A 68,355-nucleotide genomic window follows, 5' to 3' on the forward strand; every position below is an offset into this window, starting at 1 on the left:
GAGATTTTCAATGAGGTTCAGTGCAGAGGTCTTTTTTTCCCCCACAGCCGTATGTATTCAGTTTTTGATGTTTACTTTCAGTGAAATATTTTCAAGTTGCTATTTTGTCATTTGTACCCATCTAAAGAGATTAAATCCTTTAGCGAATGCGATATCGTTTACCTGTTTCATGGATTTGTACTATAAAACATTTGTGAGCTGCTCGACAAGTCTCAACAATTCTGCTGAGGGCTTGGTCACAGGTATCAATATGTCCCATTATCTGCAGGTCTGAACTTCTCCTAGCATTGGCATGACTGTCATAATTGTATGACTGTTAACACGTACACACATACAAAAATACAAGTGATGTTTATTTGTTTATTAAGATTTCCGTTAGCTGCAGTAGAACTACAGATATTCTTACTGTGGTCCAACAGAATTATGTTTACATAAAAGAAAAAATGTATACACTTACCTTGAACAAAGCAAAAATAGATTTTATTTGCACTTTCCATTTACACAACAAATTGCAATCATTATTTTCTACATTCTGTAATATTATACACATCACGTTTCAAACATGGATATACAAACAGACACAAACATACACGTACGTGTGTATGACCTGCATCTTTACACACACCTACACATATACTAACCTATAATTATACAATGCCCCTGCACATCATACACACTATACTTACTTGGATGCATATTGTTTTATTAATATTTTTAGTAGTGAGTTTGATATGTTTAGGTAGCAAATTCCATTCAGTCATACGTCTATACAAAACAGTGCATGTGATGGCATTACTCCTTGTTTTAGGTGTGGTAACGTTTCCTACAATTGCATACTTTGTCACACATTTATGATTCTCTGCACTAAAGGAGGGGTTTTAAAATAACATAAAAGGCTACTTTAAGATGGATATGTTTCTAATAACAATAATCAGGGATTACAGAAATCTGTCTGTTCAGTTTCTTGTGCATAGAGTGATAATAGTCCTGTCATCACACGTCAGTATTGTACGCAGAGCTCTGTTTTGCGTACATCATAATTTGTGTAACATGTCTCCAGTAGCATCTGATGTAATGTATATAGTTCATGGCAAATGAATAATACTACAAATAGGTATTTACTATTTATTTTGCAAGTACTGAAGTTATTTTTCTTTTTCAAAATAGTTTCTCTTTTATTTGCTCAAGCTATGCCTGTTTGTGTATTTTGCACAGATTCAAAGCTATGTTTTGCAACAGCATTTTTAATAAAAAATATGTCAAGGAAACCCGATGCTTTACTTCCTGCCAGATCTATGCCTCCATAGTTCCTACCCTGCAGCAGCTTTTGTTCAGCTCTTGAAAGGTACTAATTAAAGTTTATTTTATTTTTCACTTGCATAACTCCAATGTTCCTATACGTTGAGATGTCCTCCTCAAACTGTGACAGCTCAAGGGTGAGAATCCCCTAAGGTTGAAAAGTGATCCTACATGTATTAAATGGGAACAGGCTCCTGCAATAGTTATGCATGTTCTGAACTCGTCCAAGCAGTTATTTGCAGCGAGAGGAAACTGAGCTCAAATTCCAGCCGGGACCTTGATGCATTGAATTTATTTGTCTATGGGCACAAGGGTGGTCTGTGTGCGTTTTTAAGTGCAAGTTGTTTGTCGCAACGGTTTCTTATTTTTATTTTTAAAAATAAAAACTGCATTTTGCTACACATTAAGCTATTATTCTGAGTCCTCTCCTTGCCATGGGGTCCTCCAGGGCTCCATATTAGGTCTTTTCTCATTATATATTCTTCGAAGTGCATTTTTAAAAAGCATAAGATTGCCTTCTGTTGTTGTGCTGGTTTATTTAGACTTTATTTGCCTTTTCCAGTTAACAAAGACGCATCTACTCAGACTTTGTTGGATTGTTTTAGAATGCATGTACATATATCAATGCACATAAACATCATTATCTTCACAAAATAGATTTTGCTTTAACAATCCAACCATGTAAACAAACATAAAGATACTATTGGCTCATTCAATTCTTCTTGCAAGCAATAGTTGGGTGACAAATTAGCTCAGTTGTCAAGCTAAATTTTTTCACAATGCTTTAAGGTTATGGCCCACATTCCATTGCAAGACTTTAAGGCAGTAATTTATGCCTTAATTGCATCTCGTTCTGATCATTGTAGGTATTTGTAACCTGGTCTTGACCTGTAGTCACTTTGGTGCCTGAAAGATGTTCAAAATTCTGCAGTAAGCCTTCTGACGAGCAAAAACTAATGGTGATTATTTAAGGTAATGGCCCATGGCTGCTATTTTTGACTTAAATTCTTCATACAGTATGAAAAATGTATAGTATGTTTTTAGATTTTAGTAACTTTGATATGGCCAGTGCTGTTTCAAACCTTTTTCACATCCTGTCATGCTACAAACAGAAACGACCTAATCAGGTTAGTTTGTCGCAATTGTATGATATGCCAACGTAAAGTAATGCACAACTGTGAAGTTGAAAGAAAATTATACAGCGTGTTTTTTATTTTTTTATTTTTGCAACAACAAAAAAAGATGGTGTGAATTTCAGACACCCTGAGTTAGTACTTTGTATAACCCACTTGTGCTACAAGTGTTTCCAGCTGCATCTCTATCAGCGCTACACATTCGGAGAAATACATTTTTCCCATCCTTCTTGGCAGAAAAGATAAAGCTCAGGCTGCACGGAGAAATCCTGTGAGCAGCAATGTTCAAACAGACTCTCATCTGGTTTTAGGCCTGAACTGAGTTTCAGTAACACATGACTATGTTTTGTAAACCATTCCATTGTAGCTCAGCTTGTATGCCTTTTGCAGCCTGTAACATATGTTCTTCTGGGATTGGCCCATTCCATTTTCTCATCAACACAGACCAGTCCGTGCAGAAAGGTGTTCCTACATCCTGACGGATGAAGATGAAGTGTTTAGAGTGATGAGCAGCTTTTCTTATGCTCCACTCATTACACCAATAAATTAGAATATTATTGAACAGTTTGTTTACACACATACATGTTTTGAAACGTTTATTTCTCTTAATGAGGATGTTTTTCTGCTTCCAACTCACAAAAACACAACACTGAAGTTTAGAATATTACATCAAATAAAAAACAGAGTGAAAAGTATGTTGAGAAACCGGCTTGAAGGGTTTTATTTTCAAATTGTACTATTAATATGACAAACAAGCAGAATGGGAATGCGTACGCTAATTTAATAAGATGTACTTGTTTTGTCTGCCAAAAAATTCAATCTGGCTTGACCACTCAGTCCAGGTGTTGTCAAGTGTCTGCAGTGCTCTCCAGTAAACAAAGTTCAAACAGGGACTTTTTGTGGCCTTCTTTCTATCAGCCAGATTTGTGGAATGCACAAATAACCATTCTGTCAAGATATTTCCCACCTGAGAAGTGGATCTCTGGAGCCAGAGTTACGACGGGAATCTTTGATTCTTCTCAGCTCTCCTTGCCCGGTGGACGGATGCCCTCAGTCTGCAAAGGATTTGAACTGTGCCGTAGTGTCGTTATTTTAAAACGATAGCTTGAACAGAGTTCTGTAAGGTGTTCAAAGCTTGAGATGTTGTTATATTACCTAGGTTTGCCTTAAATTCACAACTTTATGCCTGACCTGTCCTCTCTGTTCACAAGACTGGTTGACAGTGAATTATGCACAACTGCATTTCATTAGGCAAGCTCTGAAAAAAAATGTATTGCACAGAATATTTCTTTAGGGGCATCATATTAAAGTGGGTCCAAGACAAAGGCACCCTACAATTATAATTTGTGAAATATCTTTAAAACAATTCAACATTTTCCTTCCACTTTACAATTGTTGCTCTACTTTGTGTTGCATATCACATAAAATCCAAATAAAATAAACTGTTTGTTGTTGCAATGCATTAAAATGTAAAATAAATAAATAACTTTAAAAAATGCTTTTGCAGGCCAGTACACATTTTGTACATTACTTCAATGTTTTTAAGGCTGTTTTTAAATTTGCTACATTTAAAAACTTTTGGTTGACTTGATTTTCTTTTTATATATATTTCTTTCTTTTTTTTTTTGACCGTATAAGGAAAACAAACCACCCACACAATGCATCAGCCTGCCCACACACAATCAGACACGTGCACGTCTCTATGGGATAGTGCACCTTCGGCCTTTTGCAGCCTTCCATGAATAAACGAAGTCCTTGAAGGCCAGACGCCTCCCACAGGACCGTTGTTGTAGCGGGGAGTCACAGCACGGCCAGCTGCCGGTGTCTGGGATCACAGAGAGCCTTTCTGGGCTGATGAGTGACTTACAGAGAGACAATATTTTAACAGATCCAGCGGCGGATGATTCCAAAATGTATTTCAACACATTCTCAATGAGGGGAGTATTCATCTGTGCATTGCGATGAAGCTTGAAGTGCAGAAGAGATCAGGAGAGTGTGGGAGCTTTATAATTAAAATGGAAAAAAAAAAAAGAAAAGCAAAAACAACAAAAACTAAGTGCACTTTACACTTCAAGACACATTTAAATAATTTAATAATAAAAGGCAACATTTTTTTCTGTTGAAATACATATGGATATTATTTTTTATTACATTTATATTATTTTTATTTACATATCAGACAAGTCAGTGATCAGTGCCCAGATTTGTCCAGTGAGTCACAATGAGAACGCAGCCTTACATGAGACCACGTACGATCCTTTTGAAGAGCTTGCTGCCCTTTAACCAAGCCCTCATCTGTTTATTCAGGGTGGATGTGAGCTGTAGTAAAGTTTAATCCTAATCCATCTGCATTTCGTTTTGAGTGAGTGATTACAGTAGCCTGTTCGAGACACCTGGCTCTGATATGCCCCAGGGCTTTAACTGATGCATGGATGTGTAGCTGAGAAGAGCTACAATATTACAGACACCAAACCTGCAGAGGAAGCGAACAATGAGATAACATATTTTAATCAATTTATTTTTTTTTATCGTTGTATCGTTGCAGCCAAGGAGTTTTTAAACAAAATGGACATATGTACAAGTGGAGGAAGTCTGGGAAGGTAATGAAAAACGGGTGACTCCTATAGGTGAGTTGTTTTTTTTTTTTTTAAGTCATATTGGCTGTTTTAAGCAAAAAATAAGAAACAACATGTCCATTGAATGCATTGAAATAATAATTTTATCTATTGTCCTTTCATTGTTTAGAGATTTCATTCAGCATCTGTTAATGAGTTGGAAATGGTAGAGGAGTGTGCTACTTTGTGTGTAGATAATTTATTGCTGAATAGTTGAGGTTGCAAAACCCAAGGTCACATATCTCAGACTTGATTTTTCTGACAGGGAAAGCAGCAAATGATCATGGGATGCAGCATGGGAAAATCCAGAATCCAGCCGAACAAATGTGACAGAGGTGCAAAGTTTTTCTTTAGTCTTTTAATTGAACACAACTTTAAACAAGTCCTCTCTTTAATTTCTGAACTTCAGTGTAATATTTTTTTTTTGGTCATTTTCAGTGAGCATTTCTGTTCCAGGTAATTTTATTTACCTTCGTCAAAACCTTAATTATTAAAATCTGTACTCAGACTTCTCATTTTGTGTTTAATTGCTGTAATCTTAATCCAAATTTCATGCACTCGGAATAGCTGCCACGGGTAGGTTGTTTCCTTTCCAGAATATTTATTTTGAATTAGTACTCCAGGTCAAAGTGTTCCAAACACCCAGAAAAAAAAAAACACTTGTTGGTTCTTGGAGGTGTTTTATTATGTTTAAGAAACTTTCTTCTGAAGCCTAACAGCTTAGATATCCTAAACAACTAGTCGAAGAACATCCCCTTGACTGAATTTCAGAGAAACAATGCCACTTAGACACGTTCCTGATGTTTCCTTCTGCTGTTTCTCAGCAATTAGAGCAGCTTTGCTGATCCAGCGCTGGTATCGACAGTATGTTGCCAGGCTGGAAATGAGACGCAGGTGCACATGGAACATCTTCCAGTCTATTGAGTATGCAGGCGAGCAAGATCAAATAAAGGTGAGGTCAAAATCTTTGCACAGAAAACATTAGCCTCCAATGTGTGAGTAAAAATATTTATAAATATTTATACCTTGCAAAAGAAGAAACCTTGTAAACTTTGTCACTGTGCAACCACAAATTGAATGCATGTTATAAAAATTTTATGTCACAGAAAAACACAAAGTGGTGTATAATTGTGTAGGTATAATCTGCGGCCCGTTCAATCCATCCTCAAAAAGTGGAAGGAGAATGTCACAACCACAAACCAATTAAATTATGGCTTCCCAGCAACGCTGACAGGCTGAGGAAGGAGATTATTCATTGGAGAAGTAGCCAAAATGCCCGTAGTTACTCTTGAGAGGGTGCAGTGATCCACAGACATAGATTGGAGAATCTGTGATGGTAACTATAATTTCTACACTCTACAAATCTGAACTTCGTTGCATAGAAATAGCAAGACAGAATGGCAGTACTGAAAGAAAGTCAGAAATGTTTCATTTTTGGAGTTTGCAATGAACCACAAGACACGTGGAAGAACGGGTTCTGGCCAGATAAATAAAAAATAAAAATAAAAAAGGCTCAACCTTGATAAAAAAAAATAATTTTGAGATGTCTGTTGTAAGAACTAAAGCACTCTTTGGAGCCCCCTGCTGGTTTGGAGAACCCAAGCAGCAGTTTACTTCATGTTCTGTTTTGGGTCAGCTATGAACGTGTAAAGAAACAAAACAATAATAATAAGTGCATTTAACTGTTTTTTTGTATGCAACATGTGTTCTGTAAACTAGTTCATGCTCTTTGTACTATTGGTTGCCTTGATGTTAGTGGACTGCACATTACAATCAATGAGTTTAGTTTAGAGCTATCTTCATGTAAATAAACATGTAAAGAAATGTTTTTCTTCATTCAAACATTTAAAACTCTGGTTCCTCTCACAGCTGTATCATTTCTTTGGCTTCTTGATGGACCATTTCACCCCAGCCAGCAGTGAAAGTAAGAGAGTAATTGTCAGCTATAATCACTTTAACCCTCCTGTGCAATATCTTTTATTTATCAACAATCTGCTCCTTATTCCAAGATTTAGATTCACTTTCATATTGATCCACTTCCTTTTTACTTCCTCTCTGTGTTTAATGAAGGAAACCTAATCTCTCACATCTTTCGTGAGAATGAGGTCTGCCATGATGCAGACTGGGAAAGATATTTCTGCTACAAAGACATAGAGGTACCGGACAGCTACTGCGGCCCCCACTTGACTTTCCCCATGACGTTCTGTGGGGTGTCCAAGCTAATGGAGGCTTTCAAGCTGAAACAAGTAGGTGCATTGGTTCATGAATATGTAAGATAGATTAAAAAAAGCCCAAATGAGAAAAGAAGATAAAAGCAGGAGCTTCTAGGTTTTCTTGGATAATTTATACATGTTTTTCTCCCAGCAGCAGCTCCACGCTCGTTATGTTCTGCAGATTCTTGGAGAAACTTGGCGACTTCTAAGAATCCTTCCAAACATCAATCATGTATCGGTCTGCCACACTAAGGAGATTACAATATGTGGTACACTGAAGTGGCTCTTTCTAGGATCTTCCACTAACGTTTTATTTTACTGCCTAAGTAACATTCTGTTTATTACAAATGTTTTTTTGTTCTCAGGAGATTTGCATGGGCAGCTTGAAGATCTGCTATTGATATTCTATAAGGTATAAAAATATATATAAGATATATCTTCAGTCAGGAAGTCCATCTTAATTTCTTTGTTTTTTATCAGAATGGTTTACCCTCATGTGAGAAACCTTACATCTTCAATGGAGACTTTGTGGATCGTGGCAAGAATTCTTTAGAGATCCTGCTCATCCTGTTTGGGTTCCTGCTTGTTTACCCCAATGAAGTGCATCTGAACAGAGGAAACCATGAAGATCACATTGTTAACTTGAGGTAAAATCTTCACTTTACCTTTACACTCCCAATATCTTCATGTTGCTTAAACATACAACATTTTGTCACATTACAAGCATATACATCAATATATTTTATAACATTGCAGACATTTGTGAAGTAGAAGAAAAATAATCCAGAATTTTTTATATATATATATATTTACAAATAAGAGTCTGGAAGGTGCCCCCTTTACTTTGACATGCACAAATAAAATCTAAATAATAATAATAATAAGAAGAAACAGTACAGAAACAATAGGCCTTCGCAGCGCTTTGCTGCTCGGGCCTAATTAACTGAAAGCCTACAAAGGCCACTAAATTACAAAACTGAGTTCACTTTATACAGATGTTCTGTGAAGGCGGTCAGAGGTCTTCTAGTGAAGAAACACTGAAGACAAATCAAGTACAAGTTGTGAAGAAATTTAAAGCCAGGTTGTGTTATAAAGCAATATTCTACTATTTGTATATCTCGTAAACAATTGTTCAAGCCCTGATCCAAAAATGGCCTTTGTAGAGGAGTGGCAAGAGGACGGTCATGGTTGGAAAATGGCAAGACTTGTTTTCAAGTTGACACATGTCACGTAGTGGATAAAGGAAACAGCTGGAAGATGGTGCTCTGGTTAAGATTATTGTGGTACAAATTGAATATTTCTTAAAAACACTGTTTACCTGAGCACATGTAAAACATGGTAGAGACAGCATTCTGTCGGTCCTGTCCTTCAGCAATGACTGTAGGAAAGCTGCTGACGTTGTTGTGGAGTTACTTCTTGCAGGCCCACACTTTCATTTCTGACCTCCTTTAAAAATTTTAAATGAATACCTTGCATATATAATTTGCACTAGATTAATGTTCATAATCCTAAAATGTGTGATTTTATTAATGTGTTCTCTTCAGGTATGGTTTTACCAAGGAGGTCTTGGGAAAATACAGAGTGAGTATGCAAATTTATACAGCTAATAGCAGCATGATGAAACCATGGATTTTAGAGCAGATTATGCCGTATGTTGAATTGACTTTCAGGTGCACGGCAAGAAGATCCTAAAGCTGCTCCAAAAGATCTTCAGCTGGCTTCCCCTGGCCACAGTGATCAACCATAAGGTCCTGGTTGTACATGGTGGAATCTCTGACTCAACAGACCTCGACATGGTCGCCAGGATGGACAGACACAGAGTGAGAGAAGCTTCCAGTTTAAGTCAGATTAGAGTGTTTTGTACAATACAAACCCAGGAAAGCTAAAACTGTTGAACCTGTGACTGCGCAGTACGTGTCGGTTCTACGGCCTCCTAAAGTGATCAGTCCCACACTCAACGGCAACAAAGCAGGGAGCGGCAAGAACGAGGACGCGTCTGGACCAGCAGAAGGCCGCCGCCGGGTGCGCTCCCTGACCAACACCTCGGCCCAGGGTCAGAGGAACAACATCCCGCGTCGCTCCCTCCACAACCTGTCCACCAGCGGCGCCCAGCTGAACTGCTCGGTGGAGGACGAGCTGAAGAAGAGGCGCAGGCTGGCTGGGTTCGATCAGACCTACAAAGAAATGAAGATGTTGGACTCTGACTCAGACCCGGAGTTTGGAGAACCCACAGAAACACATGGGCATGAGTGGAAACAAGTAAGACTGTAGACATATACAACAATTCTCTTCTAACAAGTGAAAGATAGAAGGATCATAGTGCTTAAACTTTAAGATAACAGTTTTTGTTTTTGCAACATAATCTTTTAGTTTAGTGTCCACCATAGTAGAGGGTAGTGTGTATTTAACCTCTCATTAATTGAAATGTTTTCTTTAACATTTAATTATTTTGTTGTAATTTTTAAGTGCTCATTGTGATTAATATTGACCTCTTTTTTTCTATTTTGCCTGGATATTGTGATACTGGGGGCCTAACCAGCAGGGCATGTTATTATTTTCCGTGCAGTGGAGTGGCTGACTTCAAATTATTTTCAGACCTCTGTTACGTTTTACAATCTCCTTTCTAAAGGCCCCATGACTCCTGCATGGTCTTCATTCTGACTTCAACACTCAGGCATGCACCAGACTAAATGTTGCTTCAAAATGCTGAGTGATGATGTTTTCATTTTTCTTGTGCCATTAAAAAAAAAAGATTTTAAAAGACCCATATGTCCATTAATCAGTGTCCTATTTTTTCAATGTTATTTTTTATGTGAATGTGTTTTTATCTAACCAGTGATGTATGCACTCAGATAGTGGACCTTCTATGGAGCGATCCGATGCCTCAAAATGGCTGCATTTCCAACGAGGTGCGAGGTGGAGGCTGCTACTGGGGGCCAGATGTGACTGAGGAGGTGCTGGGAAAACACAACCTTCAGCTTCTCATCCGCTCCCACGAGTGCAAACAGGACGGCTACGAGTTCTGCCACAATCGCATGGTGAGCACAGAAAGAAACATGGTAAAAAATAATAATAATAATAATAAAAAAAAAAGCAAAAACTCAAGTTCTGGAGGGAAAAACAAGAGCTCAGAGTGTCCCCTCCCTTCCCCCTTCATTGTTACGACAGGTGCTGACCATATTTTCAGCCTCTAATTATTACGAGGTGGGCAGCAACAGAGGAGCCTACATCAGAATGGGTCACGATCTGGTCCCTCACTTCATTCAGTACCAGGCCAGCAGGACATGCAGGGAGCTGACCCTGAGACAAAGGTGAACAGCTTCAGCAAATAATCCAACTAGATTATTTGGCATGGAGGCTCAAATTTATGAATATGAATATGAGGACTTATTAAGCAGCACAAAATCAATTTATTTTGTCACTGAATGAGAGAAGCAAATTATTTTATACTTTTGGTGTAGTAAAAAATGGTTCTGCCTGCTTTCTATTCTGTTATCTAACTTTTAAAAAAAAGTTTGTGATAAAGTAAAAGCGCTTCTTACTACTAATAGCAAGAATTCTTGCTATTATGTATATTATTTGATACTAACATTCTTGTATATTCTGTATAATCTGTGCATATAGCTCCCATATTTATATTTATACACAATATCTATATCTCTTTGCTATAACCCCTTATAGTCCATACATACATAGTCTTGTACATCTGTAAATAAATATTTATATCTCGTAGAGCACTTCTGGATAGGTGCAAACTACATCTCGTTGCTTGTACTTGTGACAGTGCAATGACAATAAAGTTGAATTCTATTCTATTCTATATTATCAAATAATATCAGATTAAGTCTGACAACCCTCTTGACATCAAAAATGCGGTGTTGTAAATATTTATCCATGGATTTGAGTTGTAACAACTATCTTTTTAATATAGCTAAGAATTTCTTTGCTCTAAGCAGGTGGTAATACTGTATGTTAAACAACAAAATCAAAGTTATTTTAAAATACCCAATTATCTTGTGCTGAAATTTCAATTTTATGTTCAACATCAAGGATTCTTTTCATTATTTAATTAATTTGAATTTTACTAAACAGATTTGTAGATTCAAGCAAATACCCAAAGGAAATTCAATTAACTAAAACAAAGGTTTTTCCAAGAAAATTATGTTTCTTTGCAACTTCAGTCTTTTACTCCTATTTGTAAACTGAAAAAGTATTTTGACGGCTTTCGGCTGCTTTTCCACCAGTGTTGGCTGGACAGAGAGATCAGCCCTGCGAGCGCTCAGGCAGCAACTGTTTGTGCACAAGTCGGATCTCATCGGTGCCTTCCAGGAGTTTGACCCAAACAACACCGGTACAGAAGTAGCAGAACCACTGATCTCAATACCAGTTAATGTGACAGCGGCCCCCCGAAAAGTATCTCTATTTATTTCAGGGGTGATTTCTCTACGCCACTGGGCGACAGCTACAGAGAGAGTGCTGAAGCTGGGTTTGCCTTGGAGGGTGCTGCGCCCCCAGCTCATCAACAGGGCCCAGCACGGCATGGTGGACTACCAGCAGTGGATACGAGAGCTCTCCATCACTGAGCCCAAACCAGAGGTGTCTTCCTTAAAAACATCTTCTACTCGCTGCTCACTCTGTTCTCACGATTACTTTGAAACATGAGAAAGTAATTTCAAACTCCTGGCAGGTGTCAGATACCAGCATCCTGGAGACAATGTACAAAAACCACTCTAACCTGGAGACCATCTTCCGCATCATAGACACAGATCACTCAGGTGAGCAAGACGCAGTGGACGTATTTTTCATCTGTGGAGGGCCAAAGAAATGCTAAAATGTAAGAATAAATTATTATATTCTTACTTTGATCCCTCATAGTTAAATTTAAACAGGAAATAAATATCTAAAATAAATGAAATAGATCTGTAACCAATCATTTACATTTGTCAGCTGATCACTAAAGTAAAATATAAAGGTCATTGATATCATGTTGAACCAGTTTTTTTTTCCCCTGGTTTCTGTGGTGCGTTGCCACTATCACGTTCTGTATAATTATTAGCCATGACTTTTAAATTATTACTGAAATTGTTTAACTGGCCATAGAAAAAGCAGCAAAGCCGCCTGAAAAAGTATACCCAAACTAAATCAAATTCAATTCAAAAATCACCAAAATTTTAACCAGATTTAGAAATAAAAATGCATAATTTTCTTAAAATTGTTCACCATATTTTTTTAAAATTACATTTAATGAACCATGCTGTAGTTTGCAATTTTAAGAAAATTATGCAATTTTATTTCAACATATTTTCCAACCTTCTAAAACAATTAATCACCATTTAATCGTGATATATTCGAATTCTCCCTGCAGAACAAGAACCAATGTTCTTAAATACTGAAATATTTGTGCTTACTTAAATCCTTATCTACAGAGGATATTTGAAAGAACTTTCAGATACTGTATATACATGCTGGATTTTAAATGAATCTGCTTCCAACCTAATGTTATTGAGTCACTTCTACTAGTAGTTGACACTCCTCTTTTGCTCCATCTGTTAAACTTATACAAATCAACGAGACACCAGCCCGATCAAAACAATGATTAAAGTGTACAGTTCTCCCATTCTTCTAGGTTTGATCTCTTTCGAGGAGTTTCGTCAGACTTGGAAGCTCCTGAGCTCCCATCTGAAAATGGAAATCAGTGATAAGGCCATCACTGACCTGGCCCAGAGCATGGACTTCAACAAGGACGGCAGCATCGATATCAATGAGTTCATGGAGGCCTTTCGCTTGGTCGACCTCTCCACACATGCTTGATGGAGAGAAGTTGGGAGTAATAGGTTAGATGATTTTTTTTAAATTATTTTTTGAAAACCACCAGTATGAAAATCAGGCCAAACGCCTTGTCAACCTTAGTTGTTTTTAAATGTGCTGCGTAATTAAAATGAACGTTTGACAGTGTTAGCTTAGTTAAATCATCTGGACCCACATTTTCTAATGGGTAGGTTATTTGGGTGCATTATTATTTCTCCATCTGTTTCATAGGTGTTTCCTACATACTATAGTTCTACTGTGATTTTCTACCACAATTTTATACTTAAACATTGCCCATTTAGTTGGTGAAAGAAAATAAAGACATTCTCTGATCAACCATTGTATACGAGTGCCAATACTTGATGCCTAATATGACTTAAAACTTTTAACCATGCCTGCAGTTATTCAAAATCATTTACTTTTTTCAGGTTGTTCATTCGATAACACAGAGACCCATTTCTCTTAGTCACTCTTCAAAATGGAAAGGACAAGACACCACCAATAAGCCAGGAAACGTTGACAATAGCTGCTCACCTAAAATTATCTGTACACAGTTCAGAAAAACAGAGGAAATGAACCTCTGACCCATTAAACACAGTGGAGGATCTGTGATGCTGTGGGCCTGTTTCTTCTCCACAAGCCTTGGAAGACCATTTTAGGATAACCTGCTAAATATTCATATAAAACATCCAGAACTCTTACCCTCGAGGACCAGAACTGACTTTCTGTTGAACTTATCAAACATCCCACTTGTAAGGTTCGCTATAGCAACTCGTGCAAAAAAACAAAAACAAGATTCACCTTCCTCATGTCTAATTCTCATTGACTGGAGCTTTTTGTTTGGAAATGTTTTCTAAGGGTTATTTTGTCTGTAGAGGTAGTTGCTATTAATCTGTTTCTATAAAAAAAAAAAGTCTATTTATAAACACCGAAGGCATTCTACAGTTATGCGTTGCTTCTTCTACACATCTGACAACATGTTTAGATCTTTGTGTGTGCTGGATAACACTACAGACCCTTAGCATGTGGGTGACCCTGTTGCATGAGGGGATGTAATCGGTTTGAAGGAGCCTAATAAGTTCAACTGCCAATCAGCCTTTTCTCTCCAGTAGAGGATGCAAATCCAGGACATAAACCTATCAAGTGAAGCCCTGCTTTGATGAGATGTAGGAAAGCACTAATCTAAAAAGGTAAACAAGAAATGAACCCACATTATTACAATAACGATGCAAATCAATAAATCCAAACACACGAGTAAAGAACGCAGCCTAGAAATGTCTCTACCACAAAAAAAAAAGCTTCTACTGCGCCAATGTATAAAAGGAGATAATAGTTTTTTTAAATTCAAAGATTTATTAATATTTACTAGAATAAAAAAAGACATACAAATATGTATTAACATAGTTTTGAATCATGCTGCGTACTCCCACAGCTTACTTGCTAGACGCGCTCCATAATCTGATTTAACATGAGGGAAGCCTGCTTTTATTAGACACTGTTGAGTCTTTTTTAAGCTGTTTAAATCGGCCCAGACAGCAGAGAATGACCACTCATCCAAACACTCAATTATCACACCTGGAAAAAAATGAGATTTTAATATCCTTCTGTGATGAAGGTTGGTCTGGGTGAGAAGTGTCCCTTTTCAGACTGATACAGGGTCTGAACACGTGGACGGGCGACCTCAGCTCAGGATGCCCCCTCTCATGTGGCCGCCGTCGCTTAGTCCATGTTCTATGAGTTTGATGTCCTCCAAGTCATCTTTAATGACGCTGATCAGGTGACTTAAGCCTTCTTGTTGCTGCTTTAAGTGCTGGAAATGTGAGGCAAGATAAGAGTGTTTCCGTTAGAAAACAACAAACATCTCATCTAGCGTTAACTCATATTATGCAGTCGGTGTAAAACAGGCAAAAATATTTCTGAGTAATTCTTACCAATCTGATAAATAAAAGCCTTAGATTTATAAACAGGCAAAAAGATATCCTACTTGTTTGATTTCTCGGAGGAGATCTGCATCGACGTTGTAGCGCTCTTCTGATCTCACGGCTCCAAAGTGGTTCTGCATTCGAATTTGAGACATCAGCTCATTCAATCGACCCTGGATAGGATTAAAAACAAACACAAATTACACATGGAATAAAAAGTGTCTAAATTACAACAGGAGTTTGATCCCTACGAGTGAGAAAGACTAATACACTACTTTAGATTGACTGTTGTAAGACTGGAACTAACAATATTATTCTATCGATTATTCAGATAATTAATCAGATTTTAAAAAATGAACACATTCTGTCTCAGATTTTCACTTAAGATTTTATACAATATTAGAAATGCATTAAAGAGATACAAATAAGTAATCCAATACCTTTTATTAAATAAGAAAACATATAGCTTATTGCCCAAAGTGCAACAGAAAAGCATTCCTTTAGTGAACACTTGATCATTAGCATAAACCAATTAATAATTAGATGCAAAAGATGCTTCATAGGAAATTATGGATTTTCCAAAATTTGAACCAGGAGAATCTAAATCTATGACACTTTCAGAGTTCTGGGTAGAACATACCTATATATATACTGTATATATATATATACATATATATATCTTAAAATGCTAAATGTATATATTTTTGTACAGTTTTGGCGTAATTACTGTTCTGACAGCGTCGTTCTTTCAGCAATCTGTATGCTTATGATTCATCAATCAATAAAACAGTTGAACATAATTGACTAATCACGATAAATCGTTTCAAACAAATTCTGATCAAATTGTAAAACCTACAAATGTGATAATATCCAAGCGACATTATAAGTCTACTTAAAATTAAACACTTCAAAAAATAAGGCTTCTTATTGGACAGGACACACTTGCCTTGAACTGTGTGGGTGCATTGAGTTCTGACTGAATGGTGTCCAGCTGTACCCTCAGATGCTCCTCATCCACTTGGATAGCGTAGCCGCTTTTTCTCTGAATCTCCTGCTTTATTAGTACCTTCCAGGAAAAATATGCCAGAGTTATCGAAGATGAATTTATAGAGCTGGGAGAGAAGCGGATGGCGCCAGGACATTCCAACTTGATATAATTTACACATGCTGCTCGATGCGGTTTTGCTATTTGTGGGAGAAAGAAGGGATCTGAAATCTCCCTGACAAAATATGGGTCAGTAAAGTGGGGTGGAGACAGCTTAAAAGTTGTGTCTGTGTCATTCACAGTTTTATGTTTTTGTTAACTAGACAAACGAAACGCACACATATTTAATTAAATTGAATGCAGAAACTACCTGCAGCACCCTGTGAGACAGATCCATCAGCTTCCTCTTGTATTGAGCGATCTTGGCTACAGTTGTTGCCTGGTTCTTCTGCAGCTCACTGATGTCATTGGAGATTATCTGAAAGTGCACAAAGGCGGCAAACAAAGACATCTCATTAAGAGACTTTTTTTTTTTTCTTTACCTTTAGATTTTATCACCTCCCTGCACCTGCATCCATCCCACATTGTGGCCTTGTTGTGGCCAAGTTACAGAAAAACTCTTGGAAAGATGTTTGTTATGAAAACTCCCTAGATTTGGATATAAAAGTTCTAATTTTCTAATCCCATTTATGCAGGTGCTTTTTGAATGTTTTTCCGCTTCAGATTAGGTTTATAAAGTAAAAACCCAAATCTTCTGTAACTAAACCCAACTTCATAGTTATTTCCCTTAAGTCGCATCCAAATTAAACTACACTGGAGTTACAAACACAAGGACCCAAGGTTATCCAAGGCTTTCATTTGAAGTCTTCAATAAGGAAACATTTTCTGAAACACTCTTCCTCCCGCTGATTGCTCTGGTATTTCTAATATTTCATGATGAAAACAAGCAGCTGGCAGTGAGGATTGACTGGACATCTGCGTACCGTCCTTGACACCAGAAGTCTGCCTCAGAATTCCTTTTCTAATAACCAGGTGGCTTTTGCCCATTTTCTTGCCTTTTCTTCTAAACCAGGGGTGTCGCACTCCAGTCTTCAAGGGCCGCTGTCCTGCAGTTTTTAGATGTGCCACAGGTACAAAACACTGGAATGAAATGGCTTAATTACCTCTTCCTTGTGTAGATCAGTTCTCCAGAGCTAATGACCTAATTATTCCACTCAGGTGTGGTGCAGCAGAGGCTCATCTAAAAGTTGCAGGACACCGGCCCTTGAGGACTGGAGTTTGACACCTGTGTTCTAAACCTTTGCTAAATGTAGAAACAAAAAGCAAAAGATATTTTTACTTACATCCACTCTGGTCTGGTGTTGCTTGGTCATCTGCTCCTGGATCTGCAATCTGCGGAGCAGCTCCTTGAAACCCACCATGGGTACGGGGATTAACCTGAACATTTATGGAAGGCGGTTCAAGGACAAAACCTAGGATGATTTATGAGCTCTTTGGATAGAAGCAAGAAAAAAATAAATAAAAAAAACATATTCCAACTTACTTCTCTGGGTCAGGGTTGTCCACCTTAGCTTGTTCCCAAATGATGGGATCCACACCTGGTGATGGCAAAAAGGAGGTAATGCGGTTAGCTGATTTTAACAACAAAATGACCAACCTGTTGGTAAACATATGTGCACATATTTACCTGCAGGAGCGTTCTGCAGCAGCTGTTTCAGCTGTGCTGGGGACAGCTCTGTGCGTGTTACTGACATGACCACTCCAATCTGGGTGAGCTGAGCCTTGATGTTGGCCTGCTCCAGGAAGGTGAAGAGCGTGGAAGCTGGGATCCTCTTGGAGGTGCCATTGGGGGAACGCTCCACCACATAAATGATCACCTCTGTCCTGGAGAACAGATGAAGCAGGAGGTAATTGTTCAGAATGGGTTTATAGTCCTCAGGATTTTAGGAAACCATGTAACGTTAGAGAAACTTACTGATCGTTGGGCAGAGCTTTAACGCCCTCTACATTGACGGTCAGAGTCTGGTTGCTTCCCAGAACCTTGTGCAGTGACTCAACCAGCTGCTGCTGCTGAGCACGAACATCAGGCTCCTTTTTATTCAGAACCAACACCACTAAACCATCTTCGTCCTTGCTTACTGGGACACAGCTATACCCCACTGCCTGCAAAAAGACCAAAGATTAATACAGAATCCTAGGGCTGCCTAGGTAAGCCTTTTTTATACAATGTTAGAAAAAATGGTCAATGAAAAACATAAAAACATGAACATATTGTGTTTTTAAATATAATTTCATTCCCCACTCCAGTCTCTGGATATTTCCTTTTTACTTTTACTTATCTGAACCTGCAAAACACTTACATTTTAGATTTTTCCAAACTTAGTAAGGAGTAGAAAATGAGTGAACCAATTATCCCTAGTTTACCTTGAACCTGCAGAAAGGGTTCTCCTGAGTAAAGTCCACCGGTAGGTTGTTGTTAACATAGTAGCCCTTCCCTGTTCCCCAGTAAGCCTGCAACTGGTTCCACTTGGCAAGTATGGAGTCGCGTTCGTCTCCCAGAAGAGTGGGGGCTGACAGAGCGGTCACTTGCTGGTAAAGCTGGGTTGGCTGAGCTTGACCCTGCTGCTGGGCCGGCTGGCCAAACAAGCCTCCTGTAGCAGGAATAGTAAAAAAAAGGGGAGTGAAACACAGTCATGCTGAGATTTATGTGGAAACTAGTTAAAATTGAATAAATAAACACATTTATTTAATTTAATGATTAGAAATAAAATCATTTTATCCACATTTCTTACAAAAAAAATCTAACATTTTGAAAAAGCTACGATTAAGGTGCAGCTATAAATAACTGCATTTGCACAGATATTCCCAAACCTATTTATTTTATTATTGACCTTGTTGCTGTTGTGTCGGCTGGATGTTAAAACCTCCAAAACCGAGGCCAGTTGTTCCTAATCCAGTTCCAAAGCCTGTCGCTCCAGCAGTGGCACCAGTTCCGAGTCCAGATGGGAATCCAAACCCTTTGTTCTGTGTATTACCAAACAAGCTTCCTGAAAAACAATATTAAGAAAATTATCACCTACAAGAGAACCATCTTTAAGGTCGAGAGTGTTTAGAAAATATGTTAGCTTTGCAGGAGGATCAATAGATCAGTCAGGTTTTTGTCCCATGTTCTGGGAGACAAAGGGTGACATCTAGTGGCAGGTTAGTGTAATTCATCAGCTAGTAATATTTAATAGTCTAGGGTTGATTAATAAACATAGTCTTCTCTGACATAATTTCACAAGGCTGGTTCAGGGAGAGGGATACAAAATTAGAGGAGTATTGGCTCCTCTAATTTTATGACAAGTGCACAGTTTTGTATAGCTGCAGCTAAGTATTCTAGATCAGCGTTTCCCAATTCCGGTCCTCAGGCCTCCCTGCTCTGCATGTTTTAGATGTGCCTCTATTCCAGAGCAGCTGATTCAAATGATTGCATGACCATCAAGTGCTGCAGAAACCTGTTGATCACCAATATATTCAATCCAGGTGTGTAGCAGAAGGGAAACACCTAAAACATGCAGGGCAGGGAGGCCCGAGGACCGGAATTGGGAAACGCCGTTCTAGATCATTACCCTGACCAAATTTTAAATGCTATATGGTTTATATTTAACATTTCCCTGTATTTTTAAGAAGTCATGATGCCTTCCAGTTTAACCAGGTTCCCAGGGCCTTCAGAAGAGAAACAGGCCCACAGCATCACACCACTCAATCATGTCTGAATGAAGTTTGTGTGTGTAGCCTGAACATCGAAATCAGGTGTACTGCTCAATGGGACCGCTCCATTACTTTTGGTTCTCCAGTGACCACTTAATATAAAGGCATTGTAGAAACAACTTAAATTTACTGTCCATTGCTATGATTCCTAATTTAAATTTGGAAAATGTAAAGCTGGATGTTTTGAGCTCCGTTACTGACCTGTTGTGTTGGAGGGGGCAAAGTTGAAAGTGGATCCTGGTGCGGCAGCAGTTGTTGTAGTTGTCCCAAAGCCACCAAACGCACCTGTGAAGCAATGGGAATGAGGACAAGTTAGATGAAAGAAGTGACAAAAAGGGGGATGAAAGGAAAGCAAGAGAACAAGAAAGAAAATACAGCACATTTGATGGGTAGCAGAGAAGAACAATCATGACAAAACTTTCACAATAATTTGAGAAGAATTTGACAAATGATTTCCATCTATTTTTTTCCTCCATAAAAACACATTCCGCATGGGCATCAACAGGCATGGGTGAATAACTCAAAATTTTTCATGCAAATGTTGTGACTTAGAATCACCAAGTGAGATGAAAGAAAATAAAACACCACTGCACCGCACTTAGGTGGAAAAACTAAACAATAATGCATGATTGACAGGCACAAAATGAAGTGAATCACAAAGATCCTCTACCTGTGCTAGCCAGGCTATTACCAAAATTGAAAACAGAGCCAGCTGTGGTTGCTGTACCGAAGCAACCTGCACTGAAGCTGATTGCTGCTGGGTTTGCATTTAAACCAAACCCCCCAAAGCTAAACCCACCAGCTGTGGTGTTTCCAGCTCCAAGCCCCCCAAATCCTGCAGCCAAAGCAGGCAGGCAGCGAAGAAAGAGAGAGTAACACGGAGGAGATAAATGACAACGCCAGAGCTCAAGATTACTCTGTATTACTCTATATTCCTACAAGGAGGGCGATCTAAAGATACAATAAACACCTTTGATGCTTGAAATAGGACCTTCATCTCACCTGTGTTGGAGGCACCAAAACTAAATCCTGTGGCTGGTGCAGTTGTGGTCGTGGCTGCGCCAAAAGCAGGAGCCGTCAGAGCTGAGAAATTCAAACAAGTCGATGATTAAAATGATACACAGACATAAACACAAAATAAGACAAAGATTCATTAACTCATATATCAAATTCTATACATTTTATCACGTTAAGAGTGTAAAATTGAATGTATTCTATTAGGATTATGTGATGGACAAACACAGAGTATAATTGTTCAATCGAAAAACCTGAAAAGTTTTTGCATTCGTCCATTCTAGTAATTTGCTTTAGAAGTAAACTATAAAGTCCACCAGTGTGTACTTCTTATCTCAATATCAAATACAGTTGTTGTTGTTGTGTAAAGGCCTTTATTGAGGAATATATATATAAGTTCAGGAAGCATGCATATGTAAGTGAGAACCTGGTGGAAGGACATCGTGTCTACACTTAAACCCCAATTAATTATGAGTTTAAGTGTGGAGGTCGTTGTGGAAAATTCAGGAGCTGTGGGGACTTACTGCCAAACCCCGAAGAAGCGGTGGTAGTGGTCGCTGTCGGGTTAAAACCAAACGTTGTTGAAGCTGTGGTTTTGGCACCAAACTGACCAAATGAAAACCCGGACGTCCCTTCAGAAGAACAAATAAGAGTTCAGTTACAATTACACCGGGTTGAAGAGAGAACAAACTCAAGAGAGGCATGGTTAGTACGGAGCAAATGAAGACGCATCCTAAACCTTCTCAACCAGAAACAGAGGTCAATGCATGTCTTTACTACAAATTTCACTTTTTCCAAGCCATATGAGTAAAGGCCACAGGAATATATCTAGGAAGTTTATCGTTAGCTTGGTAGCTTGGTTACCACACTGCTAGAGACGTCGAGGGTTAACAGTAAGTTAGCTACAACGTTCAGCCAATCAGAACATGTTATAACTTGAGTTCACGGCAACCCGCGTTCGTAACACACGTGTGACATATCCTGAGTTTAACAAAAAACTCAAAACCCTGGTAAATATTGCTCATACCTGCCCCTGTGTTAGTCGCGGCACCGCCAAAACTGAACGCCATGTTGACGACTGTCACTGCATGCACTCTTCTTCGCCTTGTTCTCCAGTCAGTAATCCCTCTACAAAGTGGGGAAGTACTGCCACCTTGTGGTCGTAGCTCAGATGAAAACGAGTCGACAACAACAAACTAGAATAAAGTAAAACAGAATACGGAAGCGCTCAGATTCACATAAAATAGGGAATAATAATAAAAAATAAATTATAGACAGCAATTTAATATGGCTTAATGACAACACATTAATGCAAAATGTCAATATACTTATAAAAAGTCCACTGTCTCCTGGCACTAGTCCACAAAATCGTGTGATTGGAGAGAGTTGTTATGTAGATATTGCAAACTATTTCTTAATAAAAGTCATAGTTGTTTTGTGTGCAATTTACAATCTCTTATTTGTGACTTAGTAATTGTCATTGTAATATTCATCATAATGTTTTTGTCTTCGAGACACTGAACATCTCTGTTGCTTATTCTTAAAATATAGAATATCATTATAAAATACAAAAGGCAATACTTTAAATTTGTCATGCACTGTTGTCAGAGATAAATTTATTCATACAGCAGCCCTCAAACTGTTGCTTTGTCTATTAATGTTATAAGTAGCTACATTTTTTTTCTGTAAAGTGATTTACACTCATAGTCTTCTTTAACTTTTTTATCCATTATAGTTTAAAGAAACATTTAATCTTTATTCAATTGTACTACTTGTGAATGCTGCTCCACTCAGAGAAGAACAGCATGGAGGAAGTGGGGAATACCCAAATGAAAGTAATCTATCTAGTAATCCCAATTTTGCTATCTATTTCACAGCTTTTAAGTCATCGCTAAACAAAAGGGCTATGTTTCCATTCGTTCGTCTATCTGTCCATCCGTTCATCCAGCTATGCATCAATCCATCAAATCCATGCAACCTATCTCGCTGTATTTCCCTTCAAATCCGGTGAGCTTCATTTTTGTAACTTTAAAATGACCAAACTGAGAGGCAAACAGTGAATGGCGTGAAGTAATGAGACTCATCTACTAAAACTACGCTTTATTGTTGTGAACACAGTAAAAACATTGCAACATTTCAAAAGCTTACAATCAGAGCAATATGTGGTTGTAGTAGTAACAATAATTTCACAGAACAGAACATCGTGATCAAAATTTGGTACAGAGAATCTCAGACTAGTATCTACATTGTCAGTGTTTTGGTTTTGTAAGTGTAACAAAAATAATTTACCCTCCTTTAGCCTTTTGACAGATTTCCGTTGTATAATACTGCTTATTTTTCATTACAAAAGCAACAACCTTTCTATCATGTCTACCCAGACATGTACTGCTCGCATAAAATAAAAATTGCAACAGCATTGGAGCTCCATTTAACTTTTTTAATTGTTTATAATTGTTTTGACGCTCTCCACTGTTGTCTGATATGTACATCATGATTTTTCATTTATGTGCATAGGGAACTTCTACTCAGATCCCTCCTGGCATGTTTTAGGAGCGGTCATCACAGCTGAGGCTCATCACAGTTTCACTTGAATCATTCCACAGCATTTTCAAGATTGCATCAAAATTCACATCAAATAAAAACAGCCTTGTGTCTCTGATTTCATTACAAAAGAAAAAGAAAAAAAACTTCCATGAGTCTTATGTTCTACTTTTGCTTGAAGCTGGAAGAAGAAGACAAATCCATATGGCATAATACTGTAAAGAATTATGCCATAATTTGTAAAGAACAAATACAATAGTAGGCACACAACAGTCCTGACCTTTACAAAGGCACAACTACAGAAGTTAAAAATAATTTTCTGAATAACAGGTTGGTTAGTAAAGGCAGTTGAACAGCGTATATAAAAACTTTCTGATGAAAGGGATGGCTCAGGATGTGTGAGAAGTTCTGCTTCTGCAGTAGATACTTCATGGCATCTCCATTTACTATGAATGGAGATGCCATTCATAGCACCTATGAATGGCATCATAGATGCTAGAGAATGAGTTTAGTGATACTAGAGAATGAGGTGTACAAGTAACAATGATCTCCCTATACGCAAACATTGTACAGAGAATGTAACGGTAAAAAACAAATCTAATTTTTTTTACTCTGCCTGACTTTTCTATTATGCAGCTATTTTGACTTGAAAAGCTTCAAATGTGCTATCCCTATGCTGATTTCTTGTCAAACTAATCATATAGTTTTCTGTAAATAAATGCCTGATGGGAAAATATAAAACAATTTAAGAGTTCTCAAAATAATGTTAGGGAGTGAAGGGAGTTTTTTGGGCTAGCCATTACCTTTCGCTTCTTGTATTAATTAATCTGGATTCATTTTAAATGAAAACAGTAGGATAGTTTTTATAAAGTTGCAGGTTACATATTAGCTAAAACCTTTAAGTAAAACGTGGCAACAAAAAGTTGATCAACTCCCACAGTCTATACAAAAAACTCACTTCACATCATGACTATACGTAGGTAGTTCTAAGTGGACTACCTACATATAAAATAATAAATGTTTTGCAACACTGAGTGAATAAAAGGGAAATTGGACAAAATCACACTGAACTGATTGAAATGTCTTTAGAAAAAAGAGATTACCGGTACTTGCAGTTTTATGTCTCTCCTGCTTTAATAATGTTTGACAGCAGCTGGGCAGGAGACCCCCTGAGAGTGACGACTCTGACTTATGAATACTACATTTACAGATGCCAATGAGCTGCTTCCCTAAATAACACTTGGTGCCTGGCTTAGGAGCACTTCATAATCTGACAGCACTGAGCTCTGACCAAGACAAGAATCCAGCCAGTTAAAAACAGATTGGTGGCACATAACCTAAAAAGAACTGCTTTTAGAATTCCAATGGCTATACCTGGACTGTAGGTGGCGTGTGCTTAACCAAGAAAATTTAATACATTGTGCTTAAAATGAAAAGGATGCCACACCACCCTGTCTTGCAGCTCCATCCTATTCTTCATTCCCAAGTTTATTGCTCCGTTTTAGTCGTCATGCCAATGTAGTTTCCATTCTGGCCATCGTCCTTCTCCTTAGTGTTGGCTGGTGAATAGGAGATGTCCTCTTCAGTTGCGGTCTGTATTATTGATGAAAAGATAAAAAAAAAATATATATATATATATATATCTTCAGACTAAAAGGGCTGATGTTGTCTTTTGCACTGATAGGCATTTAACATTTTTTGTAACGCTCCAGCATAACCAAGCTGTGTTAAAGTGTTAAAACCAGGAGTGGGCGTGGTCTTTACTGTGTGCTGAAAAATGAAATGCATTTCCAGTGAGAAGTGTTTAATCACTCATCATGGGCAAAAATTTAATTATAATTAGGTCTTTTTTATTTACGCTACTAATTTTTTTTTCTAGATTTTCTCAGTGTGGTGCATGAAGAATGTTCTCCCTGCTTCATGGACCAACGGTTTTCTCTGGGTACTCCAGCTTCCTCCCATACTCCAAAAATATACATGAAAGATTGAATAATCTCTCTAAATTCTTCATGCATGATTATATCTTCTATGTGTGTCTGTGTAAGCGAGTATACTGTAGATTGTGGATGTGGATATTGATCTACTTATTATTATGTAAATGTTACGTCCTTATGTACGCCAATTATTAATTAGTTATTAACCCTTCTGTTATAACAGATGTTAACAACAGAATAAAACATCTGAACCTGTACCATAAATTCAAGTTTTGGTATTTTACTCTACGATTATAACTGACCCACATAAAACCACAAAATTTATCTCCACAGTGAGCAGAAGAAAACTTCTCACTAGAACTGTGCGTCATGCATTTAGGCATTAAGTAATACAACAAAGAAATGAATGGATTGAAACAATGCAGCAAGACTTACAGCATAGGCAGCCTTGGTAAACACAATGCGCTTAACTCTTTTCTGCACAGAGATAAATGGTGATAAACACATGCATAGAGACATTGGTGAGGAGTTAAAAAATTGAATTAACAAGGATTAACACAAATTACTTTTTTGGATCAAGCGAACTGCAAGGTGTTAGAAAGATGCCTGGTTAAGAAGGATGTGTTTTACCTTCTGTTGGTGGGCCCTGATCAGGAGGATGATGAAGACAATAAGCATGATCCCGCTTAGTCCCACAATAATGAGGGGGAAGTTGGACCCCACTTTGACAATCATGAGCAGCTTGTTCACCTTCGCTGCTGATGCATCATCGATCACCACACTCTGAGAGTCAAGAAGTAGGGTTGTAGAGTTAAATGTCAAAAAAATGAATATGGCAAAAATAATCTGATAGCAGCTATGACCTGTTTTCATCACATCAGATAAGGACAAATTATGTAATTTTGTTGTATTGAATTCACTGTTTTAATCATGATGGGAGCTCATCATGTACCCTAAACCATTACCCTTAGCTAGGTTTAGGGTACTGAACGAATCTTGTTAATGGTATAAATAAACTAGTTAATGATGTAACATATTCTGATAAAAAAATAGAGTCACTGTTTAACTTAACATTCGTGAAAGTAGAAAAACTACACAAAAACACTAAATCAAATACACCCAACTGTGTGTGTATCTGCTATTTCTCACCTCATTGAGGAACATAACAGGGAAGACTGTTTCTTTCAATAATTTAGTGTCTCTGTTGAAAAAATGAAAAGAATGTAAAGATTCACATAAATAATATATAGGTGCAAAAAGACTGCAGCGTTCAGTCTAAACTGGGGTGCAGATACTCACGGGTATCCAGACATTCTGTTGATCAAGATGTTAACCTGAGCTCTTTTGCTTGCACGCACAATCACTCCAGTTGTCTGTTGGCAAAAAAATTACCAAGTATTTATAATTATTATTATGTTAAATAAAATGTGTAGGTGAACCTGAATAAGTTTGCTTTTATATACTGTAAGTGAATGTATTTCGGTAAATAATTTCAAAAAATTGGTTTTTAAATTATATATTATTTGGAGTCATTGCACACAGCCACTGCTACGTAAGATCATACAAAGAAAATAAAGAAACCTACATTTCAGTATGAAATTAATCCATTAAAAATCCCTTTGATTTGTCTTATGCAATACTGTAATTTTCCAAAAATCTGAACTTTGGTGTTTCATGTTCTCTAAGACAGAATCATCAAAATGAACAGAAATAAATGCTTGAAATAAATTTGTGTCTGGAAACTGCAATGTATAACTTTCACTTATTGAACTGAATTAGTGAAATAAATTGTTTTTCAATGATATTCCAGCCTGCAAAAGATTGCATTCAAATCAACCTGTTTGCATGATGCTAATTATGTCAAGAGGGGAAAAAATGCTTCATGGTATGGCCTCTGATGTTTCATAAAATGGTTGCACTACTGCTTTTGAGCCAGTATGTGGCGTAGCAATACATCTTTTTGGGTTGCGTTCTGGTAGCTTACCGGGTTGAGGTCTAAAAACGTTTGGTGATGATGACTTTGAGGGGCCATTCCTCCAATCGCTTCTATATATTTGTCCTCTCCCAGGTAGAAATGAGGAAAAGAGGCAACCACAGGGGCACCTACAAGAAGAAAAATTATTGTTTTGACAAATAAGGACTACTTTAACCATAATGTTTTTGACCAACTCACTGATTAAATACAGGGTATCCAATATATTCAATATATTAGGTATACCTTGCAAGTTCTGGTGCATTGTTCTCCTGGAGGTAGCCACCATAGGATAGGTGCAATGTGGCCATAAAGGAGTGGATATGTTCAGCAACAATACTCTGGTAGGCTGAGGTGTTTAAACCATCCTTGTTTGACACGAAAAACACCAATATGTTTCGAGAAAATAATCCCCACAGCAACATGCCGCCACCGTCAGTCTAAGTTGTTGATCATAGGAGGCAGAACAGATCCATGCTTTCATGTTGTTTTCACTCAGTTATGACCTTCCCCACTGTCTGAATTATGAAGCTGAATTCAAGATTCATAGCTCCAGGAAACACTTTTTCCACCCTGGTATTGTCTAATTCTAATGAATTATTTGACCTATTGTTGCCTTTCTACGTCTTCCCATTCTCCCCTTACGTCAACAAGGAGCTATCATCTACGCAACTGCTGCCCAGCGGAAACTTTCTCTTTTTTTGGCTCGTTCTCCACAAAAATTCCAGGAAATCAGCAGTTGTTGAAATACTCAGACCAACCTGTCTGGTATGGACAACAATACCACATTCAAAGTCACATCAGTCTTCCCCCGTTCTGTTTGCAATTGAACAGGTGTACTTAATAAAGTGAGTGTATTTGCTAAGTTAAGACAGAAATGGACTAAATGATGACTGTTTATTTGTAAATCTGAGCTGTATCAGATTGTCTTTTGATAAATGTAAGTCACATGAATGCTCTCCAAGCTGATCTTGTTCTTTATGTTTATGTGTCTATGCACACACTGAGGTCATGAAAGTGAACTCACAGGCACAAACACACACAAACGCGTACACACAGCTTGATAACTTCAAGCACCGTTTTATTTCCTGACTTCTTTAACGCTTGATTAAATCAGAATGTAACTTGGCCTTGGAAGTTAGAGATACAATCTGTCCTCAAAAGCTAATGTCCAAGACAAAAAAAATAGCAGTACACAAAGGGGCAATAAATCAACTTGTATAACGAATTAAAGGCTGTCTAGATAAAGAATAATTCCTTTCCTCTTACTGTCAGCAGGGTCCCATACTAGACAACATGGTGTAAAGGTAAAGAGAACAGACAAGAAAGGTATCTTTTTTGCCTGTATTACTTTTGCTCGGACGTAATTCAGAGCAAAATGAATATATTTCACAGTTTGCGCACTGCTCGTGTTTACTGACAACAATAACGGGGGGAAGAGGATGAGGTGATGACAAAGTGGGGCATAGGTGACACATTTCCTTCTCTTGTGTTTGGCAGTGGATGCTGGACAAAAACATCAGCCCACCCGCAGTCACCTGAGAGCAGTCTTCATGTGACAACCTGCAAGGTCACTGTAGAGCAAGCACGGCACTCACTTTTTCCCCCTTTTTTTTAAATCAGCACAGCCACGAGTGACCTTAATCCTCCACTCCAAAAACTCCTTTTGTTGGTGGCTAAACAAAACTCTTGACCTCAGCCGAGCATTGACTTTTGTAAACTTTCAACACGTCTTCTAATGTTTCACCACTTTTACTGCTGGGACTGACAGCAATATTTCATTTCTTTCCATGTGAGAACACAATGAAATGTAAGAACATAATGCATAAAAGTCCGCTTTAAGTCAAATGTTTTTTGCTGTGAAGTAAGTTGTTCTTTGAAATAGACTGCCCGGTAACGCCAATACAAGACAACACATGAGTCAGTTAGAGTTTTGTCTTTTAAAGAGTCCAGAAACGAAGGCAGTAAGGTCATTCCTGATCAGATTCAAAGGTGCAATCAGGTGACAGAGCTTACTGCCACATGCTGCAGGCCCACTCATGGTCAGATGGTGCCTGAGGTGTGGCCTGGGCTGCAGAGCTGCGTCACGTGAGTCCTTCATGCTTAATTTTACTGCTGGTGATATAACTGAAACCCTAAGCCCCTTTGTCGGCAATGAAAATCAAAAAGGAGAGTAAAAAAGAAGAAGCAAATGCTACAGTTGAAGCTCTTCAGACTCATGTAGGAGTTCAAACACTATTAAAGATAAATGTGCCGCACAGGGTGAAAATTACCTTTCCGACAGGGGCTGACTTTGAGGACCCCAGTTCCCAGGCACTCTTTAGGGGTGACGCAGAAACCTTTGTTGGCCGGGTTCTCTTCCTTGCTGGCCAAAACAGAGCGGGGAGGTGTGAAGCGGTAGGCGGGGATTCCTTTCACCTCAACATCCTTCTCAAACTCCATGTAGATAGTCCTAGAGAGTAGAGAAGAAGCTAAAGTTTCAAACATAAGAACTGAAAAGAATGTTTTTAAAGTCTATTTTTTATTGTTTTAAATATCAACATATTTCAAATCCTACTGTTTCGTAATCAGAAAGTCAATTTCTAAGGCATTCAGCCTGAACATAATATGACAACAATTAGGCTGTTTTGGTATTTTGAGTTATAAGTCCAAATTTCATTCATACACCTGGCAGGTTTAGATTTGAAAAAAATTTCTTTCAGCTGAGAATTTTGTTTCCGATAGGATATGTGAGCTATTTCTCAAAATTGTCATTTTTGTTTAATTTTATTCATATGACATGTTGCTTTTGATATCCTTCTTAAATATTATTGGACAATATCTTTATTAGTTTTAGAGCATTCAAACTCTTCCTATAATTTCTAACCAGCATTTGAATGTTTCAATTCATTCAAATCTCAATCTGCCAGGGGTATGATTAATTATCGACTTAAATGTGGTTTATTCCTCTGTGCGACTGCAATACAATAGCAAGGTAAGGATGACTCTGATTATTAGTAAGACTTGAGGGAAGGCAAATACATCTGTGACATTAAAATAAAATCACTTTGTTAAAGCTTAGCATTGATAATATGCTCTGGGTTGCCTGATTGTGCAGCGAGTTCAACAGCACCAAATCCTCTCTAATCTTCCTTTGCTTTCTCTTAGCCCTGTTCAGAAAGTGCTTTCAGCTTATCAGCTTCTATTGTTGCTTTTTGGTAATTCACACAGACTAAACAGAAGAAGCTCAGTGCGACATTAGTGTGTGCTCCAACAAAACGAATCGTTCAAAGTTACAAGGGTCAGTAACAACAGTGCCATTGATTTATGGATGTACTTTCACACAGGGAAAAAAAAGTGCAGAATAGGCACATTAGACCTGGCTTGAAATGTGATATGTAGCATGAATTGGCCAACAATTATATGTATTTTTATATGACATCCTACACACTGGCTTGAGATTTTTCACCTTTTGCCAACTTACAACCACACATTTCATTGTGTTTTGAGGGGAATTATCCACAAAACAGTGGGAAACTGTGATGTGGAAGGCAAGGTAAGGCTTGTTTACAATTTTATCCACTAATAAACTCTGCAAACTGTAACCTTCATTTGTACTCAGCCTCCTTTAAGCTGTGTGTTTGAAAACTAATGCTCTATATAGCATTCTCACAGTAAAAATAGTGGTGGCAGAATCATACTGTTGATATTTATTTTTTCAGTACGAACAAAGTAGCTGAAAAAAATGACCAGAAACACTTGAAACAGATTCCAAGCCTCATTTTAGCTTTAGCATGAGCATTAGCTACAATAAAATGATCAAACCATAGTCATGTCTCTTCATGGCCCAGTCAAAGTCCAAATCTAAATTAACTTGAAGTTGTGGAAAAATTTGCAAGAAAAAAAAGTCCATCCAATCTGCATGAGCTGAAGCCATTTTGAAAAGAAGAATGGAAAATTTCAGTGCTTCAATTAATAAAACTGGTAGAGTCTTAACACAAAACTCACTTTTAGAAAACTCTTCATCCTCAGTGATTTGGATGAATATAGGAGCTTAACAGACAAACAAAAAACCTTTGACTGGAACATCCCCACAAAAATGAAATTATTTTCTTATTCTCTGTCAGAGTAGTGACTTTTTGTGCTAAAAATCAAATGCAACTATCCACTTCCCAAAACCTGTTCACAAAGCCATACAGCATACGTGGGCCTTGACCCAACAATGTAACATCACACATAGTTGTGACACCAGAAAACTAATTTTATATAAGAATTTGTTGAAGTTTAGTGAGATTCCTGCTGGATCTGAAATGTCTAAACTGTATCATTCTCTCTAAAAGTACATTTGGATGAAATCCTGCATGCATTCTCAAGCTCAGGCTTGTCCTCAAGCATCAAGCCCTTTGGAGTCTCAGTTAACATTTCTAACATATTTAAATGTATTACTTAAAACGGTTTAATAGTTATCATTTAATACGTAAGTAAATAAACAAAAACACAATTTGCCGGAGCCCATTCTCAAAAAGCAGGGCCATTTAACCAAGACAAAGCTTCTTAATAAAATGAATCATATTTAACCTTTACTTGATCTTATGTTTTTTTTATCTGTATTTCAGTTCTATTTCTTTATGTTAAAAATCTTACAGCACTTCACAGGAGAATTGCATTATTGTAAGGGGCCCATCCTTTTTCTGTGAATAACTACAGTCATATAGTGTGAGAGGAATCTGGACCATCCTCAGCAAGAACAAAGCCCTCCATACACTGTCTGCCAACTGACTGGGAAGAAACACAGCATACCAGTAGTGCAACAACACTATGTAGACCTTTTCCCTTGACCTTTGGGAGAGAAGCCAAGGAACGCAACTAAAACGTTTCTGCTTTCCAGAACTGGACTGGGAATTTTTGTCTTGTATTCGTAATGAGAAACAAACACCAATCTGAAGAAAGCTTAGATCAGCTGAGCAAACATTTAAGCTTCGGTTGACTACATTTTGCTGTAATTGCAGCAGTCTTGTTGGTATGCATATCTCCAGCTTTGTAAACATACTGATATTTGCCTATTCGTCTTGGTAACTTTGCTCTAGCCCAGTCATATTGTTAGGATAACATCTCCAAACATCAATTTTCAACTCTTGCCACCGATTTTCAATTGGATTTAGGTTTGGACTTTTACTCCACCATTACAACACTTACAAGGGTCAGTGCTGGTTCCACATTTATTGGTGTCCTACTGGAAGATGAACCATAGAATTGTGTGTTCAGGAGGATGACCTACTTGTCAATTTATTATTATTTGAGCTAAGCAAATTCTGTGTCCGCCTACATGGCTTGTGTCAAACTTTAAACAGGACTTGTGAAGATCCAGATCTGTTAAGTGTGTGGATAATAGCTGCCCTGTTGAATAATCTTCTCCTTGCCTTGGCTGTCAGTTTAGGTGAAGGACCTTGTCTTGTGAAGTTTGCAGCTGTGCAAGCCTTCCCTCACTTCTTCAAATTGAATATTGTTGTACAACCCAGCTTGCTCTTCAAATTGTTATTAGTAAAAGATGTTGAAAATGTTTCTTTCCACTTCACAATTATGTTGTAGCAAAAAAAAAACTTTTGAGAAGTTGGTTGTAACTTGACACAATGTGAACAAGTTCAAGGATTATGAATTTCATTTCAAATATTCATACTTCATCACTTTACAAAGTTCTAAATTGGTTATTTCTGATTCAGGGGAATCCATAAGGATCTTTAAAACCCTTAGTGGCTATGGGGGAAAATAAACTTCAGATAGAAGAATGATATTTAAACAATAACACCTGTCTGCAGTTTGTCAAAACTTTGCAGCTTTTGCAGGTCAGCTGTCAGTTACTGGAGCAAAGGGTCACCACCCCATGAGCGCGTAGATGGGAATCCTGGCACTTTTTTTAACCAGCAGATCAGTTTCAGATGTCATTCAGCACATGGTTTAGCCACTCAGCTACAGGCGTCACGCCATAGTAAGTGTGTAAAGGGTCAAAACATTAGTTGACTAAAAGTTTCCTCTTCAAATTATATATATAAAAAATTTTAAAAACACAGGAACAAGGAGGGAAGACTTCCCTTGTGGTCATTAAAGCACAGTCAGACACAATGACACCATTAGGGAAAAAGTAAGTGTGTGAAAGAGTTTTGAAAATTTGGGTGAGGGGTCTTCGGCACACATCCAATCAGAGCCAAAGGTGCTTGCTCTATTACTCTACCAGATTCTTTCCACACCAAACAAAAAGAGGAAGATGTGGGCCTCATTACGGATAAGCACAAGGCACATACTGTATGTTTTGCATCAAACAAGGATCAACAGTTGTGGAATCATACTTAAATGGACTACTTAGATTGTTAATAAGTAAAAGGTTATTCTCCACACAGACCAAGCTTTGAACACAGAGATTTTAACTCCCAGAGATGCAGCTACACCTTTGTTTACCAAAACATTTGTTCTGTAAATGTCAGGCTAGCACATAAATAAAAACTATCTTTGATTGATACTAGGTTTTTATCAAACATGAAATGCCTCCACTGCATGAGATGCCAGCAATTAAAGGAGGCTTGGTGTGGACTTATTTGTATGTGATCAGGATGCTGCAAAAGGGATCCAAAACTGGTTCCAAAAACAAAACACATTGGTATTTCCTCGCAAACAATAATTTGAACTCAAGATTGTGTCAGGCAATGGGGTACAACCCTAATCTGTTCCTGTTGATCACATTTCTGGTCATTAGAAGATATGTGACTTTTAATGGAATAGAAATCCATTAGAGACATTCCAAAATATTGTGGAATGTCTCTACAATGCAAGTTTACTGATGGTTCCTGTAGTTTCTAATAGTTTTTTTGTTTTGATTTTAAATATAATCATCAAAACATCAAATAAGAGCTGGTTCCATCTCTGGGTGAGATGGAACCAGAGCTGGTTCCATCTCTGGTGGAACCAGCTCTTATTTTTCTACCAAAGCTAAACACTCAGTGTACTTTAAAAACGAGGCTTACAGCTTTCCATTAGTGATACGGATTACCCTTAGATATAACTGTATCTACAGACTGCTGACAAACATTATGACCATCCTACTATCTTTCCTCCCTACTTTCTATTAATGTAGTACTTGAAATTACTTAACTTTGTGTCTCATCTTCAGTATGTTCTTCTGGCTCAAAGCTTCTGGCTATATTTCCTTCCTGGACTAAGTCATTGACAAACCAATTGCTGTCATTAACTATCTCTACTTTCTTTGTTAGTAATCCTGGAACTGGCACTTTAGCATTTAGCTTTGAATCTCTCCTGGATCTATCCAGAGCTAGTGCTCGCTCTAATCCAGTCTTCCTGGTACAGTGCTTCTGTATTTCACTCCGGACTAGAGCCATTAGATAACATCACCTTGAACTATATGTATTTTCTTTGCTGTTTTTCCCTATAGAAAGTGAACGTGGAAAGATCCTGTCCAAGTCTTTATATCAAAGCACATAAAAGGTCACACAGGAGGGCGGTGTGGTCCTGAACTTTACCTGCACAGGTCAGGAGAGAAGACATAAAGACGTTCGCTCTTGTTTAGCAAGGGATGGAAAGCACTTCCGTCTGATCCAAGGATGCTGTTGCTCTCATTAGTTGACCAGTATTTGAGCATCCTATAACACAAATTAAATTAACATTGTTCTTTTTTGCCAACAAACCAATGACAAGTGTTCATATAGCCTGCATTTCCCTCTTTTCAGATTACTTAGGTTTTTGTTAAATTCAGCACATCGTTCCAAGTTAATTGTTGAATTTATGAAGTTATGTATAGTACCTCTTTCTTGCCGGCAATAGAGAAAGGTTTAGCAAGCTATTTTATTTTGCACAGACAAAAAGAGGTCATAGAAAAAAAAAAGCACAGGATGTTTTCAAAAAAACACATTTGTTATGTCAACATGTTTGCTATACTCATTGTAGAAATGATCAAGAATGGTTTAATCTGCAGCACTTCAAAACGCAGCTTCCCTGGTGCAAAAGGGTAATTATACCACTTAAGGATAAGAAGTCTGGATAAGATAAGGCTATTTAAAAACCTTTTGAGAAAATCCAAGTAGCAAGATGTTCTGTCCAACTTTCTGTGGTAAGAGTTGCAGGCAAGACCAACAAGAAAAAAAGTGAAAGGCAGAGATTACCCAACACACACCTATTCAATAAAAAAATACTTTATTTATCCCAAAGAGAAATTAAATGTCGCAGCTCATATCATGCCAGTGTCTTCAAAGTAAGTTGTGAATTTCTGGGCAGCAGAGACGACGTTCCACAGTAATACTCCCTGGATGACGCCATCAGCTGTCCTGCTAATCCTCCTCACTTGCTTTTGCTACTCCTCTTTCTGACTCCATCTGGCTAGAACGCCAGGCAGACAGATGTTGGGTTTGGGGTTATGAGACGGTTTGAACCTTCACATTCTCTCTCTGCTCATTGGTCCTGCTCTACTTCCTGGATGCAGGAAATAGGCTTCCTGAATGAGGTTGTAATTCAGGTATTATTTGAGTTTTTCAGATGCTCCTCTGCTGTTCCCAGTTGTGGAAAAAAAATAGTTGTCGTGATTACACATCATAATAGAAAGTAAGAAAGTTAAGGCAAAACTTCTTCCAACTGCACAGCAGTCAAAAGCAGAGCGAATAATTGTCCAACCATGCAAAAATTCAACCAAAGAAATTATAAACAAAAGTCTACAGAAGGAACAAATCAGAACTGCAGCACCAGCTACCCCAACATGCCGCCACAATGAGAAGATCAATTCTATTATGTCCTGGGTGTGTGTGAGACTGCATCAGTGTTACCTTTCCCCTTTATATGTTTCGATCCGTGCATAATCTAAGTAGTTCTGCGTTCCGGTGTGGAAGACAAATTCTCCGTCGCTGCTTTCATTTTTCTGTGCCAAACAAACATTGAGCTCATTAAAATGACATTTTCTTGTGTGATGGTGAGAGCAAGTTTATAAAAAAAGTCCTCTCTCTTTTGTAAAATTGCTAAAATACAGAAGAGCTTTTATCATTATTATTATCTTTTTTTTCTGTTAAACCTGTGCATACCTTGTACATGAGGCCGAAAACCCTCTCCACATCAGTACCGGATGAGGCAATGCGGTCCAACAAAGCATCTTCATAACCCCAAAGTAATTCCTGAACACTTCGAGTGGTGAAGAGACGACTTTTGGTGCCTTTTATCATAATATTCAAAAAAAAGCTCTTGTATCCCGGCGCCTTGTTCATTGCAGCCTAGAGTCAAGAATTTGAACAGATATGAGAAAATACAACCAATTTTGCAGGATATGCTGGTGGTGAGCAGAGCAATGCAGTGGGAGTACACACTCCCCTTTACCCCAGCTGGATTCCCAGTCTTTTTTTCCACTTATCTCCAACCTTTAAATAAGGACTTACCCAAATGGGAATGTTGACAGTGGTGATGTTATCGACATCTGGGTCACCAACAGACTTATCCCTCAGAAACACAAAGCTTTTGGCGTTGTACGCCGACACCTTTGTATTATTGTCCAACATGGTGACGTTGTCCTTATACCGGTACTCTCTGTACAAACAGTCATTAAAAAAAAAAAAAGATTACTTCTCTGCTGAATTAAAACTTGAAGATTTAAACCAACCCTTTGTCATATACATCAATATTAATTTAGAGAAAAAAAAGGAAAACTTTCAGTTAGGAATTTTAAAAAAAATCACCAACTATTAGTAAGTCCAACAATTCCTTGGATGGCATTGTTGGATGGCATTGTAAACAGAAAATAATCTCTGTTCATTTTCTCTAAAATAAACAGAAATTACAGTGTAACTTTCTTTTTTTTAAAAAGTTGTTCAGTGATTCTTGGGACTCCACACCTTATGTTACCCCCGGGTAAAAATGTGACGTGACACAGTCACCTTGTACCTTTGTGTTATGAAAAATTAGATGACCCAGATTTATGTTCAGGAGGATAACAAGAAAGGTAGGAAAGAGCTCCAAAGCTCAGTGTTAAAATAACCTCAGCAGGAAGTTGCATGTTGGGGTCAAAAACATCTTTATAAATGCATCTTAATTCATCTTGATGCCATGAAGTGCATACTAACTATGGGAGAGGATATAGCATATACTCGACAAAAGTCTGAAATCTAACTTTAATGCAGATCGATAACTGAGATTAGAATTCTGGAATTAAAAATCAGATTTTTTTTAAACTTTTCTTTTTTTTTCTTGGTTTTGGAACTCTTCCATACAAAAGCAAAAATCACTGCTGTAGTTTTTTTATTTTATTTTGCACATTGGCTATTGTTAAACATCTTTTAAATTGTTTTATAAAATGGTCCACAGTACTTTTCATTTTTCCCTATTACCACAAAATTAAAAGGATATTTTAGTGTGAGCAAAATAAGCATGTCACTCTGCAAAAAGACATGTCAAGTTCAAAAGATTTTTTGTTTCGTTTTTGACTTACCTGTAGGTGTAGGGTCCAATCTGGTTGACTTCTGGTTTTTTTCCACTAAGGACCTCTTCTACATTGGTCACATTAAAGAAGAAAAACTCCATGAAGACAGGAGGGGGAGGGGATTTCCATGACTCGAACACGCGGCTACCTTCCACTAAAACAATTTCCTATTGAGAAGAATAAACAAAAATCACACAAAAATAATGAAATTATACTATGCTTTTTGTAGCTTTTTTCTGAAAGTTTAAACCAATGAAAAAAGAAAAAAACATTCCTGAACTGCTTAAAAGCTATGGCTTTGCATCTGCCGCTTTTCTAGGTCATTATGCCCAATCGCAGCATGTTTGGTATGCATTTTCAACAGAACATCAGACACTATTTAATTTTCCATATATAATCTGAGCAAAAAAATGAGCTGGTTGAAACCTTTCACATTGAAGCATACAAATGATTCTTGGACTTTTTATGCGTTTTAATCGCATGATTCTGTTCTTGCACGATGAACAGTGCTTTGCCACAGCAAGCACATGTTTTGAATCTGAAGTTTTCCCAGTACGCTCGCAGTAAAAACAACCCCAAGAAGAAAAACATCCTTCTGGGTGGGTGCAGGGGAATGTGTGTGTGTGTGGGAGGGTGTAACGGCTGCATTAGTGTCGGACAACAGCATTGGCTGCGAACATAAATGGTGTGAGAGTGGACCCTTCCACCACCCCATTGTCAGCCGTTTCCCTTGACGACAGGCACTTGGAGAGAGCGCCTCTGACAGATCATGTGATGCATGGACCCTGATGCCCGCTGTTTGTGGGGGACCTTGATGATGTGAGCCACATTCCTCAGGATCTAGCTTTTTGAGGCCCCAGAGGAGGAGCACTGCCGACCACCCTGTTTGATTATACAGTATGATGAAACAGAGAGGTATTTTTTCAAGCTACTGCACAAGGAATAAGAATAGAATTCGGATTGGTCTTTTTCCAAACAGCAAGTAAGGAGAAAAGATTATATGACCTAACTGTGCCAAATTTATTGTAGCCACCAAGCAACTTTTTCAAGAGAATAAAAATCCCCTCCTTTTTAGAGTCCCTTATTACTTGCGATATAGGACAAAACCTTAACCGAGTAGCCAAGGATCACAAAGTTGTCGCTTAAAATTGAGGAACAGGCTCTGTCATCCTTTTACGCTCTGAATAATCAATATTATAACCTTCACAGCATGCTACACAAAATACATGGGAAACAGGAACAAAAAATCCCTCTCATCTCTGTACATCGCAACCCGATACATAAACACATGTGGCAGGTGAATACACAAACACACATAGAAACCTGTGCTTTGATGTGGCGATGTTCAAATACATACATAGATGTGAAAAACACTGGACACAGCTGGAGGCAGCTCTTAAAATCTTCCAGTCGAGCCACAAAAGCTTTGCATTCTTTAAAAGTGTTTCCCTCTTCCTGCAAAGCAAAATAATCTACAGCATTGTGGAAATTGAATTTAGTAAAATAACCAAATTTATAATGAATCTGATTCAGATTCGCTCTTGCCTTTGGGGTCCAATAATAACAACAGAGAGATTGAGCTGGAGTATTGGAACAAAACTTTCTGAACAAAAGTCACATACAGTGAAACCTAGAGATTTTTAGGCGTTTTTTTTGACACAATTTGGCATTTCAGAGTTGCAGACATGTTATAACAAAGCCAGTTCTCAAAAGATGATTTTTGAAGGGAATAAATAAAATCTAATAAATTTAACCTGACAGCAACAAAAGATCTCAAAAAGCATCACAATATGTTTTATCTACCAGTAATAAAAAAAACCCAATTTCTAAGGATTTGGGACTAAACCTTCCTAAAAGCGACTGGCCAACTAAATTATTCCAACAGGGCATCAACTCATCCACGAGGTGGCTAAAGAATCCTTCTAAAACACCACAGGCCTCACTTAAATATGACCAAATTGCAGTTTTTAAATAATTATATAATTTACTAAGGGAAAAACAAGAAATGCAGTATAATATCTAGTGTGCTGTTCAAAATATAGCAATGTCATTTTAGTATGTTTTCAACTCAGAATGTTTTCTTTAAACATATTCTCAACAATGCAAAAATAAAAATCTTACACCAACATTGTTTATTTAGTAATGGTCTAAGGAACCAAAATTAAGAAAATATTCTTATAACCCTGTGTCTTTAAAGAATCATTGCTTGCTGACCTCACACTAAAACACAGAAGTTGCCTAACAAATCTCAAACAATAAAAGAGACTGAGCAAACAAAGAGAGACTAAGGCTTAAAGGACACATGTGGGAGGAGATACTCTACTCTCCTGGTAGCGTGAAGCAGTAACTTGATACAGTTAAAGTACTTCATACTGGCTGACAAATAACTGGGGAGTAACATAAAAAAACACTATGTAAAGAAAACTTCAAGTACAAAAAATCTAATTATTTGAATACTTACTTCCAATCTGAATTTTCACTTATTCGAAAATGCCACTGCCATGCTTTTTCTCTTGTCACATTTTGTTCTTAGAGAAATGAGGAATGTCTCATCAAGTTCACACACAGAGATCTAACTACTGGGGTTCCCTTTATGTTACGCTCCACTTGTCGCTTGGACACAAAAACAGCTTTTTTAAAATATTATCATAGTAATACTAATATTATCATACTAATATTATGTATCAAGAGAATTTAATATTATTAATATCATAATTAATATTTAATTAAGTTGTGTATTTACCATACAAAACAACTTTTATTAAAAGTGTTTAACCCTCAAATGTGGGTGTTATTTATAAAGAGTATTTTCTTTTTTAGAAAGAAAAAAAACATCAAAAAAAGTAATCTTATTTCCTCCCATAAATAATGTAGATGAACTGGTAGTTTTTGGTAGACTAAATGTAAAAAAAATATTCTGACTATGTAAAAAAACAAACAAAAAAAAAAAACTCAGATGCAATTAAAATTGTTCAAACAAAAACAGAATAGCAAAAGAATTTAACATTTAAATTCATCCTATGCACACACAAAAAAAGTAGGTCATTTATATCAGCACAGCCAACGTATTGCAAAAATAAAAAATTGAGGGGTACAGAAGAGTTAATAAAAATTATTTTGTAAAATATTTTCCAATTGAATCTTTTGAAGAACTGCAACAACACAAAACCGAAAGATAAAGTTCTTGATGTCTTGAGTTCATTTCATTAAATATCTCTGTTAATAAATCTACATTATTGACTCTATAGAAATGTTAGTATTCTGTTATTTTCCAAAGGATGATTTAAAAACCTTTCACCTAAAAGCAACCTGACCCTTGCAATGGAGAAGCAGGCTTGATTTGAAACTAAAAATGAAGGTGTAGTGTGTGATAACACTAACATCAGAGTAATGTCATTTTCCTGGCTGCACTGTTATCATAGTAAGGTGAACCTTCTGGGAAAGTTTTACAATAATATGGGAATCATACGATTTCAGCATCTTTAAACTCAGGGAAACTGCTCAATTCTTTTAAGGTGGGAGGACTCTTATTTTAAATAGATAACAAATATATGCCAAGGGATTCTAAACATATTTATGCCCAACTAGAACAGATTCCCAACACTGCTTATGCTTTTAAAATATCATAAATAAAGTTGTTTATAACTTTACTAAGGGGGAGGACATTCTCCCTCAAAAAAATATTGATTGGGTGCAAGGAACATTGGGAAGCTGTTCATGACAATTTATCAATGCCGTAGCACAACATTTGAGAAGTTATGGGGAAGAAGTTTCTTGTTTTTTTTTAAATTTGTGACATTTGCCTCCTTTATTCTAGCACCTCTACTTCCTGTTGTAACTTTTGAATTCAGGAAGTAAATATTTACACTTGTCATCAAAATTTTCAGCAAGGGTAAGGTAAATGACTAAGTGTTCTAAGTGAAACGTTTGTTTATATGAAAACTACCTATAATTTTTTAATTTAAAGAAATCTGGTGCGCACAACAGAATATGTGTGCACCACATACTATCTCATGTGTGCGAGAAAGTTTTTTTTTCTTCTTCAATGTCTCTTTAGGGGCTCCATAAGCCTGCCTGTAAGAAAAACAGTTTAAGTTGTATATTTGCTTGATTGTCCGGTCTGGATGCAATTAATAAGTATTTGTTTCACTGGTTCTGAGTCACTTAACAACATAACTGTTGTCTTCAAAGTCTAGATTGTATCAGTTTCCCCCTCAAAATATTGTGGCTAGTTTTGTGGTCTCAGCAGAAAGTCAAGACTGATTCCTAGTGGGAGACAAAACTAAAACATGGACTTTGATGTGTCAACTGTAGACAAAGCAATGAATCAATTTTGCAGCCTCTACAAATGCAGTCACAATCACAACTTCACTTCGCCATTTCTGGAAAGTTTTTAGTTGTTTTTGCTATGATTTTAAATTCCATCAGGCTTTCTTATCCATATTTACAGTAACTTCAGGAGACGTTGCCAAGTTTAACAGAATGAACTTCCCATGACTCCACTTATTCCTGCATCTACACATAAATCTAAGCCCACTACCCCCAGAGGGTAACAATTTTGTTAATGTTATGATTTAAGAGGAATTACACTGCTAGAATTTTAGGCCTTATGACAAGACATATTTCCATTGCAGCCCATCATGATTGGTTGATGAATTTAAACAAATATTACTATTCTAATTTTACAAAAATATTTCTCTGACACTGATCACTTATAATAACATGAAGAACACCTCTTGCCACACATTCTGGATTTAGGTGTCATTCCTGACTAGCCCACTAACATATAAATATACCTTAAAATAAAACTGTGGTGCCTAACTCTACTCCTTAGGGACGACTACCCTAAATGTTTTAGATGCACCAGTATATCTAATTCAAGTGTTTGTTTGTTTTTTTCTTAGCATGCCATCAAGTGCTAGTAGGCTGTAAATCAACCACTCATTATGTGTTTCCCAAAAATTTGGGGAAACACCTAAAGGAGGATCACTGACATAAACCATCTCATATTAGGTCTAACTGTATGTTTCGGGTTGATGTCCTGCTGTAAAATAAAGCCTCTGCCTCAGAAAACACTGAGGCAGAGGCTTTATTCCGGGACTGCTTTGTAAAATTTGTAGAACACACAACTAATAGTTCTGCTGACAGATTCCTTCCACCTGAGTAGTGCATTTTAGCAGTACCTTCATAGTTGCCAGCTCAGGTGGTGACTATAGCTTGGGCTATATCTGCTGTCTTTTCTGTACAATTGTAATATTTTGTTTTGCAGAAAGAAGAATTTTTGAATATTTTTGCTGTTTCCTGTGAAAGTGCTTGGGACTAGCCATCCCATATGTGAGAATCTGAGTGTCTTGTGAAAACAATAACAAGATGCCTATATTGCTCTGTACACATGGTTCATTGAATCGGCCGCCTTTGGGAATGAGATCAAACATCTGCAAACCCCTTTGAACCAAAGCATTGGAAAAGTTGAGCCAAAGGAGTCAAATATGTGTAGATGTCAACGTTGATGTTCTCTTTTCTTTGAACAGCAGAGATAAAATTCATATTAGAGCTACAGCCACTGATCCTGCCAATGAGCAAATTATATTGGTAGTTGCTGAGGGGATCACAACTGAGAGTCCATTACTTCAGTGCCTTTGAAGACAGGAAAAGCTTGGATAGCAAGTTGTTTACAACTGATTAGAAATTATGAGATGTAAAGCATTACAGCAACAAACAAGAGCAACATCAAAACACAACCAGACAATAAAAGATGGGGCAGAGAAGAGATGAGACATGACAGGAGGAATCTGACCTCTTGTGATGATCTCATCGCAAAAGGATTTACCAGCTTTATGGCTAGACTCCCTCTACTGGTCACTTCCATATAGCATCCTGCTTAAAATCAGGAATCATTTCTAAATAATACAAACAAGTGCCTAACAAAGCAGTGCAGACAACACAAAGCAGATGTAATAACTTTACAAAAGGTTAATTAATGATTAATTACTGGCCTTCTTTTCACAACCATTACACACTAGAGACAACCTGTAACATTGGTAGACCCTGTCAGTAGTTTTGAAGAGCTAAAAGGGAATGATCCTTTTAGTTCTTCTTTTTCCAGATGGTAATGGGTTTGCATTATAGGTGTAAGATGGTGTCTTCAGCTCTAACTCCATGGCATTAAGCGAACTGCAGGATCCAACATAAGTCTTTCCAGGATCTGGGATGTCAGGGTAACAACAGTCGTGGAGGATTAATGGATGAACTTTGTTTAGTACAGGAACAAGGCAGAATCTATTCAACAGTGTTGGAGCTTCCCGGGTCTTCTGATAATTCCTAAAATATACAACCTTTTAAGTGACTCCTGGGCTTAGTCATCTTCGCGCTACTTTGTCTGATGATTTTAACATAGAGATCGATAATGAAATATGGCAAGCTACTCTGCAACATATTCACTCCTCATCAATTTGTACCCGACATAGAATTATTCAGCAGAACCTTGTTCTGGTTCAGTACAACTCAGTATGGCAATTCATACTGAACTCAGTGAGACTCAAGTATGAGACTCAAGTATGAGACTCAAGTATGACTTGAATGTCTCTGTATGGTGTTCATTGTTGTGTTAAAAGTAATAAATAATAAAAAAAGGAAACATTTAGACTTGGCTCTCCAATGTGACATCTTCTAAATGAGAACTACAGCCTCCTTGGTGATTACGTGACTTATGAGTTCTGTCAAATACACAATAAAACTTGTCTGGTGGCTTTTATTTAGAAAAAAAACAGTGCTGGAACATTCTTCTTGTCAGGCTAAGGATGAAGACGTGTTAAAAAAATCCAACAGAGCTACTCTGCACAAGTCTTCAAGTTTATTGGGATGACACCATCTGGACAAGCAACCTTGTTCTGGTTCAGTCTCTCCAGCTGCCTCTTCACTTGACTGCTAAAAGAGAGGCAGGTAGGAAAGATGGAAAGTGCATCACCAACTCCTCATTTGGTTGACGGCCGTAATGGGGAAGCAGTAAGAACCGTGGCCAAGGTGGACAATCACACATAGCTCTGGTAGTCAGCTAGTCAAAGGAGAATCAATGGTCTGTTTGGCTCAATACAGGAGAGGAGGCTGCTCAGGATATTCCCTTACTGAACCAATTGTATGTAAGATTGTGTTCAGTTCATTGGCTCTGTCCAGACTTCAGTTATCGATCAGCTCTCGTTTGAACTTTGCTGCAATCCATTCAGATGTAACAAAGAAAGAAATTTTTATGTCTTTAATCTCTTATTTTATGTGAATTTACCTTGTCCTGTGGCGTAATGGGAGAAATGGGAGTAATTGTACGTTTAATCTCTGATTTAATAAGAGGCCATTAAAATACCTTTGACACTTAAAATACCATAAAATGTGCTGTCACAGATAATCTAATGATTAGTAAACATGTACATGGAATATGCTGACGAAATTTTACTGGTAACAGAAGTGGTTATTCATACCGCAGCATCTTAAAAGTTGAACTGAGAAAATCAATTAAGCCACTTTTAGTAAAACTCCTGACAATTTGCTGACTCTGTTTGACTGAACTCCTTGAAATATGTGAAATTTATGCAGCACCAGAAAAAACATGCAGAAACCTGCCAACACAACTCTTATTTTGCAAAAATAGGCTCTATGGAAAAGTTTATCAACACAGCACTTCTACTGCATGGAGTACAAAATAGGACTTTAACCATTTAAAGGCATAAAGAAATGCTGGTTGCACTGCGCCGGCCATTGAACCCACAATTCCTAGTAAGTCATCTGTCTGCAACTTCTTGTAAAAACTTCTACTACTTGGTAACAGCTTAACAACTGTAATTCCTTAAAATGTGTCCCTATAAAGCTTATGTTGCAAAGGTTCAACGTATTTGCTGCTTCATTTTATAAAACCAAGTTGAACCTCTTGGCCAAAATGTTTATCAGCTAGCAAAAGAGAACACAGAGATATTTAAATGTTTAGGTTTATTTTTTCCTAATAAATTTAGGATAAAAACATAACAGTTATTTGCAAATATATTACTGGCCATTGAACTTTCCCACATTTTGTCACATTACACATCCTAACCCTTCCACTGTTGCTCTAGATCAGGAGTGCCCAAAGTCGGTCCTCGAGGGCCGGCATCCTGCATGTTTTAGTTCTCTCCCTGGTGGTAGTAACAACCTTTTCATCATGTCAATGTTCTTCTTAGACTTTCTAAGGAGACATCATTTGATCCAGATGCACTAAACCAGGGAGAAAAGTAAAACATGTAGGATGCCGGATCGACTTTAGGCACCACTCCTCTAGATGTATATCAAGGCTGAACTTCTGAGTCTCAAGAATTTTCCAACTTTTCCAGGTTTTCTTCCAGGAGTCTCTGGTATTTTGTGCACTATTTATCCACAAATACTCAGACAGCTTTCCCTGTAGAAGAAAAGCATCCCTCAAATGACCCACCCACCTCCTTGTGTATCGCAATGTAATTGGTGTGTGGTTGTTTGGCATTAGGCCAAAAAGTTAAAGATTTGGTGTAGTCTGAGTCATGTTCCTCTAGAAGTGTCCTATGTGGGTTATAGCTTTCATGCCACAACAAAAGATAGTTTTGTAAATACAAAATGTCTGGAATTTTCATTCCATTGAAAAATATTGAGGTTTTGGGTTGGAAGGTGATGAAAATATGGCATTTCTTTGTTGTTTTGTTTTGTCAGAAGGCTACCCTATCATTTCACATTTGGCTTTCATTTTAATATGACTATCTATTGAACCAAAAACTACAAAAATCCATATTAAGTAGAAATAAAAATGTCATAATGATTGTGTGATTACAATCTAGTCATTTGAAATCCCTGTGTGTATATAACTGAAGACAGTAAGGATCTGTAGGGTTGGTTCACACAATCACATCATTGTTAGGCGTTTATACCACATCCGGCAACGTGTGAACTTTACTCTCCCTCTATACACGGAGACAGTAAAGTTTCTAAATAAACGTGAAAGTCAGAAGATTCAAGTTCTCTACCTTTTTCAGGAGTTTGTGCATCAAATTGCGGAATACTTGAGCCACCATCAAGGCGATTCCACTGACCAGCAGGAGGGCGCAGATGACCCCCACCGTGTAGATAGCGCAGGACCTTCGCGTCATTGTTGGCAGATGCAAGTAGCAAGACTGAACGCTGGAAGGATGGTTGGACAGGTTAACTTCCTTTCACCGAGAAAGTTTTACTCTTTCTCTAACGCACAACAAAAACGTGCCTCTTGCTTTTTTTGAAACTAACTTTGCCCTGTCGAAAAGTTGAGGGAAAGTTTTGAAAAGGGTTTACACAGAAGTCCCACCACGAGCTACAGGCTTTGCAGGGAGGCTCTCTTATGAGTAATGAAACCACGCGGTTCCTTTTCTGTGTCGGACTGAAAGCACATGAATTAAAAACTGAACCAAGGAGTATTTGTAGCGGACTGGGGAGCTTCTCCCTCCTCCAAGCCACGAGCTCTCTGATTGGTTCCACTAGTGGGAGCGCAGTGGGCTGAGGACGCTCTTCTCTCTTGGGCGCAACCTATAATAACCTTAAAACTCAACCCCCCCCCTCCGCCGTAACAATTTCCCTGGTCGGATTCACAGAGGTGGACGCATCAGAGGAACTGGAGCTACACATAAAAATAACATTTTATTAAGTTGGTACAGTTAACAGGTGTTCATCTTGAGATTATGTCTCGCTTTCATTAAAGAATATTGACGGTACCTTTCAGAGATGTGAATCCCTCTGATTCATTGTTCATTGTTATGAGTTTGTTTTGACACTTTTCTGAAAAGATGTCAAAACAAGTAACAGTAGCGGCAAGTAACAGGTAAAAACCTATACTCAAGTCGTGCTCTAAAAATATGTGCTTTATGTTTGTTAAGCACTTCATTTCAACTCACGCTGCTAAAACCGACCCAAGTCATTTTCGGTTTATTCCGTGGCGCTATTTCCACGCGAGGCGTGCTTTTCTTAACTGAATGTCTTTTATACAACATCCCACGTTAAACACAAAATGTTCAGCACAAGATGTTCAAGAAAATCCTCATAGTATGAAGATGTTCTTCACCATATGAAGATGCTGCTACGTTGAACATCTTCAGCAAAAGAATTTGTTCAACATAAGATGTTCAACTTCTCATGCTGAAGATCCCATGTTGGACAGTATGTGCAAACATACAACATAGCACCTGTTAGTGAAACGTCTACTCATGGCGTCAGCAAGAAACCAACCAGATTCAGCTTACCTTCATATCCTCTACACCTAATTTATGTCTGAGATTGTTTTCTGTTGTGTTTGGGAACTTGTGTGATGTGGGAGATTAGCTGCAGATTGAGTGCAGGTGCAGGTCAAATGCAAATTCAATTCGTACATCAATCCAGTTTCTTTGATATGTCTGTATGTGTGTGTGTGTGGGGGGGGATGGTAAGGGTTAGGTGTGTGTGTATGTGTTGGAGAGAGTTTATGTGGCCTTTGAACTGTTTTTCTGGTGTTTAAATGGTTTTATAATTCACGGATCCAAAATGACCCAGAAGACAATCCTTGTACCCTAGTGGTGTACAGCCCACATAAACAAAAACAAAGCATCACTTTTTGTAATGACGGAGTCAATCTAGGAAAAGTAATACAATTTCAAGTTGGAAAAAGATGGTTTAGGGTATTTTTTCTACAGCTAACCATGGTAATGAGTCACTTTTGACTCGCAAGACAACACAGGGGTTAAAGGGTTTGCAATGTTTTAATAATTTCTGAAAATGTGCAAAACAACAACAGATATTATACACATCATGTTAGCACAACTGTGGCACATTCTCTACAACTTTAGAAAGTTGTGTCCTTTGGGAACAAGTTAAATCACTGCTTTCTATAGTTCCAATTTTTTTTTTTTTTTTTTTAAGTTAGAGTCTGGAATTTGAGTGGGTCATTTCATCACTTTTATACAGTTTTATTAAGGAAGTTATTGAAGATTTGATGGTGTGTTTGGAATCATTTTCGAATTACATTTCCTTGTATTGTCTGTGGAATCCTTTGGGACACGGAGGAGGCCACGGCTGATTCAGTGGCTGCATGGTGCCTGAATCCCGAGGATGCAAGAATACGTTTATTCCCTGCTGCTAAGGAGGTTTGTTTTGCTGGTCAGTTCACGTTATTTCCACTTGAATATAATCTGTCCAAAATATGCTGTTTCTTAAGTTAGGTGATTCAGAGACAACTGTCCAAATCGAAGGTCTGTATTATTGTTTACGTTCGATAGGCGAAAACGATATATCCAGGGAAAATAATGGCACATTTTACTATTTTAAAATTTAGTTAAAAGTATTAAACTTTTGAGACCTTTTTTTTTTTTTTTTTATAAACTAACATTGAGCCATGCAGAAATCAGAGCATGCCAAAATATTTGAGCTTTGACATATTCCTTGGCAAAACTCCAGGCCTTAAAAAGCCTATTAGACCACTGGATTGTAACCTTTTTAAAAAAGACAAAACTGCAACATTCTAGTACTTTAACCATCTGGAATGAGAAAATAGATTATGTGAAATAAGAAAAGTAGAGTTTTTATTATATCAAACCAAAGGTTTTAGATCCAAATGGTGCTGGAAACCTAAAATTGAAACCCAATGTTTATGTACACTGTACGAAAAGACGCACAAGCTTTTTCTAATTCCAAACAGGCACATATTTTGTTCATATTTGATCATACATTTGTTTATCCTTAGACAAGCATTTTGCAATAGTTTGCTGAGATTTTGGCCCTTTCTTGGGACAGAACTGGTGTAAGTGAATCATGTTTGTAGGCAGTGGTGCAAATGGTGGGCATGCACTGTATGTGACGCACAGGGGCATAGAGCCGGAGGAAGCGGTAAATTTCTGGCGCAAAAATAATTTCTAGTTGACATTTTCTGTATTTAGAAGCTGTTTCTGCATGTGCACATTATGTGATTAATAACAGTGGAACAATATGTATTAGGTGTCCCTCTGCTCCTTCATCTTCACCCCTTGGAGAACTCACAGAGGCGTAATTTTTTCTTTTGAATCACTGAAAGGGAGATAAAGATCGAGAGGCAGAAATGAAAGCTTTCGCGAGCACAAAAAAAAAAAAAAACAGAAGAGGGAGAAGGGTAAAGCATGCCTACAATGTTTTCGCATAGAAATTATGTAGTTGTGCCTCTGCTTGTGTTTTAGTGCTCCCCACAAAGTTTCCAGTAAATTCAGAAAAAATAGACTCTGAAAAATTGACATGGTGGTCTTTAAACTGCTTTCTAATTAATTTATTATTATTAATAAGGTCAAATGTCTTGGTTTACTTTATCAGCACCAAACAAAACACTTTTCATTAAGGCTGCACAATGTCAGGAAGAATTGTACTACTACAATCTTGCAGAATATTGCAGTGGTGATGACGTAAATATTAAAATTAAGGGACTTTTCTCAAGATGCCATTCATTTTGTGAAGATTTCCCTTCCTTTGCAGTGTTCTTTTCAGGTCTCCAAGCTTTCACCTTTCTCTTCAAAATGCACTGTTGATCACTATGGTTATTCTATTGATTTATAGTTTCATCAGACACCAACACAATGGTCATTTGCAGCACTTTTATAAAGGTTTTTGTCCAAAATGATGGTTTCTAAATCTCGATGATATGCCATGTACACGTTTTTTCACAGTTTCAAGGTAACTGGTCTGATCTTGACTACCCCTGCAGGATAAAAAAAAACCCTGACAGTGGCATTTTAAAAGGAGCATGTTAAGATTTGTAGATTTTCCAAGGAAATAGCATGGAAAAACCCTCAAGTAATTTTTTTTTTTTTAACTATTGCTTAAGAACTTTAATAAAATGAAAAACTCCTTATTGCTAAGTATGCAACTCTGCTAGACACCATTTCTCGATATATGGGAAATGAACAAGTTTCAGCCAGTCTTAGACCATCAACACGCCCTTTTGACAAGCTAAAACTTTGACACTGATTGAACTGATGGAGTGAACATGTCCTTAATGTTGAGGTAATTCACAATGTCAAAGCTGACAATACAGTGCAATACAAGACTTGTGATGTCTTTGATAAGAATAAGTTGGTTCCCTCTTTTAGTGAGCAGTAGGTCAACCGTGCAGTTGACCTACTGCATAAAGTTGTTATGTAATTAACACTTTTCCTGCCCAGAACTCCACTTTGGTCAAAGTCCACCTCTTTATCAACATGCTACTAATTTTATCATCATTAGTGTGATATCTTACTTTTTTTTTGCAATCATTAGAACTGAATCCTTTGCAAACTATGAAACTTTTTTATGAGAAAAAGAGGAAGGAGCAGAATGACTCATATATTCTGCAATCAGCTCTTACACATTCACATTAAAAAAATGCTTTTTTTCATGAGTTTGTCTGCTTTAAATATGGACAAAGGTGGAAAGCTGAATCTTAATGTCTTGAATCTCTTAAAATATCTGCTATTAAATGATAGTTATGCTATATAATTTCTAAAGGCTGCTTGTCTAGTAGCCCCTGTGGATTTGAGAATGTAAACAGCACAGCTGGTAAACAGGTGCAACCTCAAACAAAGACAAAATATCTCTTCAAAGATCAAACCCTTTTACAGGCCAAAAGAAAAGTCGTTTTTCATCCGGTGGCCTAATTTTAAAAATAGATTTTAGGAAATGACCATTGTCCTACAGGAGCCTCCTGTGGTTTACATTGTATAGAGTACTAATATCTAAAACTTGTGGAAGCAGTTTTTTTTTGTTTTTTTCATCTTCAAACATCAACTGCATATTCTATATAACAAGAAAATGTAATCATTGGCTAACTGAACCTCAAAAGCACGTTTCCTCCCAGAATTACCTTTGGACGAAGGAACAATGCTCAGTACACACTGTGTAGACATATGTAAATATACATGTGTCTGAGTTGAGGATCTGAGAGAAACTGGGGTCACTAGTCAGGCAGAAGGTAAACTCTGAACCATTATTAAAATTTATAGTATTTAAGCATGTGTGCAACACATGAACACATGAACATCCTTTGATCTAAACCTAACCATTGTATCTATATCAAGATGTCTAAGATTGTTGTGCTGCTGGAAGGCAAATCTCAGCCCTAGCCCAGTATTACATCTTGCAACTTTCCTTCCAGGATTTCCCTGTTTTGTTACATCTATCTTCTCTATAACGGTTGCCAGCTTCTCAGTCCTTGTTCAGGAAAAATGTCACCACGTTATGAAGCTGCTACCACCATCTCCCATATTTTTTTTATTTGTAAAAATAAACTTTGGAAACAATGTATCTGCCATTTGCATGTACTTCACAATATATTTTAGGTTGGTCTTTTAGAAAGAGTAAAATCCCTGTAAATTTTGTAAATGTCATGTGACAAAATGTTGAAAAGTTTAAGTTCAGTTTCCGTTCTTGCTTATCACAAGGAAGGAAATGACTGTCCTAAATACAACTCAAACTTGCTTCAGCAATGAGACAAAGGTTGAAGTCACGCTTAATTTATATGATCAGTCGGCAAAAGGGAAGCTAATCATAAATGACTTTGACCTAATATCAATAGCATGTTCAATTAAAAGATCATTGCTTACTGTTAAAATCTACACCTAAGTGAAATATTCACCAATAGTCAGAAAAGCAAATATTTATATCTCTTATTTCATGTTTAGGCAAACAGCAGACAGTTCCTAGTTCTACATGTATAATTTTATTTCTAAATCTCTTCTTGATACCCATTCAATCTTTACATCCAAGTTCATATATATTTTCAAATAATTTTTGAAACACCACTTCTTAGAAAAACTCCTGCACTTGCATGCAGCTTTAGAAACTAAAGATACATTTTTTGTAGGCTGCAGATGAAAATAGGTGAGTCAGTGGTTTCAATATTATTGTTTGTGAGATTGTGCATGTTAGTGATGGTGTGTGTATGTGTGGGAGGTGGGGCTATCAAATAATAAGTACAATGAGTAATATTTCATGGGACCATTACTCAGACAATTTAATTATGTTAGAGGTGAAAATCCTTTTCTGAAACAGATTACTTTAAAGAAGAAAAAAGTTAACATGAAAAACAAAATATCTGCCCAAGAGAATTAAGTTCCAGTGGTTTTCTAAAACTGAACCTTTTTGTCAGTCGAATTAAAAATGCACTTAGATCACAATTTTTTTAAAAGGAAGAATCTAAAGTTTTGAAAGTGTCAAGCTGTTGTACTTTCTTCAGTGGCACATAAATTATATACAAGCACCCTTAATGTGAGGATGAAGGTTTAAATATTTTCTACAAGTTTAACAGAATACTTGATTTATGCACCTGAAGAATGTGCAAGCATATAATTCAGGTTATAAGATATCAGCCACCCTCAGGTATCTTATAAAAATGGTCAGTGTTATAATAAAGCAGCACAAAAAGTTAGCTTTTTGGACTCAACAAAGTATTGACCTTCAGACATTTGTTGCAGAATACAGCAAATGTTTATTCAATTACGGTCTTAGAAATGCAGTTATTTGTAGAAAAGAATAAGCTCAATGCAGAATTACTGTTTGTATAAGTAAGATTAAGCTTACAAATGGGTTATGATACACTAACACATGATGAAACATCAGCAGTATCATATAGTGCTCATCTCCTTAAAGATTCTGCTTTTGCTTGATTGTCAAACTTCAATATTTCAGGTTATCCAATTCATTTTAATATCATACAAATACAAGCTTCTTAAATTCAAATAATGTTCAAAAATAAACATAAAATGCATATTTTTAATTCCCAGGAGTTTGAGAAAACATTCTAGGTGACAATAAGACAGTTTTTGGAAAGTATTCTACTTTCCAAAAAGTAGAATTAGAGCAGTTTTAATAAAAAAATAACTTAAAAACTCATCATACTGACACTCAAACGTTAACAGTAATATTGAGATGGTCCAATGCTGCTTTAATGCTTCACGTAGACATAATTTTTGTAGTAAATACTTTATCAGTTAGGAATAAAAAGAAAAATCATCATTTCTCTTTGTGATAATTTTACCTTCATCAGTAAATGAAAATGCTTACAGGGCCTTTTTGGAAACACAAAACTGTCTTTATTGGAATTTCCAGTTTTTCCTCCTGTTTCAGCATGTGCACTTTGACCCTTCCTTCTGGGATTCTGAGCGCAAGAAGGCTTTATCAACAGAGGACTGAGGGTCCCAAAACACTGTTTCTTTGATCTGAAAGAAAACTAGCTCTGAAGAACTCTTGCCAGTGAGGGGGAATCAAAGAGTCCACCAAAATGTTCCGATCAGTACAACACAGTACCGTCAGGTTTCTGCCTAGCAATCAGAAATAAAAGCAGATTTCAGCTCTCTGCACTGACTTTCAAGTTAAAAGTAACTGTCTGTGATTTAAGGCTTGAGACACAGCATGAGTAGAACATTTTTAGCCACTCCCCTGAAACATATATTTTGTGGTTTACCAAAGTCCTCCAAGCAGATGCTTTTTATGTGCCAAATGGCAGCAAGAAACAACAAAGAGGTGCTTCTGCTGTGTCGTTTGAATCTGACTCGGAAACAAACTACTGGCGTTTATCAAATTTTGTTATTGTTAAAAGATTTTTTTGACATTTAGTGTTTTCAGAAATATTTGTTGTAACTGGTGGCACAGTTGTGTAGTGGGTAGCAGAGTTGGATGAGAAGGAGAAAGCCTTTGTCGGCATTTCCTTCGAGACTCTGCGTTGGATTCTTCACTTCATTCCTCACTAACTTCCTTATATAGTCAAAACAAACATGTTTCCATAAATGAGCCTTAAACTGGCTAAAATGGTAACATAATATAAAAAAAACCCTCCAAATATTTGACCATACCCCCTGAAGAATTTCACATTTTTTACACTTAAACCACAGAGTTGATGATGAATTTATTACATAATTTTAATTATATATATAATTTTTTACCCCTCTAGGGGGCTTTTGTGGGGTCTAGTGTCCCTTATATGACAGTAGGCTGACAGGAAACGGGGAAGGAGAGAGGGAAGACATGCGGCAAATATTGTCGGGTCCGGGAGTCGAACCCGCGATGGCCGCGTCGAGGACTCAAGGCCTCCAAATATGGGTCGCGCTAACCCCTACACCATCACGGCACGCCCTTATTACATAATTTTGAGGCGAAAGGAAAAGGACATATTTTTTATTATATTTTTAAGTAAAAGTCTGAAAATATCTCATGCATTTCTATTCTGCACCTTGATTGTATACCCTTAAATACCAAATATTCATATTGCCAAAAGCTTTTTTAGAAGTCACCTAAGTACTAAATAAGAGTCTGTCTACATGTAGCATAGTCTTGGTATAAATATAACCTGTAGAGGTTTACTAGAAAACAAACTATCAGAAAGACAAAGGACCACATAGGTTGATGTGCAGTTGTCGAAAAGTAGGCAGCAAAGCTCTAACAATATCACAATCTTTGAACAGCTCAGTGAATTTCATCCAAATCCTTTAGTTTAAAATCAAACTATTTCTTCTACATGCAAAATTTTATTTGTGGCAGAAATCTAACACTCTACATCACCCAAAACACACTGTTTGGACTGATCTACCATAGGGCAACACACACATAAGCACATACCTAAGTGCACCAATTATATTTTCAGACTGTGGAAGGAGTATCTGGGATCTTTCTGCAAGCAAAGTGGATATAGAAGCCTGGACATCTGGAAAGTTATTATACTCATCTTTATATTTTTAGTGTGTACCTATAGCCAATCTCGTGCCATCCTATTTCCTAAAGAATCCCCTAAAGATCACTCACCACCACTAACCCACTTATTTAAACCTGAGCTTTTCAAAGCTTCTGACTCCACACAAAATTCAACAGAGTTTATCAATGAACTTTTTCCTAGATTCTCATGTCAACCTGAATCAAATCGACAAGTCTACAATTATTCTGGTAAAGTCAGAGCAGTGACACCATTGTGAAATGTCTGGGACGTCTGTTGTAATCAGTGGGACATTCTGTGCTAGTTGCTAATATTTCTGTCTGGCAGGGAATACAGGTTCAATTCAGGATAGAGTGTCAGAACTGCTCCTCCCATCTGTTCTGATAAGTTGGAGTACAGAAATAATCCCATTCTCAAATGATGATGAAAAAAGACAGGGCCTGTATAATTACATGAAGTTGGTTAAAAGGTTTCAAAAAGCAACATATCATGTCCAGATATAGAGAAATGCAGGAGCAGCTCCTAAAGCTGTTCCCGCTTTGGCATAAACCAGTCTGGTAAAGTTTATAAAATTTACCAGTGAACCACAGTAAGAACCATTATCTACAAATAGGGAAACCATTGGAGAGTGGTGAACCCTTGCAGGAGTGGCTAGTCAACCAAATTACTTCAAAAATCAATGACTCATCCAAGAGGTCCCAAAAATCTGGTTCTATAAGTGTATAAACTCTTGACAACCATTGCATTTTTAACACCAGGACTTGAAACTAATATAAAAATCAACTGAAAAGCAAAAAACACATCACTGTTGAAATTTTTTGTTAATTTCACTAAATGTTTACACTTGTTTTATATATTAAAGGATATAATTGCAATGCAGACAAACAGAAAACAACATAAATTAATAATAACTTGTAAATTTGCATGGACTGTCCAGTTTCTTGTATGAATCTACTGCGGTAATAGGGTCACTTTGCGTCCTTGTCTAAGGAGGAAAGAATGCCACAGCCTAAAACCAGACAAGGGGAATGAACATTTCCAAATTATCCCCTGGGGGCAAAACAAAATGCACAGACTTGGATATTCATTGATATTCAACTTTACACTTATAATTCCCTCCAATGCATCAGAAGATGTATTAAGGGAAACTCTAAACTACTGTACTTACATTCTTTTTAAAGAGAAAGTAGCAGCTTTGGAGCTTAACAAGAAGGTACAATATACTGTACATAATGTGAAGTAAAAATTAGTTAACAATGTTTAATCATTTTAAAATGTACACTTTATGATGATTTTATTAAAGGTTTGCACTCAGTTGCAGTTCAACAGGAAATATGCTCTTCTGACCCTAAGCAAATAAGTTAGAACAGGATGTTCAGTGGCATTGCTAAGGCAATGTACCTATTTTATAGAAGTTTAGTTGAAGTTCAGCTACGCAGTATCTGTTCAGCCTCCCACAGAGAGGCCTTTTTGGGAAAACACCCGTCATGGTACAGAAAGAAAGCAGAATTTTTGAAAGGTCAATCTACTATGTTTTGCTAAGATAAACCTAAGGGTGTCTTGTCCACAGGAATCACAGAGCATATTTCTGTAGTTGAGGTGTGCAAACCTGCTCAACTTAAACTCACAGATAAGCAATTTATAGATTTTTTTTTGTCTGATACTGAGTCAGGGGGTGTAATCACGTAATGTACGATGTATCCTATAAAATAAGAGGGCTTTCAGCCCCAAGTCAAAGAACAGAACTCACTGTAGCTGTTTTCCCATCTGCAGATGTTAAAATAAAGCTGCTTTGTTCTCTCCTAAATATTAGACTTGGTCTCCTGATTTTTCTGCAACTCCACAATAACGACTGCTGCTTGCATAAAAATCAGTTTTTTTTAAAGCCTCCTTCAGGAGTGAACACTTCCAACCCTGGCATTGTGCCTTGATGTTCTGCTGTCCGTTGAATTTAAATTAACACGTTCAGTCAATTAACATGTTCAGTGTGTACACATTGTGTGTGTACACATTCCTTAGTGTGTACACACACTAAAGGGCATTATTTCAGACTTTTATAATGTGCTGATCTCTAACTCATTAGAGAGCTCAAATAATAAGCTTATAAACTGGAATATAGACCTATCATCAAATATCAGTGAACAGGATTGGGAAAGGGCAATAAAACCCACACAATGTCCATAAATAGCTGCCTTAGAATCATACAGTTTAAATGGTTAATGTGTGTTTATTTTACGCCTGTGCATCTAAATAAATACAATAATAACATCCCAGATCTTTGAATAAAGTGTAATTCTAAAGGGACTCTAATGCACTGCATGTGGTAATGTAGACAAATCAATACGTTTTGAACAGAGGTGAAAGATATAATTGAAAAAATTCTCTCGAAGCAAATCTCACTGGATCCTGAATTGTTTCTGTTAGCTTTACACCCCAAGAAGCATAACTTTAGTAAATCAGAATGTACTTTTATAGATATAGAAAAGGGTATTGTCTGCAAAAAAAAAAAAAAGTATTGCTTTAGCTTGGAAAAATGTCAACAGACCAAGTGCCACGCAGTGGTTAAAGCAGATGTCATCTAGTTTGCCGCTAGAAAGAATAACATATATTAGGAAATCCAAACAGTATCTTTTTGAGAGGATTTGGGGTCCTTTTATTAATTTTATTAAGAACTTAGACTTGTCAGAGGATTTGTTTTTTGTTTTGATTTGCTGGAACCTGCAGTGTGCCATGCTGAATAGATTGTTTTTGAGAAGCTGTTTTTTGTTCCTATGTCTGTCATTTTTTTTCTTCTGTCTTTCTTTGTTTTCATTTCTCTGATATAAGAAAGAATAATTACTGTCATGTAATAACTACACAGAAAACTTGTTCAGATAGTTACATGATTGTATTTCCAAAGTGGAAAATCTCAATAAAAATATTTTGGTAAAAATAAATTGTATAAATCCTGAGACTTATACATTTACCTTTCACTGACCTTAACTGAGGCCTACAGAGCTTTAGATAATTTTCTGGTGAGTTTGGTTAAGATTTTTATGTTAGCATTTCTCTCATTGCCCTGTTTGGTTCTTTCTCAGTTGCACAAGTGTTTGCTGATTAGGCACACATGGATGTCATGCCAATCATTGAACTTGCCACTACTTATAACCCCATCTTTTCCCCTACCCCCTCATTGCATTCTTTCAGTTCTCTTGTGACCTGGTTCCTCTATGCCTGTTTCCTTGTGCCCCAGTTGTTGTTATTTCCAGTTTGATGATTCTTGCATTCTGTTGTGCAATCACTTAGTTTTGTGAATCCTCAGTTGAATAAATTCTATCATCATCAACACAAGACTGTCTTTGCCCTGTCTGTGCATGGGTTCACCTCCACAAGTAATCATGGTGATGACTCTCAGGTTGCACAGAATTGGTTTGCAGCTGAGTGTGAAGCACCTTGAATGCTATGATGGACTCCCAAACATCTAAGTCCACAGTGCCCAACTTGAAAAAGGACAGCTTCCTCTTTCAATTTCATCCTCAAATAGGTGAGTTCAAGTATGTTGGGATTTTGTTGATGAGTGACATGATGGAGCAGGAGATTAATAAATGGATTTTGTCCTGGTCTGCAGTAATGTGACCTTTACCCTCGTCTGTTGTGGTCAACAACCAGCTAAGCCAAAATATGAAGATCTTGATTTCCCCGCCGGTCTACTTTCATCTGTGGTCATCAGATATGTATCATGACTGAAACAAAAAAATCCTGAATAAGTGTAGTTGAAGTGATGTTCCTACATAAGAGACTTTTCTTGAAAATGTGTCAGTTCAGGTGGTACAGTTAACTGATCAAAAGGTTTCCTATTTTTAAAGGTTTTTCTAAGCAGGTCCCACTGGGAGGAGACACTGGAGTTGACCCAGAAACACCAGGCGTCACTATATCTATATATCCCGTCTGGCCTGGGAACTCCACGGGACCCTCAAGAGTAAACTGGAACGCTGCTGATGATGCATCTTGGTTTCCCCATTTGAATCTGTTGTTCCTTAATTTCAGATAAGCTAAAGACAACAAATGAATGAATGGAGAAATCTTAATTAAACAAGGTGAAATGTAAATTTGAGTATCCACATAACAAAATTTACAAAATGATAGTCATAAAGGACTATTCTAACATGTTCTAGCCATTTCTAAAAGAAGGGAACATTTTGAAGACCATTTTTGAATAGATAAAAATACATTTTAAACTGATGAATACTCAATTGGAAATACATTCCTCACAATACTACTTATGGCCACTACTTTTGCTACAACGTTATTACTACTAATGTTATTTTTTGATGAAGTTGTGCTGTAAAAGACATTTTAAATTGAAACAAGAGTATAGTGTCAAATTAGTGCTGTATATTTTGCCTGGAGGCATTTTGATAATGTTTTAAAGCAGCAGTATTGTGTGTTTTGTGTCTTGTTCCTCTGTCTCACAACATCACAATATCGCTCCTCTAAGAGATGATCAGTTGCACCAGTTGTTTGCTAATTCCTGATGGCTAGTCTGAAGGAGCTGAGTTGGAGAATCGTGGTGAAGGGCTGCTCTGTGAGGTCTGAGGAAGAGCTTTGCCCTTGAAATTGGCGCTTGATTCCCCCCCCCCCATGCGTTCTGCACAGCTGAATGACTGTTATGGGAGATTCAAGGATTTCTCAAACACACTTAAAAGGAATAAAAGCAACAGTCATGGAAGGTTTGGGGGAATAACTTCTTCCTCACATTACTTATTTAATTCTTGTGACTTTGCTTTGACTACGTGGAAACATCTGTAGAGGAAGAGTCAAAACAAACATCCTCAACTTGCTCTTTATCTGCCTTGAAGAAGAACGTGGCTGTGCTGAAAGTGATTTAAAAAAAGAAAACACTCAGCTGCAACTATTATCAGCCTGGAGCAGCCCAGAGACACCCTTTCTCAGGAAAGATGTGAAATGGCATTTCTGAATTAGGAGGGAACCTCTCCAAGTTTATATTAATATTGTTTATCTTTTGTAAACAAACTGCTTTTTCCCAAAGGATTATCCAAAAAGCTGTCAAGCAATCTGCATGAGCTGAGCCCCTCTCGTGACGCTTTACAGAATTAAGGAAATGCCATGAGAAGCGTTTTTGCGTCCCTCCAGTGTCGCACGCACATGATTTTTTACGTTGTTTTTATTGGAACGTACGGACTGAACTTTAAGGTCTTTTTAACAGTCAGGAAGTGTTCTAGCCTTGGACTTGGTGTGTTAATCTCACTTCCGAACATGTTCCCATACAGTTTAAAGATACAAAGCAGGATGGACGACAGAACACTCCGCCCATGGTAAACAAAGGAGGCAGTAGCTTTACCAGTTTGAAACATACACCGGTGTACAACGTGTAGAACTGTAATGAACATCTTGTATAGATTTGGCTAAAACTGTTGCTCTACATTTTCCGATTGTGTCTGGAAGTGAAATTCCTCAGGGTAATTGTTCAGGCATTAGTTGCATGCTATTCCACTACGACACAGGGGATATGGTCTCCAATAACCTTTTGCTCAACTTGGCTGACACAACACTGAAAGGCCCCAAGGAATTCCTTCCTGGATATCTGCAATTGCATTTAAATGTGTTCAAAGGTTTGTTGGGTGTGTTTACAACCAATTGTTTCCTACTGGCTATAAAATAATCTACATGATCAAAGTTTTAAGACGATGAGAGAAGAGGAAGATGTAGTTTGATTATGTCTCCAGTCTGATTCAGCCAAAATCAGCTCAATCTGGGAACTGAGTTGTCTGAGTTTTTCTCTTGAAAAAATGCTTGTAATTTAAGCCAAAAAGTCCTATTTTTGTTTCATAAGGACTGGGGGGAGAGTAATTTTGTGTGACCAAGCGGTAACCAAAGTAATTTTACTTTAAGAACCACAAAACACATGAAAAACAAAAGTTTCTGTAACAAGGTGTTTTGCATTCATCTGCTCTCTAGATTTAGTTGGCATTGTAAATGTCGTTTTGTCCTCCCAGAAAACTACGTCCTGTAAACAAAGACAGACTTGGTTTGAGCAATTTACACTTTCTGTGTAGGAGGAAATGTCTTCCGCAAATGCAAAAAGGAAGCCTTTGAAGCCACAGGTTCTTTCTCCAGCTGAAAATTTCTAAGAGATTTGTGGATGAATTTAAGATAGCACATCTCAGTAATAACTGTAAATTATGAAATGAGGGACTCTCTCTGATAAATGGATGCTTCTCCCATTAAATCCCCATATAGGTTTTGTGCATTATTAGCTTGAGGTGTTTCTGGAGGTATCTGTGTTAATTTCCCATAAACCTGTCTATGTTTTTCAAATTATACTAACCTAATTAAATTTATTGGGACTTTTTTTTGATAGACGAGTACATAGCAGCACATTACTATGAATTGGACGTAAAGCCTGAATGGTATTTACTTCCTTGACTCCAGCTTCCACTCACAGATCCAGGTTAATGGGGACAAATGTCAGTGTCCACTCCCACATGGCATATCACTATTGACCTTCTGCTCTGTTACAAACAAGGCAAAAGTTTGTTACAACTTTGCAACACTTCAGTCTCTGTGAAAACTATTAAACATTGCTTAAATTTTACTTAAACAGAAATGGAAAGAAAATCTGTTTTCATAGCTGTGTTTTCTTTGCTACATATTGTCCAGTTGTTGTGGGTGAGTCACTTTCTCTAACAGAAACCTTGTTGCTATTTAATGTGTGACAAACTTTGTAGCTGCGCAAAGGTTTGTGACTCAAAACAGAGCATTGTGGAAAAGTTACATTTGAAATGATGATATTTAGTCCCAGACAGCAGCATCCATCATCTGTGTCTGAGTCCCAGATTAGTCCTTTCAAATAGGGGTCAAAGCGTCAACGCTTTGTGTGAGCAGCTACTGTACCTCTGACCCCTATCTGAAGCCTGCGGCTGTGCAGTTTATATTCAGTCACGCAGCTGAAGAGGAAACCGGCACCACTTCCTCTCTATGTGTCATTATTACATTTGAAACATGATCAGGCTTATAACTGTCAGCGACTCTGGGCTCAATTTAATTTTGAAACTAAATGAGTGAAAATATTTGTCAGTGTTTCCGAAGGAGACACATCTGAACACCTACTGCTGATGTTCAGTTGCTGTTTATTGACTTAAAGGTTAATGATTAGCCTTTTTTGTTGAATCAACACACTCTTACCCTCTGTTATGGTCTCACTGACGTTTCCTCTTTATATGAATGGTTAAAGATTTATTATTCAGCTGAACTGGAGTTTATTGTGTTTTCTTGAATCGATCCGTTTTTCAAGGACATTTCTTTTCATGCATCTTTTAGTAATACGTAGCCATATTCTCTTTTTCAGAAAAATAAACTAAAATAACAAAATCTGTGTGCAATGCATTGTTTTTGACCTGGGCAAGTTATTCTTCTCTGTAGCAAAATTTCCCCCCAGTCTAGCAGTTTAACTTACTGTGGAAATATATCAGGCAACACTTCTGTAATTAGAATTTTACTAGTAAAAATAAAGGGAAGAAGAAATTTATGTATAGATTTTTTATTTGTATAGAACATTTTAAAAAGTACAACTTGGAAACATTTTATCCTTCCAATCCCAAATCCCAAGCGAAGCAAATTATGGACATACCTGTTTTGTTGTGCATGAGTACCACAAATGTTGGTTGTTACATATGGCTCCCATACTAAGGACAATATTAAAAGTCTTTTTGTACTACCTAGGGGTTTTAAGTGTGGATAACACATGGTTTATGGATTCAAAAATGTGCAATGGGCCAACCACATGGATTCTGACTGATTAACATAAAAGTAAATAGTCTTAACCCATAACCTAAATTGTGCAATGAGAAAAGGCTTACTAATGTCCTCTTCCACTGATATCAGAATAGAAAACATGTGACCAAAATTTCAAAGGTTATTTCTAATTTTGGGTTTGAAGCGTTTTTGCGTAATACTTTTATTAACCTATTATCTGGACCCATTGATTTGCAATGTAAGTATTTTGCAATGTAAGTATATAAACAAAGTGTAGGTACAACATGTTCCTCTGTCTATAGAAATAAAAGCATCCTTACAGCTGTAGATTTACTGGAATAAATAAACACAGAAAGAGATTGTATTTGATACTTAGGTGACTTCTGATGTCAATTGTTTGCACTGAATGTGAATTAGGGCCTGAATAGAAACACACTCCACTCCTTTGAGAATGTATCCACTCCTTTGCATGAGGCTACAGCATAAAATCCCAATTTTGAAGAATAATTATGTTTTCCACCACTGCTGTCATGGCCATATGAACATCTTATGATGACCTTGAATAAATTGTTTGAAGGTCTACTGTTTAAACTTGTCATTTCTTTGGGGTCCAAAACAATATTTCTTCCTCTCACTCCAGGACTGGTTGTAGTTGTTCCCTGTTAAAGACATAAATGAACGTCACCTGACATCCTGGCATTGTCTTTGTTTAGGCTATTTTAAAGCACTAAGCTCAATCCAATAGTGTCGTAATTCAAACTGACACGTTTAAAAAAAGAAGACCTGGTTTGTGTTGTTAAGCCTAATTTATGCCATAAAACTTTGCTGCGTCTAAATGCAGTTGTAATAAGTTATTTCTGCCTTTCAGACTTCTTCACTTGACAGTTCTAAAAATAATACTGCTAAAGCAAGACCTCCGCTGGGATTAATTCAACCATTAGACGGAAAAACGTTAACTGAGCACAGCCACTGTACCTCAGTAAGAGGTAGACATTACATAAAACAATCCCGAGTAGATTTATTTTATGCAAATTTTTGAAAATGATTATTTAGGCATTCAAAGCATCTGAATTTCTTTCATGTCAAGATATTCTGCAAAGTCTATCAATGTATAGTGATGCTTTACGTTTTCACGTAACATATAATAAGTTGTTTAGAGTGGAAAAACAGGTGTGAGTAGCCCAGGCTAATAATAGAAGTAGGGGTTGTAATAGTTGCCTTCCTTTCACATGATCCAAAGTCCATGTTCAAAGAAGCTTTAACGCAGAAGTAGAAACATCTTTTGTTTGCACAGTGATTTAGAATTATTGCTTCAAGCCCTAGTAAGTTTAAATATTAAGTAATTTATTAAACACCAACTACAGTACCCATTTCAGCATATAAGCTTGGTGAAACTTCAAAATGTAACTTTAAATTTTGACAGAAAACGACAGTGAAGCAGCTGGAACTGTAAAGTGGAATAAAGCACTTGCACATCAAAGCTTTGGTTGTTCTATGTTTGACACTTGCTGACAAGGAAAACTATTTTTATAGACTGATGACCTCATTAAATGTGTGAGCATGTGGTTATTTCCAGGTTGAGCTGTGGAATGGCAACAACTGGCTCTGGAAAGACTATCAACGTCAGCTCAGGCTAAGAAGAATTTTTTATTTCAGAACTGCATACTAGGCACAAGCAAAGGATACAAAAACATAGGAGGTTGAAACTAAGTTAGAAACCTGATTTGATTTTCTAACATTAATGCCATCATGTCATTAAGTAAAAAAAAAGGAGAGTTGTAGTGGCTGTAAATTGGATAATAGGCATGAAAACAAATCTAGATTCGTTTTTAAAACAGAAATGTTAAGTTTTGACTTCCTCATAAAAGGTAATTGCTAAATAAGCTGGCAGGTCATAGAGAGTAACATCCAAGAATATTAAAGGAGGGTTGACTGAAAGTAAAAAGTGTTATAGGAAAAGGAGTGTAAGAAATACGGCTAGCTGAAGATGTGGTTGGATTGTGAGAAAACTAAATTCTAGGCTTTCATTAGCTGTAAGCCATCAAAAACAGCCAATAAACACTTTAAACATGTTACACTGTGATAATGAAATAAATTCTTCATCAACTAAATTACTGAAGAAACACACTTTTCAGTATGGAGACACATCTGCATGAAAGATGTGATTGTACTGTGTACTGATTTCTTTCTGACTGCTGGTCATTTTCATCCTGCATCAGTTTGTGTTTTGTAACATTTACCCTCAATACTGAGAATTCATTCATTTTTCAGTATTTTTCTGTTTTCTGTCATTTTAGAACTTCAGTAAAAAAATAAAAATAAATTGACCCCGAGCAAAATCCATCAGTAGAAGGACACTGTTTTATATTGTTCTGATCAAGAATTATAATTAGCCATATTTAACAATTTAAAGTGACCCAAACCTGGATCAGAATCAGTTTTTAGCAATAGAGATTCATATAAAATTCTAAGAAAATAATTTATAATAAATGAAGTTTTCCTCAGCAGTCAAGCATTTTGGATTAAATATCTCCTTAAATCATCAAAATGTTTAAATAATAAGTGAAAATAAACTTATGCAAGATATGTGTAATATGTTTTGAAAGGTGTAGGTGCAAAGTGGGATGTATAAACGAGTAAGGAGGGAAAATGGCCTCGGGTTGTGAACTCCAGACCAAGCTACTTTCCAATCATGAATAAAAGTCAGACTGTAAACACATGAATGTACTCCTGTTGTCATTGTTACTAATAATATCCCAAATATGAGATTTATGTAATCAGATAACAACTTTTACAGCAGATAGGGAAACAATACGTCCTACCCACACACAACAAATCTTTGAACAAATTTAATGAGAAATGCAGACACCCAGGAGCGGTCTCTCTGGGGCCATTAAGTGTGGCGTGAGCCAATTTGAAACAATAGTCATCTACAGAGTATACACCTAACCATGACGAAATTCATCAGAAATAAAATGGCAACACATAACTACTAGAAGGGTGTATGACTTCTAAAATGCTTGAACTGACAGGGTGCCTTTGTATTTTGGCATTTTTCGTGACAAACATTTGTGTTTTTCTGTAGTCTTTTATTCCACACTCGCAACAAACACAGCACCTGTGTCTTCTGACATGTATGAAATTATGTCATCAATATTTTCACTGATGTAAAAATCTGTCTGCAGTCATAGTGGAAGATAATTGAAACTGTAATAACCTAAACTCCTTATGTGAAAAACAATTAGAGCCATATGTAGGTAGACTGATACAACCTAACACAATGGTCCTCAGTTTGTCCTTGGAATGAACAGTTCTCACCAATTTTGCCAGAACTGCATTTATCTCTTTATCTCTGCAGGGTTCCTGTTTGAGAGTTGTCTGTCTGAACATTTATGAATCATTTTCACAGCATTGGGTTTGGAGCACAAAAGCCACCATGCCATAAAAAGATGAATTTGGCATACGTTTAATGAGATACAGGCATCAGCTCACCATTTTTTTCTACCTCATTCAGAATCAAGTCAAATTTACAATGCGATGTAAAAAAGGTTATATTATTAAAATGTACTCATGAATGTTTAATCAAAGTGATGTGCAGTGTTAGCTTTACATGCTGGCCAAAATAATTTTTCTAATCGCATCTGAGCAGATCACCTTTTTCCACGTTTGTTGTGCCATTTGCCACAACAAAGCTTGTTGCGGCAAATGTTAATCACTATATTCCATGTAGTGAATAAAATGTTAGGAGTGAATCCTTTTCAGAATGTTTTTACGGAGAAAAGGGGGAAAAAAATTAATAATCCAAATAAGGAAAGAACAATTTTCTTGTTTAATTTCACCTTATTCTGAAGATAAGCTGCATGATTCCTGAAGACACCCCATGCTACCTTTCAACAGAGAAAAAAAAATAATAGTCCAAGCTTAACCCAAGCATTAAAAATCTATTTAGTACCACAAAGGAAACATATTTTAAGCTTTGAAGTTCTTCCTAGGACCTTAAGCTGTTTCAGAGATAATTTGCTGTGGTTTCATCACCACAGGTCCTGCAATTTCTTTTTCATTGTGGTAGAAACAATGTCTAGGTAGGAATAAAATGCTTGATTCATCATGACCAACAGAGGGCAACAACGATCTGTGGATTCCTCTCACCTCCCCTCCTCTCTTGCAGAAAAACAGCAGGGTGTTTCCATCATCTTTGTGCAGCTTTGATAAACTGCCATTACTGAAAAATGGCCATGATTAAAGTCTGCATTGCTGCCACTAAACAGGGAGGAGAATATGTAGCCCAGTTTTGCTCCAAACTTTGTTTTTGTGCTGCTGCTATAAGGGCAAAACATTATACAGAGCAAACGAAGTAAATAAATATATATAACTCCTATATAACTTCGCTGCTTCCAGTGTGTTTTTTGGATGAACAACATTCACAAAATTGCCCTGAGTAAAGCATGCCATCTGTCATTCAATGCTTCAAATCCAGAGAGCCCCTCTAATCACAAGGCTTCTTAAAAAGTGTCAAGGATCCCACAAGTTTGAGCACCCAGCTGAATAAAATCCAGAATTTAATTAAATTTTAGTCTTTTTATGAATGACCCAGAGTGATACCAACCTATTTTTTCTCTTATGTGCAGCACAAACCCAAAATAGCCTTTTATGTCAGAACAGACTGGCCTACTCTTTACACATAATTGGGCCTAAGCTATTCAAGAGCTATTCTACATAAATGCTTGGTCAGGTCACAAAGTTATAATTGTTTAAAAGCTGCACATTTACCAAGGATTATGAATGGACCTTCATACACATAAAGGTCCATTTAATTTCCAAATACACATCTAATGGCAGGTGTTCTTTCATGATTTGTTTAAAGTTTAAAGCTTTAGCTTTCTGAATAATTAACAATTTGCCATTGTTAAATGAGAGTAATACTAGTAAATCTGTGAACAAAGTTTTATAAAAAATGAATTAATTTTACTTGGAACAAATTTGGAACCTTTCCCTCAAGCAAAATTTCATTGGAGGATGACATTATATCCATCTAAGCGATGTGCATTCTGGTCAAAAAGTGAAAAAAAGTTTCCACATAAAGATATTAACTGTAAAATGTGGCTCAAAAGTTGAATTTCAAAGCTTGTAAAACGTGTGCTACTTTTAGTTTCAAAACTACTGTCCATGAGCAAGAAACTGCACAGATGAAACCAATGCTTTAGAGGATCCATGGCCATTTCAGAAAGGGATTTATGTTCCAATCAGAAAAGTATTTTGTTCATTTCCTGTGTATAATCTCTCTTTT

At 37.1% G+C, this 68,355-nt stretch overlaps 3 protein-coding genes across 5 annotated transcripts; 1 reads left to right on the plus strand and 2 right to left on the minus strand.

Moving 5' to 3' along the window:
- The first annotated feature begins 4,848 nt into the window (after positions 1-4,848).
- Positions 4,849-13,360, plus strand: ppef2 (protein phosphatase with EF-hand domain 2). Its single transcript, XM_023338022.1, has 19 exons — positions 4,849-5,059; positions 5,313-5,382; positions 5,486-5,503; positions 5,615-5,623; positions 5,872-5,999; positions 6,917-6,971; positions 7,118-7,293; positions 7,415-7,529; positions 7,626-7,672; positions 7,741-7,907; positions 8,805-8,841; positions 8,931-9,080; positions 9,172-9,519; positions 10,113-10,298; positions 10,429-10,571; positions 11,505-11,611; positions 11,693-11,856; positions 11,948-12,035; positions 12,887-13,360. Exons 2-19 carry the CDS (start codon positions 5,325-5,327, stop codon positions 13,069-13,071), a joined length of 2,181 nt encoding a protein of 726 aa, XP_023193790.1. The 5' UTR covers positions 4,849-5,059; positions 5,313-5,324; the 3' UTR covers positions 13,072-13,360.
- A 1,048-nt stretch (positions 13,361-14,408) lies between these two features.
- Positions 14,409-21,902, minus strand: nup54 (nucleoporin 54). 2 transcript variants are annotated; one of them, XM_014468647.2, is made up of 15 exons: positions 21,770-21,902; positions 21,267-21,374; positions 20,731-20,811; positions 20,399-20,563; positions 19,930-20,013; positions 18,867-19,022; positions 18,400-18,626; positions 17,951-18,138; positions 17,663-17,859; positions 17,519-17,573; positions 17,319-17,412; positions 16,346-16,453; positions 15,937-16,056; positions 15,053-15,163; positions 14,409-14,878 (listed from the first exon to the last, which is right to left on the minus strand). In XM_014468647.2, exons 1-15 carry the CDS (start codon positions 21,810-21,812, stop codon positions 14,750-14,752), a joined length of 1,866 nt encoding a protein of 621 aa, XP_014324133.1. In that variant the 5' UTR covers positions 21,813-21,902; the 3' UTR covers positions 14,409-14,749. The 2 variants fall into 2 exon arrangements, with proteins under 2 accessions (XP_014324133.1, XP_023193704.1); XM_023337936.1 differs by lacking the exon at positions 20,399-20,563 and having other exon boundaries at positions 14,412-14,878; positions 21,770-21,889.
- A 925-nt stretch (positions 21,903-22,827) lies between these two features.
- On the minus strand, positions 22,828-47,082 carry LOC102228028 (lysosome membrane protein 2). 2 transcript variants are annotated; one of them, XM_005798639.3, is made up of 13 exons: positions 46,642-47,082; positions 37,637-37,794; positions 36,591-36,738; positions 36,243-36,428; positions 35,991-36,082; positions 34,698-34,817; positions 29,463-29,641; positions 27,202-27,320; positions 26,517-26,590; positions 26,367-26,418; positions 25,848-26,000; positions 25,653-25,694; positions 22,828-24,876 (listed from the first exon to the last, which is right to left on the minus strand). In XM_005798639.3, the coding sequence occupies exons 1-13, from the start codon at positions 46,762-46,764 to the stop codon at positions 24,772-24,774; spliced, it is 1,551 nt and encodes a 516-aa protein (XP_005798696.1). In that variant the 5' UTR covers positions 46,765-47,082; the 3' UTR covers positions 22,828-24,771. The 2 variants fall into 2 exon arrangements, with proteins under 2 accessions (XP_005798696.1, XP_005798697.1); XM_005798640.3 differs by lacking the exon at positions 25,653-25,694 and having other exon boundaries at positions 46,642-47,080.
- Positions 47,083-68,355: the final 21,273 nt, after the last annotated feature.

This window comes from Xiphophorus maculatus, chromosome 8 (genome assembly GCF_002775205.1).
Source record: "Xiphophorus maculatus strain JP 163 A chromosome 8, X_maculatus-5.0-male, whole genome shotgun sequence".
In the NCBI taxonomy this organism is placed as follows: Eukaryota; Metazoa; Chordata; class Actinopteri; order Cyprinodontiformes; family Poeciliidae; genus Xiphophorus; species Xiphophorus maculatus.

Bases quoted from the DNA above. Each gene is read 5' to 3' on its own strand.
- ppef2 (XM_023338022.1), top strand. From the start codon at position 5,325: ATGATCATGGGATGCAGCATGGGAAAATCCAGAATCCAGCCGAACAAA. The intron at 6,000-6,916 runs GTGAGGTCAAAA...TTCCTCTCACAG, and splicing joins GCGAGCAAGATCAAATAAAG to CTGTATCATTTCTTTGGCTT. The intron at 8,842-8,930 runs GTGAGTATGCAA...ATTGACTTTCAG, and splicing joins AGGTCTTGGGAAAATACAGA to GTGCACGGCAAGAAGATCCT.
- nup54 (XM_014468647.2), bottom strand. From the start codon at position 21,812: ATGGCGTTCAGTTTTGGCGGTGCCGCGACTAACACAGGGGCAG. The intron at 21,375-21,769 runs GTATGAGCAATA...GTTCTTCTGAAG, and splicing joins CGCGACTAACACAGGGGCAG to GGACGTCCGGGTTTTCATTT. The intron at 18,627-18,866 runs GTCAATAATAAA...TTCCTGCTACAG, and splicing joins GCCGACACAACAGCAACAAG to GAGGCTTGTTTGGCCAGCCG.
- LOC102228028 (XM_005798639.3), bottom strand. From the start codon at position 46,764: ATGACGCGAAGGTCCTGCGCTATCTACACGGTGGGGGTCATCTGCGCC. The intron at 36,429-36,590 runs GTAAGTCCTTAT...TCTTGACTCTAG, and splicing joins CTGTCAACATTCCCATTTGG to GCTGCAATGAACAAGGCGCC. The intron at 25,695-25,847 runs GTAAAACACATC...ATCTCTGTGCAG, and splicing joins TCAGGGCCCACCAACAGAAG to AAAAGAGTTAAGCGCATTGT.